The 61,177-nt window shown below is 61.5% G+C and overlaps 4 protein-coding genes and 1 non-coding gene across 6 annotated transcripts; 3 read left to right on the top strand and 2 right to left on the bottom strand.

The window, feature by feature from the left end:
• The first annotated feature begins 15,008 nt into the window (after positions 1-15,008).
• ABCA3 (ATP binding cassette subfamily A member 3) lies at positions 15,009-39,368 on the top strand. Its single transcript, XM_059826307.1, has 30 exons — positions 15,009-15,089; positions 18,841-19,105; positions 19,680-19,807; positions 19,926-20,091; positions 21,521-21,780; positions 22,542-22,658; positions 23,250-23,370; positions 23,963-24,136; positions 24,809-24,990; positions 26,193-26,339; positions 26,691-26,820; positions 27,640-27,794; positions 28,662-28,817; positions 29,146-29,356; positions 29,655-29,805; positions 30,542-30,640; positions 30,839-31,031; positions 31,900-32,203; positions 32,539-32,812; positions 33,406-33,610; positions 34,076-34,295; positions 34,542-34,700; positions 35,200-35,372; positions 35,668-35,802; positions 35,939-36,133; positions 37,067-37,254; positions 37,360-37,530; positions 37,828-38,015; positions 38,128-38,201; positions 38,936-39,368. Exons 1-30 carry the CDS (start codon positions 15,036-15,038, stop codon positions 39,065-39,067), a joined length of 5,127 nt encoding a protein of 1,708 aa, XP_059682290.1. The 5' UTR covers positions 15,009-15,035; the 3' UTR covers positions 39,068-39,368.
• Positions 39,369-42,677: 3,309 nt separating this feature from the next.
• MCRIP2 (MAPK regulated corepressor interacting protein 2) lies at positions 42,678-48,065 on the bottom strand. Of its 2 annotated transcripts, XM_059826285.1 has the most exons (5): positions 48,000-48,065; positions 47,819-47,900; positions 44,137-44,264; positions 43,781-43,882; positions 42,678-43,159 (listed from the first exon to the last, which is right to left on the bottom strand). In XM_059826285.1, exons 1-5 carry the CDS (start codon positions 48,049-48,051, stop codon positions 43,089-43,091), a joined length of 435 nt encoding a protein of 144 aa, XP_059682268.1. In that variant the 5' UTR covers positions 48,052-48,065; the 3' UTR covers positions 42,678-43,088. The 2 variants fall into 2 exon arrangements, with proteins under 2 accessions (XP_059682268.1, XP_059682269.1); XM_059826286.1 differs by lacking the exons at positions 44,137-44,264; positions 47,819-47,900.
• Positions 48,066-51,004: 2,939 nt separating this feature from the next.
• On the top strand, positions 51,005-51,075 carry TRNAG-CCC (transfer RNA glycine (anticodon CCC)). Its single transcript has one exon. It is a non-coding gene; the product is annotated as a tRNA-Gly (tRNA).
• A 139-nt stretch (positions 51,076-51,214) lies between these two features.
• METTL26 (methyltransferase like 26) lies at positions 51,215-54,299 on the top strand. The gene is made up of 6 exons (XM_059826554.1): positions 51,215-51,423; positions 52,939-53,101; positions 53,241-53,300; positions 53,731-53,798; positions 54,091-54,169; positions 54,252-54,299. The coding sequence occupies exons 1-6, from the start codon at positions 51,215-51,217 to the stop codon at positions 54,297-54,299; spliced, it is 627 nt and encodes a 208-aa protein (XP_059682537.1).
• Positions 54,300-55,108: 809 nt separating this feature from the next.
• WFIKKN1 (WAP, follistatin/kazal, immunoglobulin, kunitz and netrin domain containing 1) lies at positions 55,109-57,741 on the bottom strand. Its single transcript, XM_059826615.1, has 2 exons — positions 57,517-57,741; positions 55,109-56,599 (listed from the first exon to the last, which is right to left on the bottom strand). Exons 1-2 carry the CDS (start codon positions 57,739-57,741, stop codon positions 55,109-55,111), a joined length of 1,716 nt encoding a protein of 571 aa, XP_059682598.1.
• Between the last annotated feature and the right edge of the window lie 3,436 nt (positions 57,742-61,177).

Genomic DNA, 61,177 nt, shown 5'->3' with positions numbered 1-61,177 from the left:
TGGTCCAACCAACATCCCAATGTCCTCCTCTTCCTCCCATTTCTCTTTGTATTTGTTGCATCGCCTGCCGATGCTACGTGCTGAATAATAACGCTTAGCCGATTTCTTATTTTCTGCCTCTAGTGCTACTGCACCACTTTCACTTACAATCAAGCCACACTCCTTACATATATCATAATTATTCCGTAACGCAAAGAACAAATTCACATACGGCATCTCATCCCATTTTCCTTCGCGTCTACAGAACAACATTAATTGCAACATGGTGTTGTAGTTTATGCTTCCGTTCTTAGGCCATTTCTGCTGATCATCCAGAGCATGCAAGGGCCACCAATGATTGCAATATTCTACCAGCTTTTTCCGCGTGAGGGCGTCACCTCCAAACTTGTTCCAATGTTTTAATATACACCCCAAGGGAGAGCACTTAAGAATTCCCCTTTCAGTCGACTGTCCAGCTCCCATTATAGAAAATTTCAAAGGTACCACGTGTACCCAAATCAACCCAAAATCTGGACTCCGGGCATCCCCTGTAGTAGCGTACGGATTACACAATAGTGCACTTCCAATACCAATAGGTCAACAACGCATACTTAATTCAGATATGACTTGTAAGCAACCAGTAGCAATACCAATACTTATGACCAATGTCATTAACCTCCCAGATAGCCGTCGCGGAAACTCACCCGACCAGGGAATCGGAGGATCTCCCCGAAAATACTCCGGTGCGCGCTGGAGTCCTCACGATTCCTCTGGTCCGTCGAGATTCCGGAGAGCTTGTCCCACCTGGGTCACCAAATTCCGTTACTGAAAATCGTAACGAAGAAAACTCTCCAAACCAAATGTTAGTTTAGAAAGCCAACATTGGTTTATTGCAGCGCTGGGTGCATGGGGGATTTCTCCTCCTAACATGCACGCCGGGTTGAAATCATGACAAGTATTTAAAACAGTTAACAAAGTTAGTTACGCCTACTGGTCCTACCCCTTAACTACCTATTGGTTAGTACCTTTCTTACTTCATCTTAAAGATACAGTTCTCTTTTAATTCCCTACGCATGCCCAGAGAGTAGGGGGCTTATTTGGGTTGGGGGTGTTTTCTAGCTCAGAGGTGTGGTTTTCACATGATAATGAGATTATAATGAGGTGGGTCAGCCTTAGGACACTATTTTGGCACTCTACTCTATTTTCCTAGAATTCGTCCTTGTGTTAATCCTTCTCGTTCATTAGTGGAGACAGTTTTTATCTTTAATATGTCTAAATACCAGATGTGTTGGTTACAACATATCTTCTTTACATTCTTCCCATTCTTTTTCACTTATTTTTGACCTTGTGTTTCGAGATGATCTATAACACCGCCAGCCGCAGTGGGTTTCGAGTAGGCTTCCTGCTTCTGATGGGTTTGCAAAAATACACTGGTGTTAATTTTTATGTGGTAAGCAAATAAGGCTCAAAATACATTTTCCTCTGTGCGAATGTGGTTTTTAACTTGCTGGGGGGTTTTGCATCTTACTGTTTCCCCGGTTTGCAAAAGAAAAAGCCAGGTTTTGAAGAATTTTTATTTTATTTCATTTTTTAATTGTAGTTTTACTATTTATTTGTAATTTGGCTAGCTTGCTTTGCTGTTAAACCATCCTCCTGCAGGCTCACCATAGTATCGCATTAAAATCTCTTTTCCTCGGAGCCACACATCCACACCGGCTGGATGGTATCACCATACCATTTGCAAAGATTTTTCCTCTGTATTTGATTTTCACTTCTTCCAAAGTGTTTATTTTCTGTAGTTCCTTCTGGCAAGGATAGGTAATCCTGCAGAGGTTTTTCACCCTTGACTACACACGTTTTAGAGCGCGGCAGCTCCTGACAGGGATGCCGACTGTGCCGTTGTGGTGGTGCCTGGCAGGCTGGTGCTTCGTCAGCCTGCGAGCGAGGTCCTGCTTCTTGCTGAGAACTAAATCAAGAGTCGCTCACGCGCAAGCCCAGCCATCCCGGGTCACACTAAGGCTCTGTCTAGCCCAGGATCCTGCCATCAGCCATGGCCAATGTCCGGGAAAGAGTATAGAGGCTGGGGGAGAGCACACAGCGACACTTCCCGGAGTATTTTCCCTGTTTGTGGCCCTGGGGTTTCACCGATGCCTTATCCTCATCTAGAACAGGCTGCTCTCCTCTCCCCGCCGGGACCGCAGCCATCGCAGAGCATTTGATCTTGTCCTGGCAGCCTGCTTTTTTAGTGTCCCTTTTTTCTGACTTTTCTCATTCCTTTATAAAGAGACAGAGTTATGGATTTACCTCTGGATGATTCCCCGCCCAACTGCCCACTCATCTCACCCGCTGTGCTCAATTTAAAACCCCTGCTATGATTGTAGTTTAAGGGTTAGCACCCCAGCTCTGTTTTCCTTTAGCCAGAGCTCATCTTTCCTGGAGATGTTCCCTCTCCTGAAAATTTCTCTAGTTCTTTTCTAAGCCAAAATCCAACCCGCACGCCAGCAACCTGCCCACCCTCACTGAGCTGGCAGCACTGCCTGCCCTGGATCCAGATTCCTCTAAAGCTGTGTGTTAGGTGAATTTTTAACACTCTCTTGGTCTTGGAGGAGGGAAATGTCTAAACTTTTAGGACAAGACCTGTCTCCCTCTGGCCTTTGTGTGCGGAGGATGGCGTGTGCTGCTGTGCCTGCTGGGAACGTGCAGGCAGCTGGGGTGGCAACAGAAAGATCCCTATCTCCTCCCTTCAGGGATTTCCTTGGTGTCTGTTCAGGTATGTCTCCCTTATCTCACCCCTCATTTCCCAGCACGGCTGCCAGCAGCCCGCACGTGTGATTTATCGGATTTATGTGCTGGCAGGGATCTACGAGCTTGACAGAGCGCCCAAAGCTGCCAGTTCTTCAATTGCTCTTAATGAAATGAGGCTATTCCTTTGCATTTGCACACCTCTCTGATCCTGGAGTGAAGCGATGCCGCTCGCAGTGGTGCTACAGTCCCGGGAGAGGCCTTTGGGAGCCTTTCGGCTCTAAACTGCCAATCCGGCAGCCGTAAGAGGTGCTGGCTGTTGGCGGAGGAAGGCTGCCTGCACGCCTGCCGAGAACGGCCGTGGGGACACCGGCTGCCTCTCTGGGGAGAAGGGACAACCGGCCTGCCCTCGGGCAGCGGCTGGGCAGTGCAGGCAGAGCCCACCCGCGCGTGTCCCGGGGTGTGCTGCCTCCCCAGCTCCGTCCGCCACCTCTCCAACCGCAGTGGCATGCTCAGCCGGGCACGGAGGAGCAGTGGTAGCAGATGTTTCCAGCCACGTCTCCCCCATGCTGGTGGTGCACCGGGGTCTATGAAGGGCGCCGAGTTCTGTAACCCCCAACGGGGACATGGGGACAGAGCAGGGACACCCCGGGGACAGTTTGCCGGAGGCTGGTGCAGCCAGAGACTGCGCCAGCTCCCTGCGAAGCTCTGCCAGGGAAATTGCAGTTTGAGGAGGGCAGGGATTGGGAAGAGCAGCAGGGGATCCTGGAAAGCTTCCTCCCACACCAACCTTCCCAGCCCACGGAAATCTTCCTGTGTCTGAGCGCTGCAAGGGGAGTCCGTCTTCCCTGCACCTCTCCCCGGAGCAGAGGGCCATGCCGAGCCCCTGAGCACCGGCCAAGAGCTGGGAGACTCCAAGCTGGCAGCTGGGGGGCTGCAAGCTGGCATGTCTTGGGGGGGCAAGGGAAGAGGGAATCCCGCCCCCCCAGGGGGAAAAGGGCCCAAGAGAACTGGTCCTTGCCCCAACAAGCACCCACACCCGGGCAAGGCAGCAAAGTCGCTTCATTCCCCCCGGGGTGTGGGGGAACAGGCTCTCCTCCCCAAGCCCCCCGCGGCAATCTCGCAGGCAGGCTAAGTCGAACTTCTTCACCACCGCACCAGCACTGCAGGTGCCAGGGAGGACGAGCTGCAGCGACCCTCGGGGTCTTGCTTGGGAAGCGACAAGGACACATCTTTCCCTGGAACAAGACCAGATGGCACCCTCCCATCCCTTCTGCTTTTATGCGGCCGGTGTCGCTAAGACAAATGGTTGTTCCCAGCCTGCCTGGCTGTGCGGAGCAGATCCCTCTGCCTGTGGCCAGCGAGGATTCGAGCGGTTGTGTGTGCACACACACACTCCCCTTCTACAGCAGCAAACCCTTGTTGCACCCAGGAGCGGGGCGGGAGGTTGCGTGGCCATGCATGCTGCTGGAGCTGGGAGATAGGCAGGAGCAGGGCTTGTCTTCTGGTCGGTCTGGGGGAGCAGAAGGTGCAGGATCCACTCCCCCACTTTCCTGGGTACCATCATCCCGGCGTTTCACTCCTGGGTGGTGGTGCTCAAGGGTAAAAAATGCCGGTCCTGGAATTGCACCATCCAGCACTGCAGCAGAGTTAAGGAGTGGGAAGAAACTAGGACAAGATGGGAAATGCTCTCAGCAGAAGTCTGTGTGTTTGTCCCTGGCCCGGTGGCTCATGCGGTGTCCAGGGAAGCCCTCACTGCATGTCCCTGCCCCACCGGCTGCCCTGGAGGAAGGTGCTGCCGGGCGTTATGGGGTGTCTGCCCTACTCACGCTCCCTCCTGCCCTCGCAGGGAGGAGCAGGGCAGCAGGAGGCTGGGATGGAGGGCAAGGAGCAGTGCAGAGGCGGTGGCGCAATGACAGCGGTAGTGAACACCAGCCAAAGTCCTTGCCCGGCTACTGCCCTGGGGTGGCAGGGCCGTGGGGAAAGTAGAAGAACCAAAGGAGGAATTGTTTAGCGCTGTTCCTCTTCCCAACATCTGCATTTTGCCGCTGGCTGCAGGAGGTGAGATGAAGAGCCAGCGCACCCTGTGCCAAGTCCAGGCCATGTGTCTGAGCTGGCATGGCTGCGCTGGGGACTCACCGACACGTCCCCCCCACGGCACCTCTGCCGATCTGTCCTGCATTTTGGATGTTGTTTGGATGGTGAAGGGGAGGCATTGCCACAATGGCAGATAAGATGGTCTCCTGGCACCAGCCACCACCTTTAAAAAGGTTTAACCCTGAAACCCGGTATGGGGCGGGCAGGGCTGGGGTTTCTGAACCAGGCAGATGGTCTGAAACAGCGTGATGAGCGTCCCCGCTGCTGCCGACGGGGTGGCCCCGGTGGCTGCGCCCTTGGGAATAACCCCTAGGGAGATGGGGGGTGACAAGAGCCAACAAGGGAAGGTGGTGGAGAACAGCTTGAGCCAGTCATCTCGGGGACACACAAGCCACCGGCAGGTAGCAGGAGCGGGGTTGGCAGGCTTGGCCGGCCGGCACAGGGGCTGATTCCTCCTTTCAGTTGCTGAGGAGAGCGTGATGGGAGAGCTCGGAGAGCGACATCCCCCAAGCAAGCACTCCCCAGCTGCCTGATACCCCTCTGCCCTTTTCCGACAGGTTCCTCCTGTGTCCCTGCTCAGTCCGCCACCACGTCTCCTACACGCTCCCCGTCCCAGGTGCAAGCTGAGTCACGGCAATGCCACTGCGCCTGGTTGCAACATCTCCCGTCCTCTCTTCTAGGAGCCATGAGGAGCCTGTAAATAATTTCTTTGGCAAGACTTTTGTTTTGATCTCATCGCTCAGCTTCCTTCAAAGGCAGAGCACAGAGAGGAACTGCATGAGGCAACAGGGGAGGTCACGGGGAGAACTGAGGCAGCTGTAATTGGGGAGGATCAAACCCGGGCTCAAGCAGGGGTGTGGACGGGTGTCTCAGCCCGGGCTTACATGAGGCTCCCGTGTGTCACCGCGGGCACCGACTGTCCCAGATCCTCCCCAGGACCATAGTCACCTTTGACTATGCAGCCAGCTGCAGGCATCATCTTGAGACGGGGCCAGGGTCCCCGCGCTGCGGTGAGCGCTGGGGCGCAGACCCAGGGTGAGACCTTCACCATGCCATTCCCATTGCGGATGCAGCAGGATGCCGTGCAAGACGGTGAGAAGTGATGGGGGAAGGCGAACGGAGAGATGACGAGCCCTCAGCCGGACCACGCCGGGTGGGAAGGCACGCGCCATCCCCACGCCCAGCCAACCCGCATTACTCACCTTTCAAAGCGCACATGCGGCTCTGCTGAGGGATGGCAACTCGCTGAGCCGGGCTGGCTCCTTCCCGCCTCTGAGCCCTGTAATGAGCTTAAATAGATGAGTGCGAGCGGGAAAGATTTGCTGTGGTCTGGTGGCTGCTCGGTTGTCCCTGGCAGATGGGCTTCGGCTCCGCCAGCGTCTGTTGAACGAGGTGGGGGAATGCGGGGACACGGCTTCCGGCTGTGGCTCTGCAGGCAGGCGCTGGGTCTGTGCATCTCCCAGTACAGCCCAGTGGGAGATGGGACCTGAGCATAGGCCTGTTGGTGGGGACGCTTCTGCGGCCGCCCCGTCCAGCCCAGCAGCACCCTCCAAACGGAGCACGGCCGGTGGGGAGAATCAGAGAATCACAGAATCATTAAGGTTGGAAAAGATCATCAAGTCCAACCACCAACCCAACCCCACCATGCCCACTAAACCATGTCCCGCAGTGCCACGTCCACACGTTCCTTCAACACCTCCAGGGATGGTGACTCCACCACCTCCCTGGGCAGCCTCTTCCAGTGCTTCACCACTCTCTCCATAAAGACATTTGTCCTAATATCCAGCCTGAACCTCCCCTGGCACAACTTGAGGCCATTTCCTCTTGTCCTGTCACTTGTCACTTGGGAGAAGAGACCAACACCCACCTCACCACAACCCCCTTTCAGGTAGTTGTAGAGAGCGATGAGGTCTCCCCTCAGCCTCCTCTTCTCCAGACGGAACAACCCCAGCAGTGACTCCGTTATGGGGCCAGACCCACAGTTGTAACTCATTCCGGGTGCCCCGAGAAGCCAAACCTCGGCTTTTGCCAGCAACAAGAGCAAAGCCACCGAGGTGGTGAGCAGAGTCTCCCCTTCCAGCTCGGTGGGTCCCGGCAGCACAGTCACAGGGTGTCACTCTCCGTTTGTACACGGCTATTTTTAAATCTGATATTGCTGCTTCCCTCTCCCCCTTACGGCGCTTCACCCTTGCCCCCGTTCTGTTTCCTAGTTTATTTTCTCCTCCCCCAAGGGCCAGCCGGGGCACGGTGGATGAGTACGAAACCCCAAAATGAAAAGATCGCAGGAGAACACTATCTCCAAAGCAGTCACGCACAAAGTGGTCACTGCAGCATTCATCTGCAGACCCCCCAAAAAAAATTGCTTCTCTTTCTGGCGTGGAGAAAGGCTGCCCTGCTCCCCCGCCTGCCATGGCCTGGAGGGGGTGAGGGTCACCGTGCACCCCAAATACCCCCCGGGCACTACGTAGCACCAGGCAGCCGCCCGAGGGGGACCCCACGCCCCTGTTCACACAGCAGAGCTGCCTCGAGCCGTGGCGTCCCCGTCTCCGTCCCCTCTCCCCACGCTCCTCTTCCTCCTCCCTCTCCGGTAACGTGTCCATGGCAAACTTTCCCCACTTCGGTGTTCCCGGCATCAGCAGTTGGGTTTGCTCCTCCAGCCCCTTCGCCTGCCAACTTGGCAGGCGGCAGCGGGAGCGGGCAGGGCTGGCAGGAGCCGGGCAGGGCTGCTGGCCACCGGCCACCACGGAGCCCTTCCTCTGCCGGCACCTTCATCCTTATCTAGAAGGTGCCACTTGGCCACCGGAGCGGCCCCGGAGTGCTGCGTTCCCACACATGCTGCCCAGCCGGATGAGGCCGGAGCTGGCACGTGTTCCCAAAAACCGGGGCAGGGCATGGCGTGGAGCGCTGTTGTCTGGGATTGGGATGGATGGATGGACGGACACGCGGGCACAGGCCGTGCCCCAAGAACCGTTCAGCCCAAACGGGCCCTGCAGCCCAGCCGTGCGCAGCCCCCGACGGAGCACGCGAGCCCCTGCGTCACGTACACGCGCGGTCCCCTACGCACGCACGGGCGCCTTTCGCACCCGCAGCCCCTTACACACACTCAGGCATTCCCCTACGGACAGCGGCGTTCCGATTGGCACTCCGGATGGCACACGCACGTGCAGCTCTGCGCTGGGACACGCGTCCGTGCGCGCATGCGCAGACATGAACATGTGCTTGCGCGCACACGCACTCCCCCGCATCTGTGCACGCGCGTAGCGCCCAGTGCACGCGCGCACAGCTGTGCAACGCCCCGTACACACGCCCAGGCGCGCGCTCGCGCGGTGGCGCGGGTGCAGGCACATGCACGCGCCTGTGCATACGTGCGACGCCCGGTGCGCGCACAGGTGCGGGGCGCCCTGCGCGCACGCACCGGTGCACGCGCCCCCCGCTACGTGCCTACACGCAACGCCCAGGTGTCCTCGCGCATGCAGAGCGACGCGCACGCACAGCAATACCCGCACCCGCGCGCACGCACCCGCGGCGTGATGTATCCATGCGCTTGTGTGCGCACACCGCAACGCACGCGCCCAGCAACATCCACCCACATGTGCGCACGCAGAGCGGGCGACAGGCACCCGCACACGTAACACGCACACAGCAATGCGCATGCAGGGTGACACGAGCAGGGTGACACGCGTGCAGTGACACGTGCACAAGGTGACATGCGTGCAGGGTGACATGAGCAGGGTGACATGCGTGTGGTGACACATGCACAGGGTGACACACGTGGGGTGACACAAGCAGGGTGACACGCATGCGGTGACACGCGCGCAGGGTGACACGTGCACAGGGTGACACAAGCGGGGTGACACGCGTGCAGGGTGACGTGTGTGGTGCCACGCGTGCCGGGTGACACGAGCAGGGTGACACGCGTGCGGTGACACACGCGCCGGGTGACACGCGTGGGGTGACACGAGCAGGGTGACACGCGTGCGGTGACACGCATGTGGTGACATGCGCGGGGGGTGACACAAGCAGGGTGACATGCGTGCGGGGTGACAAGTGCACGGGGTGACACGCGTGCAGGGTGACACAAGCAGGGTGACACGCGTGTGGTGACATGCACACAGGGTGACACATGCGCAGGGTGACACGAGCAGGGTGCCACGTGCGTGGTGCCACGCGCGTGGGGTGATACGCGTGCAGGGTGACACGAGCAGGGTGACACGTCTGGTGCCACATGTGCTGGGAACGCACGCAGGGTGACACGAGCAGGGTGAGACGTGTGTGGTGACACATGTGCAGGGTGACACACGCGCAGGGTGACATGCGTGTGGTGACACGCATGTGGTGACATGCGCATGGGGTGACATGCGCGCAGGGTGACACGTGTGCGGTGACACGCCTGTGGTGACATGCACGTGGTGACATGCACGTGGGGTGACATGCGCGCAGGGTGACACGAGCAGGGTGACACGCGTGTGGTGACACATGTGCAGGGTGACACGCGCGCCGGGTGACATGCGTGTGGTGACACGCATGTGATGACACGCGCATGGGGTGACATGCGTGCAGGGTGACACGAGCAGGGTGACACGCGTGCGGTGACACGCCTGTGGTGACATGCACGTGGGGTGACACGCGCGCAGGGTGACACGAGCAGGGTGACATGGGTGCGGTGACACACACGCCGGGTGACATGCGTGGGGTGACACGAGCAGGGTGACACGCGTGCGGTGACACGCGTGCGGTGACACACGCGCCGGGTGACATGCGTGGGGTGACACGAGCAGGGTGACACGCGTGCGGTGCCACACGCGCCGGGTGACCCGCGCGGGGTGACACGCGCGCCGAGCGCGACACACGCGCGCGCGCGGACACACACCGGCGGACCCGCAGGGCCACGCGCACACGTGTGCACCCACGCGGGGTGACACACGCAGACACGACACAGGGGGTCACACACACGCGCGCGCGCGCGCGCGCGGTGACACGCACCCGCCTGCGCGCGCACGCACCCGCCCACGCACCCGCTCTCACCACCCCCCCCCCCCCCCCCCACGTGCGCGGTGGGTGACGCACACACCCACCCACCCCTCGCTACGCGCGCGCGCGCGCGCGCGCCCTGGCCCCGCCCAGCGGTGCGGCGCGTGCGCGGGGCGGGTCCCGGCTGTCGGGGCGGGCGGGGCCGCGGGACGGAGCCGCAGCCGCAGCCGCAGCCGGAGCCGCCCGGCCCGGCCCGGTGAGTGCGGGAGCGCCGGGGGGGGGGTGGTGTGAGTACCGGGGGGGCGCCGGCCCGGAGGAGTGGGCGCCCGCGGCCTTTCCGTGGCCCCGCCCGGGGCTGCGGCAGCCTCCGGGGCCCTTCGCCCGCCTCCTCCCGCTGCAGCCACCGGGGCGGCGCCGCCGGCGCCTCCGCGCTCCGGCCGGGTCCGGGTGGGTGCTTCCCGCGTGGGACCGGGGTCCCGGGGCGAGCTCAGCCCGGTGCGGGCAGCCCCGGGCGCTCAGACCTCGCCGCCCTCCCCGGGGAGCGGCGGGGCCCGCGCAGGCCGGGCCGCCGGTGAGGTGGAGGGATGCGCCCGCGGGCCTACGCCGCTCCCGCCGCCCGGGCGGAGGGCCGCGCGTTGCCGGTGACCCGCCCGTCATCGCCGGTCGGGGCGGGGGGGTCCCCCGTGTCACACACCCCACACAGGTCAGGCTGGGCCACCGGCTGGCGGGGACCGAGCGAGCCCCCGCTGCGCCCCGGGGCTTCTGGCCGAGCGGGTGTCGGTAATACGGACTGGAAGTATAAAGCAGCCGCAGCTCGAGGCTGCGGGGTCGGGGCGTGTGGAACCACCGCTTCCCGGGCTGCTTCTGCCCCGGCTTGTGGCCCGTGGCAAGCGGGGCCCGGGCGCAGGTGGCCCCCGAGGGAGGGGAGCTCACCGGGCCCCGGTGGCCCCGGGCTCGCTGCGTGCCCTGGCCGGCCCGAGGGGCCGGGGCTGGTTTGCACGAGGGCTCCCGACAAACTCCCCCGTGGGGCTCCGGACCTCGACCCTTTGCCGAAGCCACGAGGCCGCTGAATTTGCCGAGTTTGGTTTCTCAGGCCCAAGTGCAAACCCTCCGGACGAAGCAGCCGCGGTGTTTTGAAAGCAAAGGGTATGACCAGCTTTGATGCAGCAGCTTCTTCCCTCCTCTCCGGCTGCTGCCCGAGCGTGGGGGCTTGTTACGGCCACGATTCAGTCACCCGGGAGCCTGCCACGCTCCCCGGGTCCACCGACCCCTCCTTGTCACCCCGGGGCAGTGGCTGGACACACAACCACCCAGGTTCTGCAAACAGGTCCCAGCCCTGTTTGTCTTTACTTCTATATTTCAAGGCCTGAAGTTCCTGTCTGGGGCAAAAGCGGAGCCGTCGGGGACTCGGGGAAGCACTGGTTTTGCAGAGGGCTGCGAGGGTGCTGGGTGCCCGCGCTGGGTCAGCAGCCCCTCGCGCCCCGCCAGGCTCGCGGCCTCCTAGAAAGTTTTATCGCTCTGTTTGCGCAACCTCTCGCGCTGCGGTAGGTGGGGTGTTTTTTACGGTCTGGCTGTGTTGTGACTCTTCAATCTCCGGGAATGGCGAGAGGGGGAAGAAAAAACAGCAGCGAGGGCTGCGCTCCTCCAGACACCCGTGGCTGGTCTGGTGGCTGCCGGCCCTGGTTGTTTTTTGCAAGACTCGGCCACAGGAGACGGGACTTCCCGGATGCACCGGCGTCGGAAGTCACTCGCTCTTCCTGAAAACGCTGGCCAAAAAAAAAACCCAATATTTCTTCCCCCTGAAACGGCTGCTCACGCTTTGAATTTCCAGCACGGGTGCTGCGGGGAGCAGAGAGGCGTTTCCCGCTCTGGCAGCAGCGTGTAAAGCACCCAGCTACCGACAGCCATCGGTGGGGATATGATGCCACCACCCCGGGCACCGCGTGGTCCTTGGCACGGCCACAAAGATGGAGCCGCCCGGCAGGGTCTGCAGCTCATCTTCTAGGGATGACATGGTGCCTCTGCAAGTCGGTGGGGAGAAAGACTGATTTTATAAAAAAAAAAAAAAAAAAAGGCAATGTCTGCCATTTCCAGGCCTCGTTTCTATGGGAACGGGACATCAGAAGAGCAGAAATGCAGCCAGTGCTCTAAAATAACTGCCAGCTCCCGGGAGCACGTGGCCTTTGCTCGGCTCACCCAGCCCTTTCAACTAAGACGGCGGCCGGGAACGGCCGGCTCCCGGCAACGAGGCGGCGTGGAAGTGGGTCAGGAGGTGGGATGCTGTGGCCTTGATCCCTGCCGATCCTCAGCCTGTCGTCATCTAAATCCACCGGCAGGAGAGCTCCGGTCCAGGCTGGCAGCTGCCGTGGCCGCCGCGTTATCTGGCGTGGCACTGCGCGGCACTCGGCAGCGTGGCGGGGACTGGCGGTGCCGGCCAGGCGGCAAGGACCTGTCTGGCTTCCACCCGTCTGGGTTGCGGGCAGGAGGGTCTCCTTCCTCACTGACCTCCCTGGGGATGGCCAGGGCGAATCCGCGCTCACGTATTTAGGAGACTCTTCCTCCCGCCGCGGTTGGGCGCGGAGAGCAGGGTATTTCCAGCGAGGGGGAGAGGAACTGGGTTGTTTTCCCAGAAGCTGGTGGTGGTCGTCTCTATCTTCCCCCAGATCTTTGTCTGTGCCTCTTGTTGGGAAAGTCGGTCTTATTTCGCCACGCGTAGTGCTGAGCTCAGGCAGGAAAACCTCTCCGGAGGAGACAACCCGACCTGCCGCCGCCCCAGTAGGCAAGCGCATCGCAGGGTGTCTGCCTGCAAGGTATGAGCTGTGCCTCTGAGGTCGTCTTGAACCGACCACGCACGACCCTCCCTTCCTGCCAAAGGTGGTCCCCGACGCGGGCAGGGGGGTGGACGGGGCCCCTGCCTGAACCGCCTCTGGGCACGGGCATCTCGGGCTGATCCAGGCAGCACCTTCCAAAAAAGATTTTCCCTTCTGCCTTGAAAAAAATCATTTCTGTGGACGCCCAGAGCCTGGAAAGGCTTTTTTGCTCTCAAATCTGGTAAGAGTAGCCCTGTTGTAACTGAGCTTCCGCCTTCTCTCGTTTTGCAGTGAGCGAAAGGTCCAGTACGGGTTTTCTTGGGCCCCTAAAAACCTTGGAAAAAATTTATTGGCAACGATGAAGTTTTCCGCCTTTGCGTAGTGTTTGTATTACCCAAGAGCCACTTGACATTTTCTCGGCGACGTACCAATCCCGGTGGCAGCCGTAAGACCTGCGTGGGCAGTCGGGTTGGGGGGGGCAGCTTGCGTTTGAGGGCGCGGCGGGGCGAGCAGCCGGGAGAGACGTGGGCGCGGGACGTGGGATCTCTGCAAGGGCAGCAGCCTTCTCCAGCCTGACCCATCGCGTTCGTCGTCTTTAAAACGAGGGGTGGAAAAAAAAAAAGGTGTGATTCCCTTGATTTGCTCTGGATTCCCTTCAAGCGAGAGTGGGAGGAAGGTTTCTGCTCCTGGGGGGCTCGTTTGGAGGAGCGTCGGATCCTGCTGTGTGCGGTGCGTGGGGCTGGGGGACCTACTATAGGGGTCCTATGGCGGAGCGGTGGCGTTTCTGCCAGGGCACGTGCGGACCAGAGGCCGGTCGAAGTCAACGGCGCTTCGTGATGAGTTTGAAGGTGTTTAAGCTGAAATCTGGGAGCAGCCGCCTTTGCGGAGTCCCGTTCGCTGTTCCTTCCCCGCTCGCTGCCCCGGGACTGTCTGACGGGCTTTTCTGGGGTGTCTGACGGGCTTTTCTGGGGTGCAGGAGTGGACCTAGTCTGCTTTTGCTCTGGCTCCCAGAGCAGAACGTTCGAGCAGAGACGTCGCTTGCTTTTGGGGGAATCTGACTTCTGTGCATGGAGTAGCAAAAAGCAGGTGGGGTTTTCTTGGCTCCGAGTTTTGGGTTGGGGATGGGAAGGTGTGTGCCAAGCCAGGAGATCGCTTCTGGAGGACGCAAGGAGCTGGTGGTGTAGGACGGGCTGGGTAGATGGATGCTTGTTGCTTTGTCCCCAGACCTACGTGGTTTTTAGCTTGCTCTCGCTGCAGCTCGGTTGCTCCCAGCTGTCGGTGCTCTGCTCGCCATGTGCATTTACCAGTCACCGGTCTGGGAGCGAAGGTTGGGCAGACTGGGTCGCCAGCATCCCCTCTCCCCTCGCTGCGGCACCCTAAACTCCCTGTTGAGGTTGGTGAGTGCCGCCTGCGTCTGAGGAGATAATACTGTCCTGACCAGGGCTGGAAAATATGTTGTTGAGCATCTCCCGGGGCGTTGCTGGTAGGTAACGTGTCCGTCCTTGTCTCTGCAGCGGCTTTCGGTGCTGCCGGGGTCTGGAGCACAAGCTCTCGGAGATGAACCCGGCAGCTGCTCGCTTGTGGAGGGTGCAGCAGGGCTGATGGGTGCTGCTGTGACCCAGCTTGGCCCCGTCGCTGCGGGAAGTGGGGGGTTTTGCCGTGCTCGGAGGTTGAGGGGCTGCCCCGCGTCTGGCAGCGTGGGCAGGCGGCTCTGCGTGTGGCAGAGCTGCCCCTTCTCTGCGCCACGCTGCTGGGTGACTCGCTGCGAGCGTGGCCTTGGTGGGACAGCAATGCTTCGTCAGGAAACGCCGCTGCAAATGGAGACAAAAACAACTTGGAGGGGTAGCAGATCTTTCCTAAAGGAGAGGGAGGACGCGGGCGTATCGTCCCCGAGCGCCGACCTTCTCTTCCGCTTCCCTGCCTTTTTCTCATCGTCGCCTCTCCGAGGAGAGTTTCTGCTGGGAAAGCACCGTTAAGGTTGCAGAAGCGACCCTTTACATTGCGGGAGGTGGGCCGCTGTTTGCAATTCTGTAACCTGGTGCTCCCACTGCTTTAGGAAAGCTGTTCCCTCCTGCTGCTGGGTGAAGGACCCCTCGTGCTCGTGGGTTGGGTTTCTAAACAGCCTCTCTCGCAGCTTGGGGTCATGCCGATGATCGGAAACGGGTCGCTCCAGAAACCACGGGCTCTGGCTCTTAGGGGTCAGTAACGATCCTTGGAGAGGGAACACAACAGTTATTTTCCCCCCTTTGGGGCCGAGCCAGCTGTTGCAACATCAGGCTGGAAACAGAGCTCTGCCCTTGGGTTGCCGATGGGTGGGATGGGGATGCTGCCCTCCTGCCGCCCGAGTCCGCGAGCGCCTGGCGTTGACGGCTCTCTCCTCTCTTCCAGGGTCCTGCGGAGTGGCGGCGGTGGCAGTGGTGCCCTTCTGATGGGAGGATGGTTGTTCTCAGGCAGTTTGGGCTGCTGCTCTGGAAGAACTACATCCTGCAGGTAGGCTGGCGCCGCGCTCTCGGGGGGCTGCCTCTCTCACCGCTAAATGTGGGTACATCAGAGCTTGCCCGGGGTCTTGATTCTCCAGTAAACCTTCACCACGGGCCCAAGGCATTTCCTGGAGGAAAACAGATCTGTTTGTGCACGCGGTGTCGTCGTGCTTTTGTGCCAGGGAGAGACGGGCTCAGTTGTCCCCGTCCCCTCGAGCGCACGCTGTGCCATTCCCCTCCTTCCGCAGTCCGGCCATGAATTCAGCTCCCCCTTCTCGCAGGGCAGGATAACCCACGCACCCTCCTGTGCGACGGTGGGTTTCTTGAGCTAGCTCATTACACGGCCTCCCCCAGAGGTGCTGATTGCTGCGCGGCACCCGTAAACCCACCAAGACCCAGATATTTTTATTTTTTGCGGTGCCTTTCAGCAGCGTGCGGGCGCTCCTGGGCGGGGGCTGCGGCTCCGCTGGGACCCAACGCCAGCCCTGGCAGAGGGCGGCGGAAGAGGTGGGAGCGGAGATCGCTGTAGCCTGGCTTTGCACTTTCAATTACCCTTCTGCAGCTCGGCACGACGTTGCTTTAAAAATAAACAAAAGGAAGAGGAAAGGGCTGGCTGGGCTGCGGCGCCCGGTGGCCTTCCGGCAGGGCAGGGAGCAGTCACAGGGCTTGAATGTGACCGAAGGGACCGGCAGCAGGTCTGATTTGCAGTCAGGAGCGTGCTCTGTGGGTGTGCGCGCTGGCCAGCCCTGTGAATCCCCTCCTTGTACACCCCAGCCACGTGTAGGACAATCCCCCATCCCCTCTGCAGGAGAATAGCATCTTCTCCTGGGGCGGGGATACCTCTTGTCATGTTTTATGAGGCCACAAGTTGACTTGGGTCTACCGTGCCAGAATAAGACCCGGAATCCTTGCTCCCCTCCACCAAAAAAATGTGCTCCCAATGAAGACGCAGAGCTCCCAAGCCATCATCTCCCCGGTGGGAAGATGGATGCTGGGACGCGTGGCTTGCTCAAAGCTGGGGCAGCTCTGGCCAGGTGGAGGTGGTGATTATGGATGAGTATCCCTGTCACCTGGAATACGGCAGCTTAAATGACTTGCTTGCAAAAGCCTGCACCGGTAAATGTGTATTAGCCTGTGAGTTCAGGGAGCCAGGCAACCGTTCTGGAGACAGCCCAGGAGACTGAGAGGGGCTTAATACGGTAGTAAATCAGCGGGAGGCAGCTGGTCTGCCAGAGCTGCATTATAAAACCATCAGACATCTGCAACGTTTGCTTTTATGAGCGTGGCCTTTGGAAAGGCTCCTTTTTCTCTCCCCGCTCAGAGCCGCTGCCTCCTGGCCGTGCTGCCGGGGCTGGCTGCAGCAGCGGCTCGGCCCTGGCTGTGGTCGGAGCGAGGAAGTTCCTCCCGGGCGAAGCCTGGAGAGGGGTTTTTTGGCTTTGGCAGCGGGTGCTGAGAGCTGGGGCGATGCGGGGAGCAGATGCGTGGTCGTACACCTGCGTGCCCCATCCTGAGAAACCGGCCGAGAGCCAATTCACCCCAGCGGACTGTCACCCTTCCCGGGAAGTCTGGGCTGGTCTGTGCTCGGGGCTCTGTTTCTGCCCCACTGGAGACTCTGCCCACCGTAGCGTGCCCCACTTGCTGCTTCCCCCCCCCCCATTTAAAAAATACACCCTTTTTCCACTCTGCAGAGGGACAGGAGGTATAACTATATGGTCAGCGCAGCTCAATGCTGGGTGTTTGCAGAGCTGAAGGAGCTTTCGGGGCAGCCGGGGTGCTGCCTCCGGCACCCGGTCAGTGCAGGCACCCGTGGAGCCCTGACATGGGCTCAGGCATACCCTGCCTGCAGCGTGCTCACCCCGCACCGGCACCCGGCCTCCGCACACGTGTTTTTTACAGCACCGCAGCCCATCGCTGTGCCCCGCGGTGATCCGGGCCGTGGCATCGCTGTGCCGGCAGCCGTGGGGCCGGGCAGGAGGCGGTTTAACAACGCTGAGTGTGCGGAGGTGTCAGGGAGGGGCTGCGCCGTCAGATAAAAACCAATTGTTGAGACGGCAAAGTTGTGAGAATAAACCTCTTGGTGTTCCTCTTGTGCGTTGTGGTGTTCTTCTTTCCAGCCCGCTGGAGGGAAGGGTAGAAACCCCCCCGGTCTTGTAAAGCCTGTCTTAGCCAGGGTCCTCAGAAGAGGTTGACGCCACTGCTTCTGCTCCGGGCGCGTGCTCCGAGTGAGCAGCCGTGAATCCCTGTGCCCAGAGCTGCCAGGGACATCTCATTAGCTGTCACCGCAGCGGTGGAGGTTTGGCGTGGTGGAGGCTGGGCTGCGCCCGCACCTGGGCTGCGCTCGGGTGAAGGCAGCTCGCTTTCCAGGAGGAAATAAGGCGGCCGGGTCCAGATTTCACTTCTCCTATCCGGACCTGCCTGGCTGCCACTGCTGCGCTGGGCACAGGGCTGAGCCGTGCCCTCCTGCCCGCGGTGGGACGTGGTGTGCCCGGCCGAGCTCCGAACCCTGCTTCCTTCTCCCATCCCCGCCCCAGCTTCCAGTGGGAGCAGCCGGGTGCTCACTGCTCCCTTCCCTGCAAGCGAGCGTGACCCTTGCAGTGATTTCTATGAGCATAAATCCATCGGTCAGCAGCGTGTCCCGGTACCTGCCCTAAAACAGATCGGGGGGGGGTCTCGCTGCTGGGACGTGGGCATGCGTGGCGCTGGTTGGGACCGCTGCTGTCCCTGCCCCTCCAGTCAGAGGTGACCCTCGTTCCCCTGGGACTAGCAGAGTTTTAAATGCTAATTAACCTGGGTTGGATGTGAATTAACCTGGGTTGGTGGTGGGTGTTAGTAGCTAGTGGGAAGTTGGAGGAGAGGCAGCCCTGGTGGAAACCGGTGGGGGCTGGAGGGTAAAATGCTCCGGCTTTGCTGCCCGGGTGCCTTCACCAAACTCAAGTTCTACGTCTGGTTGCTTGAACCTCAATTAAAAAAAATAAATGAGCCACAGCCTTCAGCGCAGGCAGGCCCTGGGGTGGAGGCTGAGCTCGTGGGTATGTTCTCCGTGCTGCGCGAGGGCATCGATGCCTGCAGCCAGAGGCTCTGCCGGGTCCCATCCCGGGCTGGGATGCAGAGCTCATGTCCTGCTGCCTGCAGCCGTCGAGCTCCAACAGAAAAAACTTCACCGGCTGCAACAGCTTTGCTGCGCTCTGCTTTACCTCCCCGCTGCTTGCTCGTCCCAGCCTTTCATTTAGCTACAGTATTTTTAGCTCCCAGCCCTGTAAATGTTGGGCAAGGTTGCTTTGCTTTGGTGAAAGCTGTTCTCTTCGCTCTCCCGGCTGCGGCTGGTCCCCCCGGCACAGGCGCTCTTTGCAGGAGATGCATCGCTGCGGTTGCCTGCAGGAGTGATACGGGCAAGCCCCGAGCACTGCCTGCTCCCGGGCAGAGCCCCGTTGCACAGGGAAAGGGCAAACATCCAGCTCAGCTCGTTCAAACCCGGCAGCGTGGCGGGGAAGGCTCTAAAGGAGGGTGGTTTGAGCCGGAGCGGTGTGTAGGGAAGGGGATACCTTGGCTGGAAGGTGCTGAAGGATGCGGGAACCGGCGCAGTGTCGTTCCTGGGCTCCGGGAAAAACCCGGGTTGTGAAACCTTGGGAAACGCAAGAACACTTCTGCTATGTGGCATTTGCATGCCCTGAACCTCGTTACTGTGTCGTTCTCAGTAACACAGAAACCTTCAGCGTTCACTTGTTTGGTTTTTTTTTTTTAAATCTTTATCTTTCCTGCAGAAACGGCAGATCTTGGTGACGATCATCGAAATCTGCCTGCCGCTGCTCTTCGCCGCCATCCTGATAGCTCTGCGGCACCGGGTGCACTCCATCAGCCACCCCAACGCCACCATCTACCCCCCCGAGTCCGTGGATGACCTGCCGGGCTTCTTCTACCGCCGGCACCCCAGCAACCCCTGGGAGCTGGCGTACGTCCCCTCCAACAGCAGCGCCGTCAGGAGTATTGCCGAGGCAGTGGAGAGAGCTTTACCCGTCAGCATCAGAGGTGAGCAGGGGGCCGGGGGCTGCGGCTTCCGCCCCAGAAATCGGTACGAATTTTTACTCCGATAAATCCTGCCGCTCTATTCCTGGGATGCATCGGGTTTTTTTCAGAACGTCAAGGCAATGGTTTTATTGTTCTTTCACTAAGACGACAGGATTTTGGTTTGATTTTTGGTCGCATTTTGTTGCTGTTTCCACCTAGAAAAATACTGCCCTAATATAGTTAAAGAACGTGGCTGTCGCTTCCCTGAGACAGAGTATTTTTGGAAATCTTGTCGCGCAGAAAATTTTAGCGCTTTGTGTTCCAAGCTGAAGATAACGTTAGGATTTTCTCTGAAGGGAGAGCTGACTCCTGCTCTCGAGGAGGAGGAATCCTCCGGGTGCCCCATGATGGGTACAGCAGCATCCCGTAGAAATCCCCCGTGCCTGAGAGCAGCGGCATTTCCCAGCTCTGGCTGGAGCGCATCCCTCATGTCCTGGACCAAACCGGTGTTTTCGGTGATGGCCGAGCATCAGCCCACTGCATCAAGTTGCCGTGCTCCGTGCCCACATCTCTGTCTTTCCCCCCTGCTCCGCAGCTCAGGGCTTTGCCTCGGAGCGGGACTTTGAGGAGTACGTCAAGTCGGACAACCGCTCGGGCAGCGTGCTGGCCGCCGTCGTGTTCAAGCACCGCTTCCATCCGAGCACAGCCCCGCTGCCCCTCCAGGTGAGCGGAGCCGGGCGGGGGGACGAGCCTGCGGGGAGACGGCATCATCCCACCCCCTGCGACCACACCCTCGCTCCCCTCTCTCCCACCTGCGACGCCCTTCGTGTGCCCATTCCAGGTCGACTATGAGCTGCGCTTCAAGTACAGCCCGAGGAATGCCCCGCGGAGCGAGCAGACGGGTCTGAATCCCAACCTGGACCGGGATTGGCACACCAGCTACCTCTTCCCGCTCTTCCAACTGCCCGGGCCCCGGGAAGCCAAGTTTGCCGATGGGGGGACGCCGGGTGAGGGCCGCCTCTCCTCTGCCGCGGGCTATTTCACGGCCAAAGAGACGGGTTTCATTTTTTGTACAGCGACTCGGCTCGTTGCAGAGATGCGCTGAGGCTCTGCGCTTTTAAAGATGTAGTTTAATTTAAAAAAACAAATTAAATTAATTTTTAAAATTAATTTTATTTACATACTTCTAATATTTATTTATTATATTTATTCTTTACAATACTTATCTAAATTTTAATCCTGTGACTTCTTGGGCACTGCTGGCCTCTGGGTGCCTGTGCCGAGCGGGGTGGGATAAGAACGCATTTCACTTGCGTGAATTTTTTAAAATTTAAATTTCTCTTTTTTCCTTTTACCTTTTTAATGGAAAATCTATTTCAAGGTCCAAACCGCTCAGTGTTTATCGTGCTGCTTAAATGCTTTAAAAGGAAATAGAGCAATTCTGTGGTTTGAGTGTCGGTTTTTAAGGAAAGCCGAACCACTGACCGAGCAGGAGGCAGCGGCGACGTTGCCGGAGCTGCCTTAGGACTTGATTTTTTGGGAGCTTCCCCTGCAGCTGCAGAAGGGATGTTTCCCTCGGTTGGGTTTCTCCTTCCATCGTTCGATAGCCGTGTCGAGGAAAGGATAGAGAGCCTGAGAAAGCGGGCGAACGGGTTTTGCTCACGCGGTGTAAATAAACCTGAGCCCGAGAGGACGATATCTGCGGGTTCAAATGTTCTGCGGGGCGGGGTGACCAGGAGCCCAGGTCAATTCCCTCCCTACAGTGTTTGTTTAGTAAATTAGTTAATATAAAACATTGTTTGTCATCTCATATTCTTTTTCCTTCTCTGTTTAGGTCATTTTAAGCAACTAACTTTCAAAATGCTCATTTGGGGCTTTGTAAGCAGAATTTGTGTCTCCGTTCAAGTAACAGGGGGCAGAAATCCCCCATAAAAATAGACTAGTTGAAAATTAAAAATCTTTCACTGTTTTCTAACGCGCAACAATTTAAGCCAAATGTGTGAGTAACGGGATATATTCTTCCTCACCAAAACCTGTGTAATATCCCGTATTCTCTCGGTTTACAAAAAAAAAAAAGGGACCGAACAGCTCAGCGACGCTGGGGTGGTTCGTGATGATGGAGGATCTCCCTCCTTACAGAAATAAAGCTGTGCCTGCAGAAAGGCGGCTGCAGTTGAAATTGAGTTTTCCTGCCAGCTGCTTTTAAACGATGATTATGAGAGATTTAAACTGCAGTGATAGAAATCCTTCCCGAGCCCCTCTGCGTCTGCAGGGCTGTGTCGATAGTGATATTTATTTTGCTTTTCCTACAAGCTCTTTTTTTCCCCTGTTCTTCTTCCCAAGCCATCCCGTAAAGGCTGTTTCTCTCCTTCTGCCAACACCTCCCTCCAAAGCCCGGACCCGTCTCTATCCCCCCGTGTCGTTTTTGCCGCGCAGGCTATATCCGAGAAGGTTTCCTGGCGGTGCAGCATGCGGTGGACAGAGCCATCATGCAGTACCACGCCAACGCCAGCTCCGCCGGCCTGCTGGAGAACATCACGGTGGTGGTGCAGCGCTTCCCCTACCCGGCGTACGTCAACGACCTCTTCCTCCTCGCCATCCAGAACCAGCTGCCTTTGCTGCTCATGCTCAGCTTCACCTACACCTCGCTCAACATCGTCCGCGCCGTCGTGCACGAGAAGGAGAAGAAGCTGAAGGTAACGTGAGCGGTGGGACGTGTGGGTGCTCCCCTCCCTCTGCGGCGTTTCCCAACAGATGCCGCCTTTAAATTAGGAACAAAATCCCCGTCCGGTTTGGAGCCAGCGAGCAGGAGGTGGGGATGGCAGCAGATTAGCGAGCCCCGGGGAGGAATGTCGCTAATCCTGCCGCCGGGACGCGGCTCGGCTCTCCTTGCCGTGCGGCCAGGGCTGCTGGGCTGAAGGGCTGGTGTTTCTCTTGGACTGGAAGGTGGCTTGGCGAGAGGGCCACACTTCTGGATTCCGGAGTTTTGCAGATTCAAGACTTCAGCCTGTGGGAAGGAAGATTTTTGTCTCTGGAATGCAGAAACCCGCATGTCCGAGCTGTGTCGTGGGGGCGGTTGGAGCTCGGGTGACGTGGTGGTTGCGGCAGCGGGGCTGAGTGTGCAGGGCTTGGCTTCCCCGGGCGGCGGGTTGTCCTGCCCTCTGCCCCGCTGCTGGGTGGCCGCGGTGGCCCCGCCGGCATCAGCTGCTGTGGTTTTTGGGTTCGGCTCATCTCTTTGGGGAGATGTTCTGCTGCAGCGGTGGCAGCCCCTCTCCGGGGAGGTGGGGGACACTGCGCGATGCTGAAGGCTGCGCAGGACCACTTTGGGTGGCACCTGGGGCTGCCACCCCCCTGCAAAGCCACCGCCACCACCCCCCTGACCAGGGCCTCCGCCTCGCCCTGGCCGTGCCCGGGAAACGTGGCTGCAGCCCTGGGTGACGGCGTGACCTCCCCGCAGGAGTACATGCACATGATGGGACTCAGCAACTGGTTGCACTGGAGCGCCTGGTTCCTCATGTTCTTCCTCTTCCTCCTGGTGTCCGTGTTTTTCGTCACCGTGCTCTTCTGTGTCGAGGTGAGTGTCTTTCCCCAGGTCGCCATTCTGCAGGCCAGAAGCTCTCTGCTGGCAGGGCACGGGGGTGACAGGGCTTCTCTGCCGTGGGCTGGACCATCCTGGTATCTCAGGACTCCTCCACGTGTGTCACGGAGGCTGGAGTCAGCCTTTTCCAGAGCTGGGAGGGCAGAGCTGTCCCCCACAGCTGCCTTCCACAGCAGGGGTGACCTCCCCAGGAGGGGACTGAGGGGTGGGAGCCCCACGGGCAGCGGGGAGGCCCAGGCACTCCCATGCAGAGCAGGACCACCCTGTTCCCACAGCCCTGTGCGCCCTCGGAGGGGCTGGAGCTCCTCTCTCTGCTGGCACCGGCGCCATGAGAAGCAGGAGGTGGCTGCCGGGGTGCTGAGCAAGGTGTCCCCGGCCTCTCAGACCCTGTGTCACACGAGGGTAACCCAGATTTCCTCCCTCCGGAGTGGTCTAGGAGGGCCTGGGCGTGCTCACCCGTCTCTCAGTTTGTCTTTAGCCCATGGAGAACGTCAGGTCTCGGCTGCCCACAAATGCCAGCCGTGGCCGGCTTCAGCAGCCCTGGGCGTAACCAGATTTTCTCGGTAGGTGAGCGAACAGGGAGCGGTGCTTACCAACAGCGACCCCACACTGGTGTTCGCCTTCCTCGCCATCTTCTCCATCTCCTCCATCTCCTTCAACTTCATGGTGAGCACCTTCTTCTCGAGAGGTGAGTCCCTCCCCGGCTGCCTCCTTGCGTTGCTGACCCGCGGGGCTGGGCGGGCAAACCACGCACGCAGGGGGGTCATTACGGTCCTCGTGCTGTAAAATCTTCAGTTCATTTTGGTTGGAGGCAGCTCTGGAAGGTCATCCATCCATCCTGCTCAAAGCAGGGCCAGCTCCAGAGTTACGTGAGGTTGCACAGGGCTCCGTATTGAGTAACTTGCTTCGTCATGTGGGGTGGGGGAGGCTCTCTTCCCTTTTTTGGCTGCGTTTTCCCCACGCTGCGTGGGAAGGGGGGTGTGTACTGTGGCTTCCCAAACCAGGCAAGCTCATGCATCGGGGCATCATCTGGCTGTCTGGGCCCCAGGACGCTCTGGTCTGGGATGGGCAGGGTGCTTCAGCAGCTGCCCACCGCAGGGTCGGGGTCCGACGCTGCTCCTGCCTTGCCATGGGAGTTGGATAGGTCCTCGTCCTGCCCCTCTGTAACCACCCTTTGTGCAAAAGGCTTCAATCTCCATGAATGGGAAGCTGGCGAGAAATACTCGGTGGCATCGCCGTATTATTGACGTTTTCCCTCCTGCTTTTCTCTGTGCTGGCAGCAAACGTCGCGGCTGCCGCTGGCGGCTTCCTCTACTTTTTCTCCTACATCCCTTACTTCTTCATCTCGCCCCGCTACGACCTGATGTCCCACAGCCAGAAGCTGGCGTCCTGCCTCATCTCCAACGTGGCCATGGCCATGGGGGCACAGCTTATAGGCATGTTTGAAGGAAAAGGTGAGCAAGTGCCTCCCGTCCCTCGGGAGAAGAGCCAGCCTTTTTTTGTGGTGGGTTGGGACCGGTTTGCACGTGGTACGAAGGGTGGGAAGAAGTTAGGGAGAAACACTTTCCTGCTCCTAACGAGAGCAGGAGGGCTAATTGCTACTTGCTCCCGCAGGTCGTATCAGCACCAGGGCTCTGCTCTTCCGAACCCGTGCCACTGGCAGTCTGGGCTGTGCAAAATGCCATCATCGCTTTAATTACAAAGCTAATTCTGTTCTAAGGGTTGGGAATCCATTGCATTTCCTCCTTCCCAATATATATCTTTAATTTCTATGTTAATAAGAATTTGCTGTTGGTTCCAGCAGAGGCCATGCTTTTCCAAAGGGGTGGCACTAAAAAGGCGGCTGCGGTGACAGAGGGGCAGTGGCTGGAGAAGAGATTGCTTCTTCCCCAGGCACTTACAGAGAACATGATGGAAGAAGCATGATGGAGTGGGGAGCCTTGAGATGCCAGTGCGCTTTCTGCTGTGTCTTTTCCCACCGTCTATAGAAGGGGGATTGTAGAGCCGTGCATGTGCTCCTCCTTACCGAGCAGTGAATTAGGACAGGGGATGCTATCTGCCAGTCTCGGAGAACACCTTGTCCTTCTGGGGACGCAGAGGTAGGCAGTGCCCCGTGTGCTTTCCAGGGACTGGCATTCAGTGGAGGGACCTCATGAAACCCGTCAGCGTGGACGACAACTTCACCTTAGCCCAAGTGCTGGGGATGCTGCTCCTGGACTCGGCGCTCTACGGCGTGGTGGCCTGGTACGTGGAGGCCGTCTTTCCAGGGGAGTACGGCGTGCCTCAGCCGTGGTACTTCTTCTTGACGGTGAGCACTGCTTACGCGCCCCTTCCAGCCGGCTTGACGGGCGTCGCTCAGGGATGGTCCCCGCTTCTGTGCTATGCAGTGGGCTAGGCTAATATACGAGGGTGGCACCATCTGGCCTCCAAAATCAAGGGGTCTGCAGCATGTCCTCAGTAATTTTACTGAACATGATGGTCTTCTTGGCTTTAAATCTTTGTCCTGACACTTCTTGGCGTGCGGGGCGTTGCTAAGTGTCTCCATGCCCAAGCGAAGGCATCGGAAAGAAGCCCCAGGTGCGAGCAACCAGATCCAGTCATTCGAAACTCCCCAGGCGCTGCAATCCGGGTGGACCGGGGTGATCCACGTCCCGCTGCCAGCCCCCGCGTGCTAGTGCCAGGGGGTGGGTGACGACTGTCGCTCTGTCAGCTGAGCTGCCCTCGCTCTGCCAAGTCAAATGCTTGGCATCATCTTCGGCGGCTGCAGCTGCGGTGGTTACTGCAGCTCAGTTGGCTGCTGGGGATTCGTTAAGCAACAGGGACGCAATCAATTTTGATCCCGTGGCCGTATCCCTTGTTGTTTGAGCAGGAGGTTTTCCCTCCTCTCCTCCAAATTCCTTACCCCAGCATGGTTTCACTCCAGCATCCCGCTCCCTCTTGCACCTAGAGCAGGGTAGCGGGGATACAGCTGTCTGCCAAAAGCCGCAGCAGGATGCTGATTTTTGGGTCCAGGAGTTGTCGAATTGCTATTTCCCCAGGGATTTAAAGTCCCAAACAATTATTTTCATTCCTGGAGAGCCTGGTTAAAGAAAAAAAAGGCTGTAATTGCAGCAGCCGAGCCCCAGGCTTTTTGTATGTAGCGTGTGTCAAGGTTTTTTGGAGGGGGTGATCGTCCGTTGCGTGGGCTTTTCTGGGCAGGGTGCTTCTGCCTGGGCAATTTTGCTTCTCATCGAAGTACTGACCTTCTCCGTGGGAACAAAGATGGGGAAAAGCTGCCTGTGTGATCACAGGCAATCCCGCTGTAAGGGAGAACCAGGGGAAGGCAGCAGGGCAGGGGGAGCAGTTCCTGCCCGCTGAAGATGTGCTGGTTGGCAATTCCCAGGCCAAGGAGAGTGGTCTTGGAGCTCCCTGGGAGGCATCTGCATGGGAGGAGGAGGGTGGCCAAGGCTGGGGAGAAGAGATGGTCTCTGCCTGTGCCTGAGTTTCTCTCTCCCTACCTTCTTCCATCAGCCCTCGTATTGGTGCGGGCGCCCCAGGACTGTCGTGGGAAAAGAGAAGGAGGAGGAGGAGGACCCCGAGAAAGCTCTGAAGAGCCAGTACATTGAGGAGGAACCTGCCGACCTTGTGTCAGGAATCAAAATAAAGCACCTTTCCAAGGTACTGACTGCCCAGCCCAGCACAAACACATCATAATGTTGGTTTTGTAAAAACTGCTGCCTGCAGGCAGTTTCCGTATCATTTCGCTGCCCTCTTTGCCTAGGGCTGTGTTGCTTGGCTGCTGTAAGGCAGGTAAGGCGCTTCCCCAGCGCTGGCTGCGTTTTGTTGTGGGCTGAAGTGTTAGGTATTTACGGGTGCGGTGACATCTGTATTGAACCTGTTGACATCTGAATTTAACCTGAATTAGACCTGTTGTCTGATGCCAACGCCACGTGAGCATCATGGGCTTTGACTGCCGGGTGGAGCGGCAGATCTGAGAGCAGCATCAACTCGTTAACGTGATCTCCGCAGGTCTTCAAAGTGGGAAACAAGACAAAAGAGGCAGTCAAGGACTTAACCGTGAACATGTACGAAGGGCAGATCACCGTCCTGTTGGGACACAACGGTGCTGGGAAGACCACCACTCTGTCTATGCTCACAGGTAGGAGCCGCGTCCTGCTGCGGGGCTGGCGTGGGGCAGGGAAGGGCTGATGGCTTGACTTGAAAAGGGGAGCTGAACCCCATCTCTGAGGGTGGGGAGGAGTTTTTGCTCTTGCCTGAAGCACCTTTGGTTCACTGAGCTGTCGGCCAGGGATGCTGAGGTATAGAGAGGCACGTCGCTGCCTGGGGAGACGGAGGGAGGGTGGGGGCCCCTGCTCAGCCCTTCATGAGAGTGGGATCAGCTGGTGGGGGAAATGACAGCCGGTCTTTGTGTTGGAGAGCCCTGAGAAGAGAAAGGACTTGCTGTAGGATGGGTCTCTAGTCTTTGTCATGATAAGGCAAGGAGGGCACGGGCCAAGAACAGGTCGTCCTCATTCCTGAGCCGCTGAGCTCCGGGCAGCCCAGCCTGTTTTGGCATGGTGGACACGGTGACCTTCGATGGTCCTTTCCTCCCTGTTCCCTGTCACTCTGGGCTGCTCCTGCCAGCCCAGGGCGCTCACGGGACCTTCCCTGGAGGTCTGCCCTGGCCTTGCCTGGACCGCGGCCAGGCTTGCCTGCCCACTTCACTCCTTGCCTGCCTGCTCTGGCAGCACTGCCAGCTCCACCTCCCACCTACGGGTGCCATGCAGCCCACCCTGCGGGCAGGAGGGGAAGGCTGCCGTGCCCCGGCTCCAGCGAGAGACTGGCTTGCTCCGACTTTTGGCAGAAAGCTGCGTGGGGGGAGGGATGCTCAGCAGGACCCTCGCCTTTCCGTCGGCTCTTCGCCGCCCGGGGTTATCCTCAGCCCTGAGCTGAGAGCGCTGTGTCTCGCTCCTCCCAGGTCTGCACTCTCCGACGGGCGGGCAGGCGTACATCAACGGCTACGAGATCTCCCAGGACATGGTCCTGATCCGCCGCAGCCTGGGCCTGTGTCCCCAGCATGACGTCCTCTTCGACAACATGACGGTGGAAGAGCACCTCCGCTTCTACGCAGGGGTGAGCCCGACACTTGGGGGAAGCGCCCCCGGGAGCCAGCCATGAGGGAGGCACCCTGAGGCCACCCTGTGGCTTCCTGAGGCTGGGAAAGCGTGGTGAGATCCATCAGGCGGGTCCAGAGGAGGCCACAAAAATGGTCAGAGAGCTGGAGCACCTCTCCTATGGGGAAAGGCTGAGAGAGTGGGGGTTGTTCAGCCTGGAGAAGAGAAGGCTCCGGGGAGACCTTATTGTGGCCTTTCAGTACTTAAAGGGGCTTATACGAAAGACGGGACAGACTTTTTAGCAGGACCTGTAGCGATAGGACAAGGGGTGATGGTTTTAAACTAAAAGAGGGGAGATTTAGACTAGATTTGAGGAAGAAATTTTTTACACTGAGGGTGTTGAAACACGGCCCAGGTTGCCCAGAGAGGTGGTAGATGCCCCATCCCTGGAAACATTCAAGGTCAGGTTGGATGGGGCTCTGAGCAGCCTGGTCTAGTTGAAGATGTCCCTGCTGATGGCAGGGGGTTGGACTAGATGGCCTTGAAAGGTCCCTTCCAACCCAAACTATTCTGTGATTCTGTGATAGCAGAACAGCCCTTGCCTCCTCTTTCCACCTCATCCGCAAGCAGGAGCTCCCTTCTTGGCTGACGGAGGAGTGGAGGGTCGTGGGCAGTGTGGCTCCGTGGAGACCCCCACGCCGGCTGTGCCAGCTCCTTTGGAGTCGGGCAGGAGTCCCGCTCGGTGCTTCCCCGCTTTCCTGCCTGGATGTGGAGGAGGGAGTGTGGTGGGGTTTAGCAGCCGGTGGCCGATGTGGTGGGAAGGGTCTTTGCCAGATTCACGTACGCCTGCAAGCAGGCTTAACCCTCCCTTCCCCTTGTCTGGCAGCTGAAGGGGTACCCACCCTCCAAGTGCCCCGAGGAGATCAACCACATCCTGAGGATCCTCAACCTGGAGGACAAGCGCCGCTCTCTGACCAAGGCGCTCTCCGGCGGCATGAAGCGCAAGCTCTCCATTGGCATCGCCCTCATTGGGGACTCCAAGGCAAGCATCTTCGGTGGGGCTCACTTCGAACCTCTCTCCCTGGGGCCAACGTAGGTGGCTCTGAGGTTGTCCCTCACCTGTGGTGAGCCAGTGGGAGATGCAGGGACAGCGAGGAGGGGACAGGAGCACCCCCACAAAGGGGGACGACTCTGAGGACAGCGCCCTGAGGCTGCAGTGTAGCTCTGCTGCCTGGTAGCTCCTCGCCCAAGCAAGATCATCGCATGCGTGTTGGGAGGTCAAGGCTCCGTCCGAGCCCCGGGGTTGCTCCCTCCTGCACTGCTGTGCCTCTCCCAGTCCTTTTTGACCAGCACCCATCTCTTATGTGCAGGTGGTGATGCTGGATGAGCCTACGTCGGGGATGGACCCAGCCTCCCGCAGGGCCACGTGGGACCTCCTGCAGCAGCAGAGGAGCAACCGCACCATCCTGCTGACCACCCACTTCATGGATGAGGCTGACCTGCTGGGGGACCGCATAGCTATCATGGCCAAGGGCGAGCTGCAGTGCTGTGGCTCCTCGCTCTTCCTCAAGCGTAAATACGGTAAGGGAGGAGCAGGCAGGCCGTGCTCCATTTCTTCTGGCCGGGGGGGAACAGGAGGGGGATATAGGGCAGGGAAGGGGACCCATTGCTCCTTGTCTGATGGCTGCTTGCTCTCCGTCGTGCTGTTCTGCCTCTTCTGAGGCCCATCCGCACACTTGCTCCTGCATCGTGACCATAGCCCAGGCAAAGCCATCAATGCTGTGCAGTGCCTTAGCACCCTCTCCCTCTGCCCCAGCACCCCAGGGCCAGGCTGGGCTGCCATTTACCCCCCTCTCCCTTCTCTTGTGCCTCTGCTCAGGGGCAGGATATCACATGGTGATGGTGAAGGAGCCCTACTGTAACCTGGGGGAGATCTCCCGCCTCATCTGTCAGTACGTGCCCAACGCCGCTATGGAGAGCAATGCCGGGGCAGAACTGTCCTTCATCCTGCCCAAGGAGAGCACGCACAGGTAACGGCATCATCCCCTCCTTGCCCTCCCCGGGTGGGTCCCCCCATCTGCACACACTGTTGTCACGGGCTTGCTGGAAAGGGGAGCTGCTCTCTGCATTTTCTGGGAAGCTGCAGGAGGAGGCGTGAGCCCATGGCTGCAGCGCTGGTCTTGGAAAATGGGGTTTGGTTCCTCCTTTCACTGCCATCCTCCCCTGTGTCTGCCAGCACATCGCTCTCGTGCCCCCATGCCCACCGCGTCGCTGCCCATGCATCAACTGCGGGGGACGGCACTGGTTGCTGATAGCTGGTGACGGCTGCACTGTGGAGGCTGGCACAAACGAGGCGGGTTGGTTTGGCTCCAAAATCAAATATGTGGATAGCTGAGGCTGCCTGTGGCAAGGAAGAGCAGAAGATGGAGCCCAAAAGCTGCTCTCTTGGGGAGAATGGGGTGCTGAGTGCTGCAGGCAGCCCTGAAGCTGACTGCAGGATTCAAACCAGCTGCAGGACTGATGCCCAGAGGGTCTTAACCTCTGAGTGCCCCCTCTCATCCTCTCCTCGACTTGGGCTGTGCTGAAATCTAAGGCCTGGGGACCCAGGGTGGTGCGTTCCACAGCTTTGCCTGCCATCCATTAAATGCAGGAGGCACCATCTTCCTGGTACCCCCAAAGAGAGGGTTGATTTGCCGGGTGGAGCTGGCCTTTGATGCCAGGAGAAGGGCTGAGCAGCAGCATCTAACGCCTCGCTTCTCCGTGCAGGTTTGAGGCCCTGTTCACGGAGCTGGAGCAGAAGCGGGAGGAGCTGGGCATCGCCAGCTACGGAGCCTCGGTCACCACCATGGAGGAAGTCTTCCTGAGGTAGGCAGGAGGAGGCTGGCCCCGGTGGGGTGTCATCTGGTGATGATCAGTCCCTGACTGCTTCGGTGATGACGGTGTCTTACACAGCTCTCCGGGACACGTGTTGGGTTTTGGCTCTTGGGTTTGGCTTCCCCTGCTCAGAAGAGCTTGATCCTGCCTGGGTCTGTATTTCATCACCCACTTTCCCTCCTGGCGTAGGGTTGGGAAGCTGGTGGACTCCAGCATGGATATCCAGGCCATCCAGCTGCCTGCTCTCCAGTACCAGCACGAGAGACGCTCCAATGACTGGGCCATGGATGACTCCAGCAGCCTGAGCGGAATGACAGATATGACGGATGACAGCGGGGCGCTCATTACGGAGGACTGCTCCAGCATCAAGCTCAACACCGGGGTGAGTGCTGGGGCTGTCGGTGCAGCGGGAGTGGGGAGAGCACGTGTGAAGGGGGGGTTCGGAGTGGGGTTACCAAGTGGAGCCTACCCCCCGGCTGGTCTCGTTGCCTGTGGTTTGGAAGATCAAATTGGAAGATCAAATTGGAATCTGCGTCTTTAGGGTGAATATTTCTAGGGTTGTTGGGGTTGGTCACCGCCATCCTCTTCAAGTTAATCTTGAGGTCTACAGAGATGCTCTTGAAGGTGTCCCAGGTGATCTAAAGTGGTTTTCACCTGCTGTTGCTACAACGCTTGGGATTTCCAGCCGGGAGACGAGAAAAACTATCTTCCTTCCCTCGCTAGGCTTGGGTTTCAGATCCCTGGCAGCCCTTCATGGCCCGCTGCCTGTGATAAATTTCCCTGCGCTTCTCAAGGACACGTCTCAAAGGCAGAAGTGGGGAAAGATGTTTATAGGTTTAAAAAGCAAAGCAGGTGCTTGCAGGGGCCGGGCTGGGAGCTCCCAGGCGTCTCGGCCCGGTCGCTTTGGCAGGCAGCCATGTTGCAGTAATCCTCAAGTGCTGAGAAGTGGAGGAAGGTAAAGATCATGGCTGAAGCTGCTTTTAACACCTGAGATCCCAAAGTGACTGCATCCCGTTGGGAAGCCGTGGAGTTTGATGGGCTGACCCGCTGTGCTGGAGTCAAGCAGCTGCCCTGCTAATCCCTTTACAGGCTTGGCTGGAGAGCAGGCTCTGCCGCGGGCTCCTGGGCTATATGCAGGATGGGGAGGTGGTTTTGGGGTTGTTCCCCCCATCCGCTGCATGGGGTGATGTGGCTGGCGGGACTGTCCACAGCTGGCAGGGTTGGCGTTGACCTGGCTTCTCCCCTCCCAGTTCTACCTGTGCTGCCAGCAGTTCTACGCCATGTTCATGAAGCGAGCCATGTACAGCTGGCGCAACTGGAAGATGGTGGCAGCGCAGTTCCTCGTGCCTCTGATCTTCACTGCCTTTGCCCTCATCGTGGCCAAGACCTTCCCGGGACCCAGGGACTCCTCCTTGCTGAGGCTGACGCTGGAGCCCTACGGCCAGACCATCGTGCCTTTCTCCGTCTCGGCCACCTCGGGTCTGTCGCAGAGGTTGGCGGAGCAGTATGTGGAGCTGCTGGACGCCCAGCGTCAGTCACCGCTGGAGGTGCTGGGTGAGGGTTCACAGAGCACCCGTAGAGCAGGCGATGCCCAGTGGGGTGTGCAGGAGCCACAGGCTTCTCCTGCCGGGGCCCTTGGTGCGGGTGGCTCAGCTGTGGCATGTCTGACGCGTCCCCTGGTATCCTCTCCTGCAAGGGAGGGTCCCACAGTTGGCAGGACCCCTCGTCAGCCAAGTGGAGCTGTGTTCACCGTAACCCTGGGCTTGTGGCCATCAGCAGGGCTAGGGTGGGCCACCAGGGCTGGGGCTGCTTGGGGTCTTTTCCAGTTGGCCTCAGTTAGCTCACATGTGATGGAGCATGCCCGTAACAGCCAGGGTGGTGTTTGGCAGGTGGCCTGGAGGAGTACCTCATCTCAAGAGCCTCCGAGGAAGGGGGAGCCTTCAATGAGCACTACATCGCAGCCGCCTCCTTCGAAGGAGCTGGGAACCGCACGGTAGTCACCGCGCTCTTCAACAACCAGGCGTATCACTCCCCCGCCACAGCCCTTATGCTGGCCGACAACGCTCTCTTCAGGGTACTTGCAGGCCCCAACGCCTCCATCACAGTCACCAACTACCCTCAGCCCCGCAATATCACCGAGAAGGCCAAAGACCAGCTCATGGAGTACGTCTGATGGCACGGCGCTTGCTTTCCTGCTAGGGCTCGTGACTTCCATGGGTGCAGATTGGTTTGGTTGTACTGGCGCCGGTGGAGGAGCCAGGCTGGAGCTTCTCAAACCCAAACGTGGCTGTGATTGTACTGAGGAGGTCGGGAGAGCAAAGCTGTGTAGATGATTTATCCGCCTGAGCCTGACAGCCACGTCACCCCATGCAAATATCTCAGTGGTTGGGTATTCCCCTCTAGATACTGATTGGGGTTGGTTTTCCCTGGGCGCTCAGAGCAGAGGGGGCTGTGTGGCCGTACACTTCCCGAAATCCTGCATCCAGAGTCTCTGAACCACACCTGTACCAGAGGGGACGTGCGTGGGACCTCGCAAAGGCAGGGTGGAGGTCTGCGGTGTGCTAGGTGGGCTGTGCATGGGAGATGCTCATCTTACTGAGGTGCGCTTTTGTTGTGTGGTGGTTCTTCTGCATGCTGGCTTGCTGGGTGAGCGTAGCCTCCACCAGAGCAGGGTGTGGGTGTGCTGTCCCTGTGGAGCCAAGCGTTGGTTTGTCAAGCTCTCCCTGTCCTAACCTGCCCCGCTGCTCTCCCCGCAGAGGCCAGACCGGGTTCGCCATTGCCATCAACTTGCTGTACGGCATGGCCTCACTCGCCAGCACCTTCGCTCTGCTGCTGGTCAGCGAGCGGGCCATCAAAGCCAAGCACGTCCAGTTCGTCAGCGGCGTCTACGTGGTTAACTTCTGGCTTTCTGCCCTGCTCTGGGACATCATCAACTTCCTCATCCCTTGTGCTCTGATGCTGGTGAGTGACCCCCGACGCCCCGATACCCTCCTGTCCTCCCCTTGGGTGGGAGCTCTGGGTGCTGCTCCTCTGGGAGAGCTGGGACATGTGTGGGTGCAGGGAAAAGGACGAGGCCTCTGGTGTTGTCTCAGTTAATAGAAAGGACCAGCAAGAAAGCTGTCCCTTGGTCCTGCTGGGAGCTGGGCCATGGCCAGCCGGCTGGGTAAGTCGACTGCAGCCTCTGGCACCTAAACACTTGGGTGTGGGCACTAGAAAATCTCAAATACGTGGGAGCACGGAGATCTGCCCTTCGGCATCCCAGTCTGCAGAAAGAGGGCTTTCCGTGGGGACAGGCGTGGGCTGCTGGTAGGAACCATCTGTGAGGGGTTTTCTGGGTCGGTGCGGTGCTGCCTGGGCCTTTGAGACAAGGAGACGTCGCTTGCGGTCAAGACAAACATGCAGTCTCCTCGCATTGCTGTGCCCCAGGTGATTTTCCAAGCCTTTGACGTGCAAGCCTTCACCCAAGACAGCCACCTCGTTGATGTGATGCTGATCTTCCTCCTTTATGGCTGGGCCATCATCCCCCTCATGTACCTCCTCAGCTTCTTCTTCTCGGTGGCAGCCACGGCCTACACCCGTCTCACCATCTTCAACATCCTCTCAGGCACGGCCACCTTCCTCGCGGTCACCATCATGAGCATCCCAGGTGGGTCGCTGCCCTCCGTGCCTGCCCAGCACTGCACCCTGCCGTCACCAAGAAGGTCCAGCCCCCAAGGGGACTCTTTCACCCCAGGGCTGTCCCCACACTAGCAAAAAAACCCTCTGACAGTCCGTTCTCACCCATGAAACGTGACAAAATGTGTCGGTTTTCTTTCTGAACTTGGACGTATCAAGGTCTTTCTCTAAAACCACCTAACTCCAACCTGTTGATCCTCCTGTGCTCCTCTTTCAGAGCTGGGCTTGGTGGACCTCTCCAAAACCCTGGATAAAGTCTTTCTCATCTTACCCAATTACTGCTTGGGCCAATGCATCAGTGACTTCTACCAGAACTACGAGTTCATTCAGTTTTGTACCTCCTCCGTTGAAGCCATCTTCATCTGCAAGGCGTTCAGTGAGTCTCTGTGTTGGTCCTCACCTGCCCAACCTGGCCATCCCACCGTAGCCACACTGGAGGGTCTCTGTGGGGTGGGTGGGTGGTGGAGCGGGGCACTATCATGGGCCCTCTAACCCAAGCTGTGCAGTAGCTCCAGGTACTGTTTTAAAGCAAAAACTGGGCAGCATTTGAGACTCCTAGGTGATCCAATTAAGGAATCTTTTCCTTACTAATGATTTGGAGGAAAATGTGGGCTAGGGAAAGTTTCATAGACGAGTCCCAAGAGTGACTTGATCTCCTCTGCGTGCCTCCACTGGGCATCTTCTGCCAATTCCCCTCCAGACCTGAATCCTCTCGTGGGAAGCGTTGGAAAGAACTCTGGGCAGGGAGCCAGTGTGGGCTGGGATGGAGATGAGCCTGGCAAAGCTTTGGGCTCACAGCTTTCTCTCAGAGCTTCTCTGCCCCTCCCCAGAGTATGGATTGATCCAAGTCTTGATTTTGTTCCACCCCTGCTCAGATATCAGTTATCAGATGAACTACTTTTCCTGGGAGACGCCCGGGATCGGACGATACCTGACCTCCTTGACCATCCAGGGTTTCTCCTTCCTCTTCCTCCTTTTCCTCATTGAGACAAACATTCTCTGGAGACTGAGAACTTTGGTCTGTGGCATCTGCAGGCGGCGGAAATGGGTGAGCTGAAGCGTGTGGGAGGGGAAAGTAAGGTGCCCTCCAAATCGAGCCCAGGAGTCCCTGCGAGCTGGAGACAGGCCCTCTTCACCTAAATCATCTTCCCAGGGAGCATCCCTGGAGCAGGTTGCTTGGAGGGGCCAATCCTGTTGAGTGTACAGGTTGGCAAAGGGAGTGAGGCGTCCCCAGAGGTGGCTGAGCGAAGGGATGGATCCTGTCTGGGTTGGGGGCACTGGAGGAACCCATTTGTCCCACGGCAGCCAGGTGGCAAAGAGTGTTTTTTCTCCCCCGTGTTTAGGTGGCACTGCTGAACAGGGTGTCTGTACTGCCAGAGGACCGGGACGTGGCAGATGAGAGGAAGAAGGTTTTGGAGTCGCCACCAGAACTGCTGTCATCTCTCAGCAGCCCTTTGGTCATCAAGGAGCTCACCAAGGTGAGGAGAACGCGGCCCTTCCTGAGCATCCTGCTGCCAGCTGAGCCGGGGTCCTGATGGGGCTGGTAAAGCCACCACTTGACTTGCTGTGCCGTCGGGCAGTGACTGGCATGGCTCGTGCGTTGGTCTCCACCAGGTCTATGACAGCCGGGAGTCCCTGCTGGCGGTGGACAGGATCTCCTTGGCGGTCAGCAAAGGGGAATGCTTTGGCCTTCTTGGCTTCAACGGAGCGGGCAAAACCACCACCTTCAAGATGCTGACTGGTGACGAGAGCATCACGTCAGGGGACGCCTTTGTGGATGGTCACAGCATTCTGGCCAACATCAAGAAGGTACCGAGGGCGGACAGCCGCGTTACTAACAGTCCTGCGCCTGCCTGGGCTGGGCCACCTTGCAAGTGCCTCTGAGGAGGACGTGGTTGCAGTTGCCAGGGGTGGAGGTAATATCCCAGGGACGTCGCGTCCTTGTCTGGCCCAGCTCTCCGTTATCTGGCCACCTGGAAGCAGTCCCCTCGTCTGTGGGACAACAAAGATGAAACAAATGGAAGCCACACCTTGGGAGGGTGGCAAACCCTTCATCAAAGGGTTTAGCTCTGTAGTTGGAAATGTGAAAAATGTGAGATAGTGATCACGGTCAGATGACGGTCTCTCTAAAACAAATGGGTCAAACCCTTCCAGAGCCCTGCTAGAGGTCTCCTCGGTGGGAATTGTCCGCTCCCTTTGGGAAAGCAAGAGATGAGCAGGGGTTAGGTTTTCAGTTCAGACCCTGGATACCTCTACCACTGTCAACCCCAGACAAGTCAGGCAAGGAGAACATGGGGAGGGTCTGCCCTGAGAGCATGGCCCTGCTTGCTTCCTCCCCTGGGACTCTCCCTTCCGTTGGGCTCTTGTCCCCAGAGGAGACCAGGATATGGGGAAGGTACAGACCCTCCAGTGCTTTCCTTCTCCTGAGAGCCTGGACCACCTGAAATGGCCCCTCACAATGAGGAACCAGCTTGGGAAACACAGCGTGAGACCGCGCAGTTGCCGTCCTGAGGTGCGCTGTGTGTGTCCATCCCCGCCGGACCCGCTGCTCCAGCGATGGGGGAATTTCCCTGTTGTTTCACCTGTGGTTTCGGAGCTGCAGCTCAGTCCCCGTCGCTTTGAGCAGAAACCTTGCAGAGGTGCAGCAAAGCCTTGTGGGTGCCAAGGCACCTTCTGGCTTGGACACCTCCTTGCAGAGACCTGCCTGTGAGCTAATCCCCGTTGGGTTCCTCTTGTCCCAAGGTCCAGCAGCGGATCGGCTACTGCCCGCAGTTCGATGCCCTCCTGGACCACATGACAGGCCGTGAGACCCTGAGCATGTACGCCCGGCTGCGGGGCATCCCTGAGCGCTACATCGGCAGCTGCGTGGAGAACATGCTGCGAGGGCTTCTTCTGGAGCCCCATGCTGACAAGCTTGTGAGGACCTACAGGTGAGAGGAGATGTGGAGACACCCCATTGCCTCTGCCCCTCGTCTTGTGGGGCTGTCCCTGTGCTCATATCGGGTCCCTGTCCCCATTCCCATGTCCTTCTGCAGCGGTGGTAACAAGCGGAAGTTGAGCGCTGGCATTGCCCTCATCGGTGGTCCCCCTGTGATCTTCCTGGATGAGCCCTCCACCGGCATGGACCCCGTGGCCCGGCGTTTGCTCTGGGACGCAGTGACACGGACGCGGGAGTGCGGCAAATCCATCATCTTCACCTCCCACAGGTGACACTTGTCCAGACAGGGCTTGGCATGAGAGATTGGGGAGCGGCCAGGAGGGTGGTGGGGTCCAGGGGATGGGACCCACCTCCAGAACCTGACGGGTGGGTGCTGCCTGCAGCCAGCAGCGGCTGGCTTTACCCAAATCTCCCTCCTCTGAAAGGCTGGAGAGGAGAGAATCCACCTCCAGCCCCTTCCAAAAGCCCGGAGGGAGAGAATCCACCTCCGGCCCCTTCCCAGAAGCTTCTGCTGTTCTGCCTCAGTTCTCCTGCGCTGCTGAACAAGTCCTCTTCTGTCCTGCAGCATGGAGGAGTGCGAGGCGCTGTGCACGCGACTGGCCATCATGGTGAACGGGCAGTTCAAATGCCTGGGCAGCCCCCAGCACCTGAAAAGCAAATTCGGCAGCGGCTACACCTTGCTGGCCAAAACGCGGAGTGAGGAGGAGGGCGAGCTGCAGGCCTTCAAGGCCTTCGTGGAGAAGACTTTCCCAGGTACGCTGAGCTGCTGGAGCGGTTGCCCTCCCGGGGAGGGCAGGATGCTGCTCCTGAGCTTCAGCGAGTTGAGTTTCCTAACTCGGAGCCTCTCCTTGCTCGTCTCTCCCAGGCAGTGTCCTGAAACACGAGCACCAGGGCATGGTACATTATCACTTGACCAACAAGAACCTCAGCTGGGCACAGGTAAGGGGATGCCGGAGCACATCCCACCCCTTCGCAGGAGGGGGCTAGAGGGAGAGCCCTCTTCCTGCCCCTTCGCACGCTCTTGCTTTGCTTTCACGCTCAGCTCACCTTCCTTTTCTTTCAGAGCCACTCTCTGTCCAAAATCCAGCTGATTTATAAACCCCAAGCTAATTAAAAAGTGGTTTTCTCTCTGACTCTTGACCACCTGGCCCAAACTGGTCGCCTGCATGTATGGCCAGTGTGCGAGCACCCGGGACGCGCCATGCGTGCTGAGCCGGGACCGCTCCATCCCACCCACCCCCCCTGAACTGGCTGCCCTTGACCGCAGCTCTCCAGAGAGAAAGCAGGGTCTCCCTGGGGAGCAAAAGCTGATTTTGCCTTTGCACATCTCTGGGTATTTCATGAAGGCTCTGTGGCCAGGTGGAAGGGAGAAAACCTTGGGCTGGGATCCCAGCCCAGGGATATATATTAAAAACCATCTCTCTCTCTATATATATATATAGGTATCACATATATATGTAAAATATATATATAAACCATGTATTTTTTAATGGGGTCAGGTACTCCGCTAAATAATCCATCTCCTGGCTTCCCACCGCCCTCCTCCCAGCGAAGGTTTCGCTTCCCCCGGGTTTCCCTGGAGGAAAAATCTTCCTCTGCTTTCTCGGTCACAACCCGCGGGGTTCTCCCGTGGCGGAGGTACCCTGCAATAACTGCCGTGCCGTCCCTTGCAGGTCTTCGGCGCCTTGGAGAAAGCCAAAGAGAAGTATCGCTTGGAAGACTATTCGGTGAGCCAGATATCCCTGGAGCAAGTCTTCATGAGCTTCACTCGCTTCCAGCACTACACAGAGGACAGAGGGAAATGAGCTGAAGCCCCCACTGGCGCCCTTCGTCATGGACTGGCCCCGCTGCCTATACATAGTATATATAGAGACAGTAATTTATATATCGGCGTGTCTTAAATAATGTATAAATGTAAGAAACTTTTCACCGGGGGGCGGGGGGAGAGAGGATGGTGTCGTACCTTCTGCCGTCGGGAACACAAGCGGTGCGTGTGCGTTACGTGCCGGCGCGGGTCTGTGTGTGAGTGTGTGGTGTGCGTGTGTGTGCATGTGACACTTCCACTCTCCAGCCTTCATTCCCAGCTATACAGTGAAAAAAAAAAAAGTCCAAAAAGTATAGGGGGGGGAGGTCTGGGTGGGTGGAGAAGGGCATTGGGGAGGATTGGGCTGGCAGGGGAGGAGCGGGATGCTGGCCCCACATGGCACCGTGCCCCTCTTCCCTGCCCGATGCCCGCGCCCATCACGACGCTGCTTCGTGGTCTTCGCCCGCATGTCGACGTGTATCGTTAGGTGGTTTGCTCGTGGTTTAAGAGGAGGCTGGTAAATAGCTTAGATCCAACCCGTTCGCTGGGTTAATTGGAATGTGCCGTGGTTGCCCTTAGAAGCACTTTGTGTCTAGCTGGAGGGGACAAGGCAAGCCTCCTGTGCGAGGGAGGAAGGCTCCGTCGCCTTCAACCTCTTAGAAAACGCCGTTCCCTCCCGCCTGCTCGCCCGTGGGTGGAGGCAAGCCTGCCCTGAGGAGCTGGCACCCGCCGAGCTGCGCAGGGGGAGCCGGCTGTGCGGTGCGGGGTGCTGGCGCTGGGCGGGAGGGCGGAGGTGTTAATGGCGAAATGCCCGGCGCTCGGCCCCTTGGTGCAGCACGTGGTGGGGCCGGCTGCGGAGCCGGGGCTCGGGCTGAAGGCAGCGGTGGGTGAGAGGTGTCGCAGGGTGCCTGGGGACGCTGCTGGCCTCACTCTTGCGTCCACGAAAAGGTTTAACCAGCAGCACTGCCCTGAGCGTGCCACGCAGCCGCGGGACCGGTTATGAAGGCCAGCGATGCTCACGGTGCGCCCAGGTCCGGCTGCGCTCTTCCATTACACCCCGCGCAGCTCCGACCGGAGCACGCCCGTCCCGCATCCCCGCTCCTCGTCCCCTCCGCACCACGCCGGGCTGCTCCGGCAGCGGGCAGGGAGCAAAGGCGCTGCCCGGCCCTTGCCCAGCCGTGGCGGGTGCCTGCGCCAAGTCGGAGGCAGCAACTGGGATTTCTTTTTTGGCATCTCCCAGTGGGCGGGTTGCTTTTTTTAATTCGGTCGTTTGTTTGTTTTAAATCCGTGTTGATTCTTGTCTATCCTTAACTAGTCCCTGTGTCACCTGGGGGCAGTCCCCTTCGGGCGGGCTGCTCCGCGATCAATGCAGAGCTATTTGCACTATAGTAATACACACAATTGCACATAACTAAATGAATTAATATTTATGGCGAGGGGTGCTGATTCCCTTCTAGTGATTGCATTGTCAGGGGTTGGGTTATATTTTTGGGTTGGGTTTTTGTTTTGTTCCTGTGACTGACTCATTCTTTCCTGTTCCTTTTTTTTTTTTTTCCCCTTTGCCTAATGTTGTTGTTCAAAACCGATGGTGCATCATGTTACTAAGAATTTCCCTGGATCTTAAGAACGTGTGGTTTTATTAGTAAGCAGCAGGTGAATGGGATCCCTGGAACCTCTCAGAGCTGCTGGCATAGAGGGTTTGCTCCCTTGGAGTGTCCCTGGAACCCCTCAGAGCTCCTGGCATAGAGGGTTTGATCCCTGGGAGCGTCCCTGGAACCCCTCAGAGCTGCTGGCATAGAGGGTTTGCTCCCGGGGAGCATCCCTGGAACCCCTCAGAGCTGCTGGCGTAGAGGGTTTGCTCCCTGGGAGCGTCCCTGGAACCCCTCAGAGCTGCTGGCGTAGAGGGTTTGCTCCCTTGGAGCGTCCCTGGAACCCCTCAGAGCTGCTGGCGTAGAGGGTTTGCTCCCGGGGAGCATCCCTGGAACCCCTCAGAGCTGCTGGCATAGAGGGTTTGCTCCCAGGGAGCATCCCTACAGGCGGCAGAGCCAGCCAGTGCCGGGGACACCGTGCCGTGGGAAAACCGGCAACCTTCCCGGGGGCAGTGCCTGCGCGAGAAAAGAGGGGGATGTTTTCTGGTGGGAGGGTGCCGGGAGCCACCAGGAAAGTGCTGGGACTCCCAGTAAGTGGATTTTTTTGGGAGATAGGGTAGGATGCAGCAGAGCCTCAGGGGCTTTGCCTGGGATGGGGAGCAGTGGGAAAGGGGGGGGTTGCAGGAGGGCGAGATGCCAAATTGCCACGGGCTGGCAGCACCCCGAGCACAGCGGCAACAGGCGGGAGAGCCGAGACCCCCCCATTGGGGTACTGGTGACACCCCTGCAAGGTTGGTCCTGGGGCAGGTGGCACGGAGGTAGCGTAACCCCCACAGTGCCCATGGACGCCACGGCAGAGCCGGCGGCAAGAGTCATCAGCGGCAAGGATGGCATCCCCCTGGCACCAGCCCACCACCGCTGGGTTCATCCCGGCCTTAACGAAGAAAGCCGTAACGAAGCAGCGTTTCTCCGTCCCACGGTGCTGTAACAACCCTCTCGCCGAGGCAGGAGCTGCCAGCTGTGCACGGTGCTGCTCGCTCGTATTTTGGCTGCAGCCGCAGCATCGAGTCGTCCCCAACCCCGGGGACAGGACCAGGCAGGCGCTGCTGCTCAGGGTCAGCCGGGTTTTACGCTGGCAGGGTCACGGTGGCTTTTGGCAACGCTCCGGCCTCCCAGGCCACGTGCGGTGGGAGAAGCGTCACCAGCCCCAGGCTGCTGCCGCTCCCCTCTGCCTGCAGTGGGGTCGTTATTCTCACCATAAGATTAATAAAGGTTTTTTGTTGGGTTGTGTGGTTTTTTCCCCCAGTGGGTGTTCCCTGGCGTCCTTTGGAGTGGGAGAACAGCTCCAGTCCTGGTGGGCTTGGGCTGCTCAGGCTGTGCTGGCCTCCTGCTCCCTGCCTTGGGGGGGAGGACTTGGGGGGGCTGTCCTCCAAAACCTGACCTGGAAGGACTCAGTCCAATCCAGAAAAGCCCCCGGACTCAGATTTTTGTGTGCCACGTGCCTCTGGAAGCAGAAGTTGAGGGTCCCCATCGCTTCCACCCCAAGCAGCCACCACCACCCTCTCTTAGCCCCCCCCCCACTGCACCCCACCAGCCATGGGCAAGGGGGAGACCATGAGCTTGGGGCTGAAAAGGGCTTTTGTCAGAGCAACATTGAGGGCCTCTGTGGCAGCGGGAGGGCTGGCACCCTCATTCCTGCAGCCTGGCTCTGAACCACAGCCAGGGTGCTCAGCACCCTGCCCATGGCACCTGCAGCTGCCCCTATGTCGTCCCCCCCCAATCCCAAACATACACCCCAAGGCAGCACCAGCCCGAGCCCTGGGGGGGATGAGGCAGCACTGGGGCAAGGCTGCAGCTCCAAGGAAGACAGATGCTCCGAGCCCTTCGCCTCCGGAGCGGCACAGTACCCGCTCAGGCAGCACTCTGCCCCGAGCATCCTCCCCTCCACGCCAGCCCAGCGCACGATGCTGCACCCCAACCGCTTCACCACCTCCTGCAAGCACATCCTCCGCATCTCGCAAGTGCCTCTCCACTGGCAGTTTCAGCGCTTTATTCTCTGGCCGTCCTGCTACAGCACCCCGCTGTCCTCCCCGTGGCTACGGCCGCAGGGCGGGATGCGCTGCCTCGTCCCCAGCATGGCACCGCAGTGTCCCTGGAAGCTGGAGGCTGCAGGAGCTGCAGCGGTCCAAGAACTGGCACTTAAGGAATCCTGGCTGGGGCCACACGCTGCTCCTCCACGCCGGGCGCAGGAAGGGGGGCGTGCAGCCGGGCATGGCTGTGGTCCGGTCCCGCTGGCCTGGCAGCGTGGGTCACTTGATTTCGGTCATCTTTTAAAAACGTGGTTCTAAAATGCCACCGATTCTGGGTTCTGACCAGCTCTCAGCTTTGTTTCTCTTAAAAAAAAAAAACCCAAACCCAAACCTTTCTTCCCTTTTATGAGCAGTTTTGAATTTTGGCCAGAAATTGCTGTGCCCACCACTCCTCCAGGTCGATGGGAACGAAGTCTGAAAGAGAGGGGAGGGAGAGAGGGGAGCGTAGCAGAACGGCTGGAGCAGAGCCCCGGCTGCTCCCCCTGCGCCATACCATTTGCCACTGGAAAAAAAAATGACACCCCAAAATTTCTCCCCCCCCCCCCGTGCCCTATCCCCAAAAGGCCAGACTGGGTTTACAGGGACCTTCTCTTCTTGGGGACTTCTCGGTGGGAGCCCCCAGGCTGTGTTCACAGCCCTTACTCCAGCTGCCATCAGAGAAGTGTGTTGTCTCCGCAGCGCCGCACTCCGGCTCGGTCCTGCTTGGTGCCGGGAGAGGCAGGACCCCATGGCGGGACCCGGGGGGGCCCCTCTCCGGCACGATGGTGAACCCACCTTGGTGGCTGGAGAAAGCATGATTTCCCAAAGAGTCATCGACCAGGCACCCCGCTTGCTTGGGCTCCTCCGTCGGGGCGCAGCGGGACATCCCCAGCACCCCCCAAGCAGCCTCAGCATCAGCAGGACGGACCCCATCCAGCAGTGGGATCCTCCTCCTCCCATTGCAACCCTGCTCCGGTGCCTGGCTGAGCCCCCACCAGCTCATTGCACCCGTGAGCCCGATGTACCCCCGAGTACCACAACTGTTTCCCCACTTACTTTTCAGTCCAGGGTTGGGGGTTTTCTCTACATACTGCACGGGGCCGCAGGCGCTCTCCCCGCTCCGGCTGCCGTCCAGCTGCTGCTCTACCTGCTGCCAGGCTGGGGGGGGGACACACCGAAACAGGCAGCGGATGGGTTTGGGATGGGCATTTCCCAGCCCAGGGGGGGGCTGTGGGAGAGGAGCAGGAGAAAGGGAGGGCAGCTGCCCAGGCTGGGGACCCCATCCCTGCCACCAAGGTCCCCAGCACGATGCAGCTGCCTCAGGAGGGACCCCACATCCTCCAGCCCCCCGCTCCGGGGATGTGATGGGGGGGGGCGGGCAGGTGCCCACCCCAGGGACCTTCAGCCCTCACCTTCATAGACGAAGCGGACGTTCTCCTCGTGGGCCAGCGTGTAGCACTCCTCGGGGGCCGAGACCTGCTGCGGCAGCACCTGCGGCCTCTTGCCGTTCACTCTGTTGAAGACGAGTTTCTGGGCTGGGCTGTCGAGGGAAACCGGGGGGCGGTGAGGGGGGGGGGCTGGCGGCTCTTCCCACCATGGTTTGGAGCAAGGAGGGGGGCTGTTCGGATGCCCCATGTTGCCCCATGGCGTGCACAGTTGCCCGGCGAGGCCAGGGGCATGGGCGCAGCCAGCCCCGCTCAGCCCTGTCCCCAAGGGAGGGGACAAAAAGGGACCCAGCCCCCCCCGGGAGATGGGGCTCCTGCGCAGAGAGGGGCGCAAACGAGGGGAGCTCCCCAGGGAAAAGCACCCGCCGCCCATCTCCCACCCATCCTCCAGCCCCAGCCCCGAGTGCAGACCCTAAAATAAAAAAATCTGCCACCAAAATTGCTGAAATATCAGGAAAACGGAAGTGAAATCCAGTTAGGCTCTGGGCAGGGGCGCACGCCGTCGTGCCGTTCTCCGCAGACCAAGCACCCCGGTTTGCTGGAGCAGCCCCGGCCCCCTGCACACCCCCGCGGTGCCCCGGGACCGGGACAAAACCCTCTGCCAAGCGGGAGCAGGTCAGGCTTCCTCGGAGCTGGGATCCCCTCCGGAGAGCAGGGCACTTAAACCAGCCCCAGCCTGGAACCAGGAAAACCGGGTAGATCAAGAGGAAAGGTTTGGGATGAGACTTGTGGGCACGTTTAACGTAAAACTTCAGTATTTTGGCTTTTCTGCTCAGCTTCGGGGTAGGACATACCTACAAAGGCCACGTTTCTCACGGGACAAAGTCTAAGGGGAGCGCAGACGGGGTAGGGTTTGCAGGGCGGGCGAGACCCAGAAGAGGCAGCCCCTGCCCGTGACTCCCCTACCCCATGGGCACCCCAAATCGCCCATGGTTGGGTTGGGCAGCGGGTGGGCACCCCTGCCCGCTGCGGGCAGGGCAGCAGCCTGCCTGGAGGAGGATGAGGGTGGTAACAGCCACATGGGTTAGTGAAGGATCCCAGGAAGGAGGGGAGCTGGGGTGGGGGGAGGCTTTTCTCATCCGTTTCGTGCCAGAAAAGGCTGGACAGGCCCCCCCAGCCCTGCCCGACAGCGGAGCTGCCCGCTCTGCCAGGTTTGGTCCCAGCTCTCCAGCTGAGAAGGCATCTCCTTCGGAGAAGCCCTCACCCCTCCGGCTGCGTAAATCCCCCCCAACACCCACCCAACAGCTCCAGCTCTTGCCGCTCCAAGCCGAGAGTTTCACCCAAAAGCCATTCCCGGCCTCCCGCCCTTCGGGGACACAGGACAACCTCCAAACCCTCCCGGGGGCCACCATGGCCTCCGGGAAAAGCCAGGGCTGCAGCTGGGACCTGCCAGCCCCAGGGACCGGGCGGGCACAGACCGGGACCTCGGGCACAGGCACATGCCAGGACTGGGTGGGCACACACCGGGGCCCCAGGCACACGCAGGGACTGGGTGGTCACACACCAGGGCACTGGGTGGGCACATGCTGGGGTCCCGGGCACATGCCAGGACTGGGTGGTCACACACTGGGAGCCCAGGCACACGCAGGGACTGGGTGGGCACACGCCAGGGCTCCAGGCAGAGGCACACGCCAGGACCCCGTGCACATACCAGGACTGGGTGGTCACACAGTGGGGCCCTGGGCACATGCCGGGACTGGGTGGGCACCTGCTGGGACCCCAGGTACACACTAGGACTGGGTGGGCACATGCCAGGACCCATGCACATGCCAGGGGACTGGGCACAGGCACATGCCAGGACTGGGTGGTCACACACTGGGGCCCCAGGCACACGCAGGGACTGGGTGGTCACACACCAGGGCACTGGGTGGGCACACACTGGGGGCCCAGGCACACACAGGGGCACTGGGTGGGCACACACAGGGACTGGCTGGGCACACGCCAGGGCCCCAGGCACATGCCAGGACTGGGTGGTTACACACTGGGCCCTGGGCACACACTAGGACTGGGTGGTCACACGCCAGGGCCCCAGGCACGGGCACACGCCAGGAGCCATGCACATGCCAAGGGACTGAGCACAGGCACATGCCAGGACTGGCTGGTCACACACCGGGGCCCCAGGCACACGCAGGGACTGGGTGGGCACACACCGGGGCCCCAGGCATGGGCACACGCCAAGACCCCATGCACGTGCCAGGGGACCAGGGATGGGCACATGCCAGGACTGGGTGATCACACATTGGGGCCCTGGCCACACACCGGGACCAGGTGGGCACATGCTGGGGCCCTGGGCATGTGCTGGGACTGGGTGGGCACACACCAGGACTGGGTGGGCACATGCTGGGGTGCCAGGCACATGCTAGGACTGGGTGGTCAAACGCCAGGGCCCCAGGCATGGGCAGACAGCAGGACCCCATGCACATGCCAGGGGACTGGGTGGGCACACACTGGGGCCCTGGGCATGTGCCGGGACTGGGTGGGCACACCCTGGGGGCCTGGGCATGGGCACACACAGGGACTGAGTGGGCACACGCTGGGGTCCCAGACACACACTAGGACTGGGTGGGCACGCACCAGGACCCCATGCACATGCCAGGGGACTGGGCATGGGTACATGCCAGGACTGGGTGGTCGCACACCAGGGCCCTAGGCACACACAGGGACTGGGTGGGCACACACTGGGGCACTGGGCATGTGCCGGTACTGGATGGGCACACACCGGGACTGGGTGGGTGCACACCAGGGGGCCTGGGCATGGGCACACACAGGGACTGGGTGGGCACACACCGGGGCACTGGGTGGGCACACACCGGGGCACTGGGCATGTGCCGGGACTGGGTGGGCACACACCGGGGGACTGGGCATGGGCACACACCGGGGGACTGGGCATGGGCACACACCGGGGGACTGGGCATGGGCTGGGGTCCCAGGCACACGCTAGGACTGGGTGGGCACACACCAGGACCCCATGCACATGCCAGGGGACCGGGCATGGGCACATGCCAGGACTGGGTGGGCACACACCAGGGCCCTAGGCACACAGAGAGACCGGGTGGGCACACACTGGGGCACTGGGTGGGCACACACTGGGGCCCTGGGCATGTGCCGGGACTGGGTGGGCACACACCGGGGGCCCCGGACATGGGCACACACCGGGGCACTGGGTGGGCACACACCGGGACTGGGTGGGCACACACCGGGGGCCCCGGGGCTACTTCAGCCAACGGATTTGTGCAATCGGTGCCTCCCCCCGGGACGTGCGGGGGGGGGGGGGGGTTGCACAACCCCAGCCCGGCCCCGGCCCGCCCCCCCCGGGACAGTCAGCCCGCCGCTGCCTGCACTTTGCCCGCTCCACCGGCTACAAATCCCGGGTGTTCCCCCCCCCGACCCCCCCCCCCGTGCTTTTTGCAGCCTCTGCCCGCCCCGCCCCGGGGCTGCCCACGCCACGAGCGTTCAGCCTCCGGGAGGAGCGGGCGGACAGCGGCAGCGCTCCAACCCCGCGGCACGCGGGCACCGTGCGGCGGCCCCCGGTGCGCGCGCGTCCCCCCCCCCCCCACCCCCGCGGCCCCTCCCCCGGCGGCGCGGCCCGGCCGCCCCGGTAACCTTTCCCCAAGGTCACGGCGGCCGCCGCCGCCGCCGCGGGGCTCACCTGGCCGGGGGCCAGGCACCGGGCTGCAACCGGCCCCGCAGCTCGCCCAGCTTGCTGCTCTCCACCGCCTGCTGCGTCGGACCTGCGGGCGGCGGCGGGGCGTCAGAGCGGCCCGGGAACGGGGAACGGGGGGGGGGGAGCACCCCCCCCCCGCGCCTCCCCTCCCCGCGATCCCCGGTACCTGTGCGGCGCTGCGTGGCCAGCTTGCTGGGGCCGCGCGTCAACGTGTACATCCTGCGGTAGCGGCCCCGGGCCCCGCACCGGCCCCGCCGCCCCCGCCCGAGTGCGGCGCGTGCCCCTCGCCGGGCCTTTAACGGGCCGGGCCGGGCCGGCCGCCGCGACACGCCCCCGCCCTTAAAGGGCCCGCGCGGGACGGGCGGGGGGGGCCCCCCCGGGGGGGAGCGCGGGGCGGGGCGCGTGGGAGATGACGGAGGCGGGGGGGGGGGGACACACACACACGCGTGGGACGGGCGGGGGACACGTCGGGGGCACGCGGGGGGTGGGGGGGGGCAAGCGGGGGGGGACGTGAGGGGGACAGATGGGGTGGGGGGACACCGAGGGCACACGCGCGGGACACACGGGGGGAACACACTGTGCGGGGACGTACGCGGGACACGTGGGAGCGGAGGGGACACACAGGAAACACGCACGGGACACACAGGGGGAACACGCAGCGCGTGGGGACACACGTGGGACCGGAGGGGGCACACGCGGGATGTGGGGGACACACAGGAAACACACGGGGGGACACACGCAGGACACGGGGACACAGAGGGCACACACACATGGGACACACAGGGGGAACACGCAGCGCGTGGGGACACACGTGGGACCGGAGGGGGCACACGCGGAATGTGGGGGACACACAGGAAACACACGGGGGGGCACACGCGGGACATGGGGACGCACAGGGCACACGCGCGGGACACAGAGGGGGAACACACAGTGTGCGGGGACACACGCGGGACACGTGGGAGCGGAGGGGACACACAGGAAACACGCACGGGACACACAGGGGGAACACACAGCGTGTGGGGACACACGTGGGACCGGAGGGGGCACACGCGGGATGTGGGGGACACACAGGAAACACACGGGGGGGGACACACGTGGGAGACAGGGACACAGAGGGCACACACACGGGACACAGAGGGGGAACACACAGCGTGCGGGGACACACACGGGACACGTGGGAGCGGAGGGGACACACAGGAAACACGCGGGGGGGCACATGCGGGACATGGGGACACACAGGAAACACGCGTGGGGCACACGTGGGACATGGGGACACACAGGGCACACGCACGGGACACACGGGGGAACACGCAGTGTGCGGGGACACACGTGGGACCGGAGGGGGCACACGCGGGATGTGGGGGACACATGGGAAACACACAGGGGGACACACGCGGGACACGGGGACACAGAGGACACACACACACGGGACACACAGGGGGAACACTCAGCGTGTGGGGACACACGTGGGACCAGAGGGGACACACAGGAAACACACGGGGGGGCACACGTGGGACATGGGGACATAGAGGGCACACGCGTGGGACACACAGGGGGAACATGCAGCGTGTGGGGACATACATGGGACCGGAGGGGGCACACGCGGGATGTGGGTGACACATAGGAAACACACGGGGGGACACACGTGGGACATGGGGACGCAGAGGGGACACAGAGGGGAACACACAGCGTGCGGGGACGCACGCAGGACACGTGGGACCAGAGGGGACACACAGGAAACACACGTGGGACACAGAGGGGGAACACGCAGCGTGTGGGGACACACGTGGGACCAGACGGGGCACACGCGGGATGTGGGGGACAGAGGGGGGCACACGCGGGACACGGGGACACACAGGGCACATGCATGGGACATGTAAAGGGCACACGTGGGACGCGGGGACACACGGAGGTCAAGTAGGAGAGAGGGCACAGGAGAGACGTGGGGCACAAGATGGCACAGGCAGGCAGGGGACACAGGAGTCACGGGGAACGCAGAGGGGACATTCGGGAGACAGGGGACACTGGAGCCATGGGACACACAGGGGACACGTAGGAGTCACTCCTGGGACACACAGCACCCAGGAAGGGGACAGTGAGGGGGTGCAGAGGCAGGGGCTGAGGTGCCACCACAATGGGGACAGCGCTGTGACCGGCCCGGTGAGCCCCGCGCCCCGTGAACAGGAGGCCGGAGTGGGTGGCTGCGTCCGGGCCATGGCGGTGACCTTTGGAGCGAGGAAGGTGCCGAGGTGCAGCCCCGGGACGTGACCCCGAGCCGGTCCCCAGCCACCCCGCAGCGTTACCCGTAGCTGGGTGGCATGGCAGGGTTTTGGGGACAGGCTGCGTGACAAACCCAGCGGGGGCTTGGGGGACGCTCCAGCCTTGCTCCGGGGGTGGCAAAGCCACCCCACAAGGGTGACCTTGCTCTCTCCACCCTGACAGCCGCGTGGCCGCGGTGGCACAGCCCTGCCGGGGCGGGAGGCCGTGCCGGAGGGTGCCCGGGCCCCCAAAAGAGCATCCTGCAAAGCAGGGCCCGATCCTGAGGGGTGCCGGGCACCCGCGGGCGCCTGGCAAAGGGGGCACCCAGCAGCCGTCACCCCCCACGCGACTCCCCCAACTCTCCAGGATGTGGCCCGCGTTACCCCCTGTGACCCGGGGGGACCCCACCACTGGCTCGTCACCTGCCCTGTCACCCAAGGGGTCGTGCCTCAGTTTCCCCACCTGTGACCTGCTCGGGGTTTATAGGGTGCCCATGGGTGCCCCGGCGAGGCCCTTTCCGCGCTCGGAAGCCCTGAACCCCGGATCCTCGCGCTCCGGTTGGATCCTTCCAAGCGTCCATCGTTAGCGGGAGCCGTCGCAGAACGGGTGGGGGCGCGTGGGGGTTTCACTGGGACCCCCCTCCCTGTGCCGAGCGTTCACGCCGTGGGGTAACCCCACTGCCCCCCTCCGGCTCCCCACAGCCGGGGTGCCCACGCACCCCCATTTTCCCGGGGTGTCCACGCGGGATGTTAACCTGCTTCTCTTAGGGGGGGTGGGAATAGGGTGGGAAAGGCCCGTGCGTGGCGGGAGAGCGGCAGCACCCACGGCCCCACGCCACCCTCGGGGCTGCGCTCCGCCCCGCGGTCACGCGTGGAGAGGCTGAGTGCCGACGGGGCGGTCGTTCCCCCAACAGCGCCGCTGGTGTAGTGGTATCATGCAAGATTCCCATTCTTGCGACCCGGGTTCGATTCCCGGGCGGCGCACAATTTCTTGACGCTCTCTTTTTATTTATTTTTTTTTAAAACCTCCGTGGGAGGCTCCACCCGCGGTGCGTGGGGGCGGTCCCCGTGGGGGCGACTGGGACTTGTAGTCCCCTCACTGCGGCCACCTCCCTCTCCAGCCATGCAAGCGCCGGCGGCAGCGGAACGCAACAAGGGCCCGATCCTGGAGGTGCTGCGGGAGTACGCGGAGTCCGGTCCCCACGCGGGACCCGGAGTCCTGCGGGTGTTGGAGGTGGGGGCGGGCGCGGGGCTACACGCCGTTCATTTTGCCCGGGCGCTGCCGCAGACCCTCTGGCAACCCTCCGACATCGAGCCCCAGGCGCTGCGCAGGTGAGCGGGGAGCACGGCGTTGGGGGGACCGGGGGGGGCCCAGCCTGCAGCCCCTTCCCCTCCCGCCGGACCCACGGCCGGAGTGCCCAGCTCGGTGCTTTATTTTTTTTCCAGGGAAAACCCACTATTGAACTCTCGGACAGCCCAGGCTCCCCTGCTTGATGCTTTATTTTTTCCAGGAAAAACGTAATATTCAACTCTTGGACAGCCCAGGCTCCCCAAATCAATACTTGATATATTTTTTTCCAGAAAAGCCCCAATATCCAACTCTCCGACGGTCCGCCCCGCTACGGAGCGATTCCCACCTGCAAAGCACCCAAACGTGCGTTGCGGAGCGGCGGTCGCCCTCCCCTCTTAACAGCTTCGGCCGATGCTCCACGGTGATGCCAGGCCTGACACCCAGCTCACCGGGACACCCCGGCGGCTCCCACCCGTGTGGTGGGTGGCTCGCACCCCGCTCCCGGCATCACACCGCCCCGGCGAGCCGTGTCGGGCCGTGTTTATTTGCTCTGCGTCGGTGCGTAGGCTTGCGTGGGTCCGGCCCGTGGCCAAATGCCCATTCCAGGCATTGCGGCGCCAGGCTGGAAGGGCTCGGTTTCCATTCGGGAAACAAAAAGAAACGCCAGCTCTGCAGCACGGGGAGGAATTCCCCCACCAAAAAAAAAAATAAACGCGGTGGGGTGATGCCAAAATCGGCACCTGTCCAGGGCGGGTGTAGCCGGCGTCCTTCCCACCCGTCGCCTCTCTGGCAGCGACACCCAGCACGCGCTGCCCTTGGTTAAAAATAATCCCCAGGCTGGGGCCGGGAGGCTGCGGTTCCCTGCTCCGACGCCTCGGGAATGGAGACCTGGCGGGTAAAGGTGCCAAAAAGCTATAAATCACACCAAACTCACGCGGTACTGGTGCAGCGGTACTGGCGGGGTGCAGGCAGCCCGGGCGCAGGGGTGCAGGCAGCGCTGCGGGCAGCCCAGGCGCCTGGGTGCAGGGTGGCGCGCAGGCAGCCTGAGCACGTGGGTGCTGGCAGCGCTGCAGGCAGCACGGGCGCGTGGGTGCAGGCAGCGTGCGGGCAGCCTGGACACGTGGGTGCAGGCAGCGCGCATGCAGGCAGCTGGGAGAGCAGCATGCTCCGGCTGCGCTGGTGAGAGGCACCGGTGAATTGGGGTTTTTTTTTTAGACGCTGGGGTCTCTGGCTCCGCGTGCTGTTGGTTGTCCGGCTGCTGCCGGTTGTCCAGCTGCCCCAGCAGCCCCGTCACCCTTTGGCCTGTTGCAAAGCTCGGTGATAGCAGACCCCTCGCCTTGTGCAGCCCCCCCCCGGCCCCGGCCCCCCAGGGCTGTGTTGCAAGCACAACCTTATTATTAGACATCAGAGACTCCACCTGGGAGATGCTGCCCGCAACTGGGGCAGGCAGGTTTTGGGTCTGCCTGCAGTGGGTGCTGGGGGGGGGGGATATGCGGGGCGGAAGGGGGGGCAGGCGATGCTCCGGCTGGGGTTAACGTGGGGTTTGGTGCCCGCAGCATCGCTGCCTACACAGAGGCCACGCGGGTGCCCAACGTGCTGCCCCCCATCCTGCTGGACGTCTCGCAGGGCTGGGAGACGTGGGGGGGCACCCAACCTGCCACCCTCGACCTCCTCGTCAGCATCAACATGATGCACATCGCGGAGCTGCGGTGCACCGAGGTGAGCGGGGCAGGGCTGGAGCCACGCCAGCCCTCGCCAGGTCCCTGTCCCCCGGTCTGGGGGTCCCAGGGCTGAGGAGGGGGCTCCCGGGGATTGTCCCCAGCTCCCTGACCCCGTCCCCACCTCCCTCTTTCCCCAGGGCCTGTTCAAGGGTGCTGGAGTGCTGCTGAAGCCCGGAGGGGTGCTCTTCACCTACGGGGTGGGTGCTGCTCGGGCGCGGGGGTGTCCCTGGGGATGCTGGGGAGCGGGCAGAGGGGAGGGCAGCTCTGGGCGTGGCTTGTGGGGGGGCTGGCAAAGTGGGGGGGCTCAGGTTTGGGGGGTCTCAGCCTTTCAGCTGAGCCCTGGATGGGGTGGCTTTGGCTGTTGGCCCCCAGGGTGGGTGGGATCCTGTCCTCCCTCACCCCATCCAGGGCAGGGGCCGGGGGGGCCCATAGTGGGTAATGGGACCCACAGTGGGTGACGGGACCCACAGTGGGTGATGGGCCCTGTGGTCCCTCTCGGGGGCCGTGTCCCTTCTCGCTCGGCTCTGTGTGTGGTGGGGACAGCAGCCCATGGGCTGGGGCGGGGGGCTCAGGGGGGACACAGGCACGATGGCTCGTGGCTGCAGCTCCGGCTTCGTGTCCCGGCAGCCCTACGCCGTGGATGGCCGGATCAGTCCCCAGAGCAACGTGGACTTTGACCGCAGCCTGAGGCAGAGGTAGGGGGGGAGTGGGGGGGCCCAGGGCTGCTGGTGGCCCGTCGTGCCCGTGCTGCCCATGCTGCCCATGCTGCCCGTCCTGCCCATGGTGCCCGTCCGTCCTGCCCGTCCGTCCTGCCCGTGCTGCCTACAGTCGCGGGGAGTTGCCTCCCAAGTTGGTCCTTCAAGACAAGACCTAAAGCAACAGCCCGGGGGAGCCCCCCCCCCCGCCCCGCATCTGGGGGCACCCCTGGGAGAGCACGGGGGCGAGATGTCCGTCTGTCCGACCCACGCCTCCCTCCCTCTCCGTCAGGAATCCGGCCTGGGGCCTTCGGGACACGGCACTGCTGCGGCAGCTGGCTGAGGCCAACGGGCTGCGCCTGGAGAGGATGGTAGGTGCTGGGGTCTGCAAGGGGGGGGACAGTCCCCACACCGGTGGGGACCCCCCCCTGACCCCCAGCTCTATGCTTCCAGGTGCACATGCCGGCCAACAACAAGAGTCTCATCTTCCGCAAGCAGTAACCTGCCCCCATGGCATCTCCCGGCATCTCCCGGCACCTTCCTGGCACGGCTGCCCCCCACCCCATTGATGCCTTCTCGAGGGCTTGGCTGGGGGGGGGTCCATCTCTCCCGGCCCCTTCGGGGCTCCCTTTGCAATGGGGTGCCCCAGCCTGGCCCAGAGAAGCTGCCATGGGGGCACAGGCAGCGGGGGGGTGGGGGGGAGGCGCACAGCACCCCGAGGCATGGGGGAGACTTCTTGCTCCGTGCCGGTTTCCCGGGCAGACGCCGTGCCAATGGTGGGGGGGACCCGTGGGGGACCCGTCCCCCTTTCCCGTCGCCCCCCCCTGGACTGTGCTGCAGCCCCCCCAATAAACTCCAGCGCTTCACCTCCCTGCCCCCAGCAGCTCCCTGATGCTTTCGGCACTGACAATGGGGGGGGGGGATCCCCATTCCCCGCCCTGCAGCCCCAACGGGGGGGTCAGATCCTGCACTGGGAGCGCCTGGGGGTGCTACCATGCACCCAGAGGCTTTGGTGCCGTGGGAAGGTTTTTATGGGTGGGGGGGCTCCTGGCAGACCTCCCACCCCTCTGCAACCCAACCCAGTCCTTTATTGCTGCTGGCGGGGCTGGGGGGGGGACACGGGGGGGGCACGCGGCAGATAAATTACAGGGGAGGTGGGAGCTGGGCTGGGGCTCAGCATGGGGTTGGGGGGGAACTACACGACAATGGTAACCCCTAGATACAAGCAGTGGTGTGGGGGCCCCCCCCAGGCTGCGACCCCCCCCATGGTGGGTCTCTGGCCCCCCACGTTGGCACATCCTGGCTCTTTCCTAGTCCTGGAAGCGGTTCAGGAGGTCGCAGGTTTTCTTCTCCATCAGCTCATAGATCTTCTTCACCCGCTTGTCGTTGGCCGCCCGGACGTAGCTGCTGGGGTCCAGCGTGGCCATGCCGTCGTGCACCTCGCCCATGATGATGAGCGGCCCGTCCTCTGCCGTCATGTTGGGGCAGGGGCAGCTCCAATCCATGTCGGTCAAGGTCACCTCCAGGTACTTGATGTTGAAGAACTTGAGGCCCATCTTCTCATCCTTGAGGACGTCCTCGAGGGCGAAGCGGGCGATGCCGGAGTCCTGATCCTCCACGATCTCCATCAGCCGGCCCACGATGGCGAAGTCGCTGCGGCAGAGGCTCAGCACCATCTTGCTCTTCAGGCGGCAAGCCTTGCACTGCAGGCTCTTGGGGAAGGGGCAGACGTCCTCGCAGGTCTCCTTGCTCTCGAAGTTGTTGGTGTTGCCCTCGCAGCCGCCGTAGACGAAGGAGTGGCACTGCTTCAGCAGGTGGTTGTACGCCCAGCGGGGCTCCCAGTTCTGGCAGGGACCCTGCACCATGGGCAGCAGGCAGGTGGGGCGGGCGCTGCCCAAGCAGGCAGCCCGGCATTCCTCGTAGGTCTCAAAATGGTTCCTGTTGGCCCCGCAGCCCCCGTAGCGGAAGGTGAGGCAGGAGCCCTGCTTGGCGTCGAAGTGCCAGCGCACCTCCAGCGCCTCGCACCGCCGCCGGTCCGGCTCCTTCAGGCACTCGGCGCTGGGGAAGGGCTGGGGGCTGCTGGCCCGCGGGGTCCCCCCCGGCTCCCGCCTGACCACCGACAGCGGGAAGTCAGCCCGGAGCAGCCCGGCGGCGTTCCTGGCCGTGCAGGTGTAGATGCCGGCGTCCTCGTGGCGGGCGTTGTAGATGACCAGCTGGCCAATGTTGGTGACCACCACGTTGCCGTACATCTGGTCCGGCCGCATGATGAAGTTCTCCTCCCGCTCGCTCTGCTTCTCCCAGGTGATGTCCGGTCGCGGGCGCCCGCTGACGTCGCAGCGGAAGCTGACGGTGCCGCCGGCGCGGACCGACTGGTGGAAGGGGTTGCTGTAGAGGGCGGGGGGCACCGGCACCTCAGGGCCGGCTCCCGGCGTGGGGCGCGCCGTCGTCTCCTGCGGCATGGGGCTGGTGTCGGGCCAGGTGAAGATGTGCTTACAGGGGACGGTGGTGAGGCGGGTGCCTCGCAGGCACGCCTCGGCGTCCATGTAGCACTTGTTGTAGTAGGTGAGGCCGTCGGAGGCGCAGGTGAAGTTGGGCTCCTTCTCGCAGCGGTCCTTGCACTTGCAGACGGGCTGCCCGTCCCAGATGTCGCAGTCGGAGCCCTGCTGCGCGCACACGAAGCTCTCGCACGAGGCCGCCGGCGCCAGCGCCAGTGCCGGCAGGCTGCCGTCGGCGAAGCGGGCGGCCACGCAGCTCCGCAGCCCGCACACGTTGGTGCAGCATTTCTCGAAGCCTTCGCAGTCCTGGCAGGGGGATGAGAGGAGATTGGGGGCGGGGGGGGGGGGGTACGTGGGGGTCACCGCCGTGCTACTCCCACCCCCTGCGGGGCTTTCGGGTGGGAAGGTGTCCCCCGCGCAGCCCCGTGTGCTCCCAGCATCGCTGGGCTCCACGTAAGAGCCAGACCACCCCAGAACGGCTGCGGTGGCCCCAGCCCGCCCTCAGCCCACCCCAGACCCCCCCAGGATGCTTAGGGGTGCACTGCGGCGATGACGGCCCCTTCTCCCCCTGGCAGGCAGCGTCTCACCCCTCTTGGCTTTTGCTGGCTGAGGAAAGGCAGAACTCATTACACAGATGAATTGCCAAGGAGTCTCCCCTTGGGTCCAGGCAGCCCTAACCGGGGCAGAGGTGCTGGTGCCCCTCCTCACGGCTGTGGCACCCAGAGCTGGGGCTCTCTGGCATGGGCAGCCCGGTCTATGGGTGGGCTCCTGCCCCTGGGGTAAAGCGGGGGGCCGGGGGGCCCGGGGGGGAGGGCTGGGGGGCCCTGGGGGAGGCTGCCCACTGCCTGATGAGGGTCCCTGTCCCAGCGCACCCATTCCCTTCGTCCCAGCCCTTCGGCTCGGGTGGGAGCATCCTGGGGGTGCACGGAGGGGGTGTCCTGGCCACAGGGCACGGCCCGAGGCGGGGACATGGGGGGCCAACAAACAGTTTCTTTGCCTGCCGGGGGGCCGGGGAGCGGCCCCGGGACCCCCCTCATGGCAGCCAGCAGCGGGGGCTCGGCGGGGGGGGCGAAGTTGCAGCCGGGCTGAGCCCTTTACACTGAAACAACTGAACCGGCTGCACCACCGGGCACAGGACCCGCACCCCAAAGCATCTCCCTCGGGGACCGGGGCATGCCCCCCACCCCAGACCCCCGCAGCCCCCCGCAGCCCCCCCCGCTCACCTGGTCGGCCTGGCACTCCCGCTCGCAGGTGCTCTGCGCGTCCACCCACAGGTTGGGGTTCAGCTGGTTGGGGCAGACCCCCAGGTGCCGCATCCTGCCCGGCTGCAGGCTCAGCCCGGCTGCCGCCGCCGCCAGCAAAGGCAGGAGGAGCGCGACGCCCATGGGGGCACGCTGCCGTCCGCCTGCTCGCCGGCCCGGGCGGCCGAAATTCCCGCCAGGAGGCATCTGGCCACCCCACGCCACCGGCCTGGCTCGCTGGCGAGGGCTCGGGATAAATCCCATTCAGGATGGAGGGGACGAGGGAGAAGGCAGGCGGGCAGCGGGACAAAGAGGAGGTGGAGAGGACCAAACCTCTGCCCTTCAGCACGCCCAGCGCCTGCCGGAACGCCGGCGATGCTGCCCGCCACCTCCATCCATCGCCGCCGCTCGGCTTTTGGGGCGCCGGGGACGCGGTGGCAGCGGTGTCCTCGGCGAGAGGGGCTCAGTCCATCCCCGGCTCCGACGAGCGGGGCGAGTGGGGTGGAAAGGGAGGACGGGAAGGTTGTAATCTGAATCCCCTCCCTTCCCACTGATGTTTCTGGGTGTTTGGAATGGGAAAGGCGCTGACCTCAGCCTCTAACCCCGGCGAGCCCAGCGATCGGCTGGGCAAACACGGGGGGAGATCAAAGGCAGAATGCGGAAAGTCTCCAAAGAGGGAGAGTGAAAGGAGGGGGACACACACACAAAAAAACCCCTGCCCGGCCCACGGAGCCGAATTCCTGCAGGATGAGAAAACAGCCAGAGCCTGTGGTCCACTCGGACAGGGCCGCCGGCGGGGAGACACGCAGAGCCCACGCTGCGGGGCTGCCGGGGACCCGGCTGGCCTGGGAGCCCCTCACCCTGCACCTCGCCTCTTGGCGCCCGCTGGGCAAGGGCAGCCCTGTGCCCAGGAACAGGGAGCTGCCACCGGCACGCGTCCACCCCGCTCATCCCCGCTCACCAGCCACCATCCCGCCAGTGCCGCGCGGCACTGCTCGGCACGGGACCCTGGCCCACCCGGCAGGGTGGGTGCCCACCCAGCTCCCCGGAGGGGGTCCCCCAGCCCGGCGGCGGTTCCCAGCCCTCCCTCCCCGCTGATTTACGGCCAGGCTGTATTTTTCTGAGCTGGAAGGCAGCGCCTGGCCGTGCCAGACCCCGACGGGACTCCTCCGGCACGCTGTGCCTGGGCTTCAATCCCGCCGCTGCCTCCCCGAGCACGTCCTGCAGCCGGCCCTAAGCTGGCAGGAGCCGGCCCTGGCTCCCTGGCCAGATTTCCCTAATCCCCAATGGAGACTGACCTGCAGCAGGAACTTTTCACGGCATTTCGGGAGCATTAACTCTTCTGGCACTGGCGAAAGCCATAACCCACCCGCCTCAGCGCCATGGGGGGGTCTGCAGCTCCTGTGAAACAGCAAACCCACCCGAGGGGGCTTTGCCCCGGGTACAGGGGCTGCAAACTGGGGGGGGCAGGGGTAGAGGGGGCCAAAAAAAAAGGGGGGCGAGTCTTTTCTTGCCATTTTTTGGGGGTAAACCAACCCACCCACACCCCGGAGGTGTTTTTGCGTGTGATGGGTTGGTGCTCCCCTCGCCTGCAGCTCCCAGGGGAAGCCCCGTTGCACCGGACCAGACGTTTTGGGGCGGCCCTCGACAGCCGCCACGCTGGCGCGAGCAGGACACAGCCGCAGTGCCCCGACACGCTGACCTCCCACCGGTGCCGCTGACACAGCGCCGCGACCTGCAACCGCCGCCGCTTCCCTGCCCGAGCGGCTGCTGGGGCCGGCAAACGGCTACACAGCCGGCGGCTCCGTTTCGGGGTCCCCGGGAGCCTGAAATCCCAAAGCACGGTCAGGCCGGACGTCAGCTTGCCGCGACCACGCGCGGAAGGCTGGAGCGTGTCCTGTGGCTGCGCGCAGGGACCCCAGTTTCACGGGCAAGCAGCAACCCAAGGGTCCGGCCGGCCCTGGGCGCGGAGAGGAGGTTACGCTGCCCTGGGACACTCGCAGGGAGGCTGATGAGATGTTTTGCAAACAGGGAATTGCATCAGGACGTTCCGGCCCGGGAGCTGCCGAGGGCTGTACCCTGCCTGCCCTGGCACCCCGGAGCCCCCCGGACCTCCCCGGCCGACCCCAGACACCGGCTGCGGAGCGGGCGCTGCCAGCACCTGGCTGCCTGCAGCAGTGGTACGCATGGAGATCCTTGACCCCCAAACCCACCTCGCTCCGGCCGGGAGCCAGCTTTGCAGGCTGCCACGGTGCCTCGATCCCCAAGGATGCAGCCTAGGGGCACAGAGCCACTTCAGGGTGCACTTGGGGTGCCCCAGGGTCCTTCCGAGGGTGCTTTTGCAGGAGGGAAGGGGGGAAAAGACAACCTGGAGCCCAGCTTTCACCCATCGCCACGCTGGGGTCCACGTGGTCACAGCAACGTGGTCTGCGAAGACGCCGGTGCTGGGGTGTGGGTCGGCTCCTGCCCCGGCAGCCCCTCTCCGGAGCCAGGGAAGCAGCCCCTGAGGGGTAGCCCACGTTTCACACGGGAGCCCGAGATGCCTCATCGCCATGTCACCGGGATCAAAAGCGGCGAGGCCGGCACAAGCGCCGGCTGGGAACCTTTGCCTCGGCCGCGCGAGGCCGGCCGGAGAGACGCCGGATGCCCCGTGGTTGGAAATGCAGCTCCCAGTGACTCGGGACCCTCACCCATGCCTGGGGACCCCCGTCCGGCCTCTTCTAGCGCTTCTTCAGCGGAAGATGAAAGACAACGTGACTCTCCCCACCCTGGACCAAGCCCACGGTAAACTTTTACCATCTAAAAGCTTAAAGCAGCCGTAGCTTCAGCCTCTCCCAAACTTTTCGCCTCCGCACATCCAGGCACTCGCCACACCCCAAAATGGGGATTTTTTTTAGAGTCGCTTTCAAAGATCCCAGACACTGATGGGAATTTTATGGCTCATCGCCTCCCTTCAAGACAAGGCAGCACAGGAAGGAGCTCGGCACCCCATCCCGGAGAGAAGGGCACAGGGCCATGTCCCCCCCTCCGATAACACCCTGCACCCAGGGAGGAGGGCTCCTGCCCCACCAAGGCACCCATGGGTAGGTGCACCCTCATTTTCAAGCATCTTGGGTGCAGTCAGATGAAGGTCACCATTTTGTCACAGCCTGCATGGTACAACCCCGCGGGGGACAGCGGGACCAACCCAAGACACCCTCGACCGGGGAAGGTGGGTTCGGAGAAACGCACCCAACTAGGAAAGACCTGAACCAGCCCGGAGCAACCTGCTCCCTCCTCTCTCTCCGAGGAACAGGGACACTTAAAGCTCCGTCCAGCCTTTCCCCGGACGTTCAGGCTGTGCAGCGTGCTCTCTCGCTCCGCTCTTCCCAAGCGGAGACAGCTGCCGCAAAGGCAGCCCCCGCTGCTCCGGCGTAATGGGCTCCGGCTGTCCGTACCCCACCTGAAACCACACACAGCCTTTGTTTCGGCTTTGCTGGCGAGAGGGAACAGACACTTCCAGAACCCCCTTAAAAAGGAGAAAACAAAAAAAAAGTCTCCGGACTCTTCCCTGACCAGGCTTTCACCTTAGCTCCAGGGCTTTCCAGGCTGCAGACACTATCTCATTTCCCCCCCGTGCCCCCTCCCAGCCCTGGCAATTACT

This window comes from Gavia stellata, chromosome 18, assembly GCF_030936135.1.
Source record: "Gavia stellata isolate bGavSte3 chromosome 18, bGavSte3.hap2, whole genome shotgun sequence".
NCBI lineage: Eukaryota > Metazoa > Chordata > Aves > Gaviiformes > Gaviidae > Gavia > Gavia stellata.
Note: the sequence above shows the minus strand (reverse complement) of the source record. Positions and strands in the feature narration are given on the sequence as shown.

Excerpts from the sequence above, each read along its gene's own strand:
- ABCA3 (XM_059826307.1), top strand. The coding sequence starts at position 15,036 with ATGGTTGTTCTCAGGCAGTTTGGGCTGCTGCTCTGGAAGAACTACATC. Across the intron at positions 26,821-27,639 it reads CACTCTGTCTATGCTCACAG|GTCTGCACTCTCCGACGGGC; the intron begins GTAGGAGCCGCG and ends CGCTCCTCCCAG. Across the intron at positions 35,803-35,938 it reads TCATCAAGGAGCTCACCAAG|GTCTATGACAGCCGGGAGTC; the intron begins GTGAGGAGAACG and ends GGTCTCCACCAG.
- MCRIP2 (XM_059826285.1), bottom strand. The coding sequence starts at position 48,051 with ATGTACACGTTGACGCGCGGCCCCAGCAAGCTGGCCACGCAGCGCCGC. Across the intron at positions 47,901-47,999 it reads GGCCACGCAGCGCCGCACAG|GTCCGACGCAGCAGGCGGTG; the intron begins GTACCGGGGATC and ends CGCCGCCCGCAG. Across the intron at positions 44,265-47,818 it reads GGTGCCTGGCCCCCGGCCAG|CCCAGCCCAGAAACTCGTCT; the intron begins GTGAGCCCCGCG and ends TTCCCTCGACAG.
- METTL26 (XM_059826554.1), top strand. The coding sequence starts at position 51,215 with ATGCAAGCGCCGGCGGCAGCGGAACGCAACAAGGGCCCGATCCTGGAG. Across the intron at positions 53,799-54,090 it reads GACCGCAGCCTGAGGCAGAG|GAATCCGGCCTGGGGCCTTC; the intron begins GTAGGGGGGGAG and ends CCTCTCCGTCAG. Across the intron at positions 54,170-54,251 it reads GGCTGCGCCTGGAGAGGATG|GTGCACATGCCGGCCAACAA; the intron begins GTAGGTGCTGGG and ends CTATGCTTCCAG.
- WFIKKN1 (XM_059826615.1), bottom strand. The coding sequence starts at position 57,741 with ATGCCTCCTGGCGGGAATTTCGGCCGCCCGGGCCGGCGAGCAGGCGGA. Across the intron at positions 56,600-57,516 it reads GGGAGTGCCAGGCCGACCAG|GACTGCGAAGGCTTCGAGAA; the intron begins GTGAGCGGGGGG and ends TCCCCCTGCCAG.